Source organism: Equus caballus, chromosome 14 (genome assembly GCF_041296265.1).
Source record: "Equus caballus isolate H_3958 breed thoroughbred chromosome 14, TB-T2T, whole genome shotgun sequence".
Classification (NCBI taxonomy): Eukaryota; Metazoa; Chordata; class Mammalia; order Perissodactyla; family Equidae; genus Equus; species Equus caballus.
The window spans coordinates 84,429,618-84,501,706 of record NC_091697.1 but is presented as its reverse complement, the minus strand read 5'-3'; the positions used below and the strand labels follow the sequence as shown (position 1 = coordinate 84,501,706).

General features: G+C 35.5%; 1 long non-coding RNA gene across 2 annotated transcripts; it reads left to right on the top strand.

The window, feature by feature from the left end:
- The first annotated feature begins 21,263 nt into the window (after positions 1 to 21,263).
- On the top strand, positions 21,264 to 55,688 carry LOC102150217 (uncharacterized). Of its 2 annotated transcripts, XR_011425157.1 has the most exons (5): positions 21,264 to 21,671; positions 40,752 to 40,803; positions 52,570 to 52,709; positions 53,579 to 53,690; positions 53,774 to 55,688. It is a non-coding gene; the product is annotated as an uncharacterized lncRNA (long non-coding RNA). The 2 variants fall into 2 exon arrangements; XR_001378340.3 differs by lacking the exon at positions 53,579 to 53,690 and having other exon boundaries at positions 21,266 to 21,671; positions 53,774 to 55,684.
- The last annotated feature ends 16,401 nt before the right edge of the window (positions 55,689 to 72,089 follow it).

The window sequence follows — 72,089 nt, the reverse complement described above, 5'->3', positions numbered from 1 at the left end:
AGTGGAAAGAGAAGTCAAGAATGCAATCTCTTTTACATTCACAACAAAAAGAAAAAGATATCTGGGAATAAACTTAACCACTGAGGTAAAGACCTATACACTGAAAACTATAAGACAGAATTGAAAGAAATTGAAGAAGACATAAAGAAATGGAAAGATATCCCATGATTACGGACTGGAAGAATAAATATAGTTAAAATGTCCATATTGCTTAAAGCAATCTACAGATTCAATGCAATCCCATTCAGAATCCCAATGCCATTCTTCACAGAAATAGAACAAAGAATCCTAAAATTTATATGGAACCAGAAAAGGCCCCAAACAGCCAAAGCAAACCTGAGAAAAAAGAACAAAGCTAGTGTCATCGCAATCCCTGACTTCAAAATATACTGAAAAGCTATAGTAATCAAAACAGCATGGTACTGGTACAAAAAGAGAAACACAGATCAATGGAGTAGAATTGAAAGACCAGAAATAAACTCGCACATATATGGACAGTTAATTTTTGACAAAGGAGCCAAGAACACACAATGGACAAAAGAAAGTCTTTTCAACAAATGGTGTTGGGAAAACTGGACAGCCACATGCAAAAGAATGAAAGTAGACCATTATCTTGTACCATACACAAAAATTAACTCAAAATAGATTAAAGACTTGAATGTAAGACCTGAAACCATAAAACTACTAGAAGAAAATATAGGCAGTACACTCTTTAGTCTTAGGAGCACCTTTTTGAATACCATGACTACTCAGGCAAAGGAAACAAAATAAAAAAGAAACAAATGGGACTACATCAGACTAAAGAGCTTCTGCAAGGAAAAGGAAACCAGGAACAAAATGAAAAAACAATCCACCAACTGGGAGAAAATATTTGTAAATCATCTATCTGACAAGGGGTTAATTTCCAAAATATAGAAATAACTCAGAACTCAACAAAAAAACCACAAACAACCCATTCAAAAAATGGGCAGAGGATATGAACATTTTCAAAAGACAATATACAGATTGCCAACAGGCACATGAGAAGATGTTCAACATTACTAATTATTAGGGAAATGCAAATCAAAACTACAGCGTGATATCACTTTACACCGGTTAGAATGGCTATAATTACCAAGACAAAAAAACAACAAATGTTGGAGAGGATGTGGAACAAAGGGAACCCTCATACACTGCTCATGGGAAAGCAAACTGGTGCCGCCACTATTTAAAATAGTATGGAGATTTCCCAAAAAATTAAAAATAGAAATACTATATGATCCCACTATCTCACTACTGGATATTTGTCCAAAGAACTTGGAATTAATGATCTCAAGAGATTTATGCACCCCTATGTTCATTGCAGCATTATTCACAATAGCCAAGATGTGGAAGCAACACAAGTGCCCTTTTGCAGATGAATGGATAAAGAAGATGTGGTATATATATATACAATGGAATACTACTCAGCCATAAAAAAGACAGAATCATCCCATTTTCAACAATATGAATGGACATTGAGGGTATGATGTTAAGAGAAATAAGTGAGACAGAGAAAGACAAACACCAGACAATTTCACTCATATGTGGAAGATAAACACATGGATAAAGAGAACAGATTAGTGGCTACTGGAGGGGAAGAGGGTAGGAGGTGGTCGAAAGGGGTAAAGGGGCACATAGGCATGGTGATGGATAAAAACAAGAATATTAGTGATGAGCACAATTCAGTCTATACAGAAAGTGATATATAACAATTGTGCACCTGAAATTACACAATGTTATAAACCAATTTGATGTCGATAAAATAATTTTTTAAAAAACCAAGGCATCAACTACAAATTTAATTCGTTGAAGCAAGGAGCTTTATTGCTTTTTTAGATTCAGAAAAGACCTAGAGAAAGAAAGGACACTATCAAAAGGAAATGCTGAAAGCAACATGCTTAAGCAGACATTCACAAATAGAAAACAGCTATCTAATCATAGGAGCTATATAGGGGCTGGGAAATAGCTCACTTGAATGAGAGAAAAACAAAAATATTTGTAAAAAAATGAAGTTGAAGGTTAAAGTTATAAAATGTTCTAACTGCTGGAAATAAAAAAAATCAATGCTGTGCTCAACACTGAACACTGAAATTCGAACAGTTAGAATTTTTCAGAAACATAAATAATGTCCTTGGAAAGAATAATGTCATGATGTATCAATACACTTTTATATAAAAATGTTTTCTTTCTTTGTGGAAAATAAGCCAAAAAATTAGATGTTCTTAGAGTAAAAGGGGTTTTACTGGAAACCTGAGCAGACATTTTGAGCCCTAGCTTCAGCAGACAAGAGATAATACAACCTTGTGTGGTTAAGCATGGCTAGGTGAGGGCTGTCGATGAAAGGGTAGGTGAAATTAACTAGGATATGCATTGGAATCAAACATTTTATTACTATATTAAAGATAGTACAAGGATAAGTCAGGATTTTGTTTGAAAAATACTTTATACAAAGCAATATTTACAGAGTAACTAAGATGGGCAATAAGCTATGCTAAGCACTGTGGAATTTAAACTATTACACTATTTTTTCTTTTTCTTAATTGAGATATAATTTACATATAACATTGGGTAAATTTAAGATTTAAAAGATGTTAATTTATATTTATATATTGCAATGTGATTATAATGTTAGCATTAGCTAACACCTCTGTCACATGACATAATTATCATTTCTTTTTTGTGGTGAAAACATATTTCTCTGCTGTACCTAAACATTTAAATTTCCATAAGTACTCCATTTTTTTCCCCAAGGTTTGATCATTCTTTCTAGAATTTCCATTTTACTGGTATATTTTCTGATTAATAAATCTGACTGGCTACGGAGTCCCTCTGAAAGTTATTTTCGCTGTTGTTGTTGGCTTACTGTGACTCAGTTCAGGTGGTCAGGCTATTTTACAAAAAAGAAGTTTTGTCATGGGTCAGTGCTGCCCTAAACTTCTTACTAACTCAATAACCTTGTTTATATAACTTCATCTCGCTTTACAGCAGTTTCCTTATCTGTGTATAATAGAGAGAATAATCATATATACTACTTAAATTTGTTATAATTAATTATATATATGTTACAATAGCAAATGGCACCAATAAATCATTTTATTTTTATTAAAATTGGAGATTAGCAGAAATGTTGATAAAACGGAACAAAAAGATATATTATTAAAAGCAGGTTATGGGAGCCAGCCCTTTGGCCTAGTGGTTAAGTCTGGAATACTCTGCTTTGGCGGCCTGGGTTCAGTTCCTGGGAGCGGACCTACACCACTTGACAGCAGCCATGCTGTGGTGGCAACCATATACAAAATTGTGGAAGACTGGCACAGAAGTTAGCTCAGGGCAAATCTTCTTCAGCAAAAACCAAAACGTTTGCTCTGGCAAGATAGCAATTAATTCTTGTTACTTTTTAAAAATAATATTAATTTCCACATTTTCTATGTATAAATGTTACTTTTACAATCACAGAAGGAGAAGAAGAAAGTACTTATTAAAATTCAAATTCACAACTGTTTTATAACAGCCTTCTGATGCAAATATTTCAATGTATTAATATGAAAATCATTTCCTTATAAACATAAAACAATGTTATTTTTTTCTCAAAGTTTCCAAAGTTTTTAGGAATTAATAGTCATCTTATGTTTGTGTGTTTGGAATTTTCTTGGGTATCCTCTTGGGTAAGAGAGATGTACAATTTCTGGAAGGTGACAAATTCTTCATCAATTTTATTGCACTTTTCAATATCAAAACAAATTTATGTAATAAATTCAGCTTAAATCGTAGTTTTAAGGTAGTGTCTTAAAAAGTTTTAAACATTGGTAGTAAGGAGAATAATTATAAGTGAACGTTGGCAAAATGAGTGAACAAACTTAGAGAATGAAAAGATCATACGTAGAGCAAATATTAGGCTACGTTTTCTCTAAAGACTTGCCAAGTGCTCATCACTTCAGAGACTTAGAGCTATATCATATAAAAAACAGAAATGCTTTATATTTTTAGCTTCAAATGTAATGCCGTTAAAGAAATAATCAGTAACCTGTGGGACACATCACCATTTGGGGCAGTTAATATGGAAATGTTTTGGTTTTAAGCAAACATCATAGGAATGTGAGGTGCCTATATTTCAAAGCAGTAGCCAATTATCTGCTTAATGAAAAGTGCATTATAATTTTTGTCATTTTTCCTCCTTACTTTTTTCATTTGGAATAAATGAAAAGACTAGTCAGATTAACATCCCTGTCTTGTCTTTAGCTTTAGGACCTCATTTAGAGGCCTTACCAGTTCCAAATAGCCTTCGCTAAAATCACTCCATATCACGTATTGAGCTGTCATAAACTTTTCTTTGATTATACCAAAATAGAAGATAAGTTCCAATGGCACAAGGAATACTTTCACGTTAAGCCTACTTTATTCCAGTTATGTTAGAAAGGAATCCAACATCTTGTTATCCAAAATAAATATAGCCATTAATTAAAAGAGTATCATCTTGTCAAAGTTTATAAAATGAACATTAAGAAGTTTTTAGGGAGAAAATCTGCAGATGGCATGTCATTCTAACACAAACGGGAGGCCATGCTGGGCAGATAGTTTTAATACCTAAAATAGTAAGTTTATTTGTTTCTAAATATTTTAAACTTGGAAAATATATACCTGAGAACTATAAAACAAGTGATGGTTATGATGGCATGGTTAATCTAGCGTGATTAAAGTGTCACTTTAATAATACCTGCAGCACTGAGCATGAAAATCTGAACCTTTTTGTATATATTATGTAGAAAAGAAAAGCCTAAGGACAATGCAAACATTTATTAGAAGGTACACATATCAAAGACAGTCCTGCCACCTTCTGTTTTTAACGTTCCCTATCTGGTTTCAAAGTCAAATCAGTAAAATTAAATCACTAATTTAAACGCATTATAGGATTAGCAGCTTAACCAAACAGAAATGACTTTATTTCTGGAATATCATTAACTTTAATTTCCTTATGTTCATTAATTCAGATGTGCAGAATTTATTTCATTAGTCCATTTTTATTTTTTCGAAAGGTTCACATATAGATTACACAGAACACTTTTCTAGAGTTTGCATGTGTATGTTATGTTTTTGAGGACTAAAATATTTAAAATATTTGATTTTCTCCTCTTTAGCTTTGCTTTTGCATTATGGGCAAGCTATGACTGGAAATGGAATTCTTATATAAAATGAAATGTCAGAAAATAACATTAGCAGAGAGTACTGTGAGCCTGAGTGCAATGGCACAAGGAGAATAAAAGATGAAAATTTTAGACCTCAGATACACCAAAGAAAATTTTGACGACACTGAGGGAACATTTTTTTAAGTGCCATGTGGCCTATTTTTAATTTACTGCATTAAATGCCTTATGTCTAAAGACAATATTTCAAACCTATTCTCATGGGCACATTATTAAGGAAAAAATACTACAAAATGGAGACATTCCAGGTTGCTCCTACAACGTAAAACGAGATCCAAACCCACTCCTTCAAAGACATTCCTGCTCTTGTAAATTTTTGATGCTGTGTGAGATATTTGAAAAAAGTCACTAAAATTAATGCTGATGCTTGTACTAGAAACTCTGCTACTATTCTCGTATTATTGCCAATACCAAACAACAGAAATTGAGACATAAGACAAAAATTAGCTTGAAATTTCTTGACAGCTCATTCTAGGACAAAAGTAGTAAAATCCTTTAACTCTTGGTAAACCCTGTCAAATGTACAATCTATATTTTTCTTATAAGAGCTTTTCCATCTCATATTTTTTCTTATTTAATGTTGTGACCCTATTTTGAATATTACATTGTTATAGAGGCCAAATATTGCATATTTGACTATTTGACAAACTCCTATTCTGAATAAGTAATAAAATGGACATATGAGAACACTAATTGCATTTTTCATAATGTCTGCACCATAATTGTGACAAGTATACTGTACTAACCTCCATAAGTCTATTTGTTTACATGGTGCTTTCTAGTCTCTACTAATTTAATATGAAATTTTTAAAGGACTCCTGAGAAATGGTGCTGACAGAGAAGAAACCTGCAAATTGCCCGTTGTGTCGACTGAACTTCATAATCATTGCCACAAGACTCCTGATATGCATCCATGGATCGTTTGTTACACCCATTTTCATTGCCCAATACCACAGAAATTTCTGAATATGAAAATTATTCTCATTTCTCTATGTGGGTCCAGGTAAGTACCTTGGTCAAAATTTAAAAGCTGGAAGAAACTTTAGTTTCATGTATGTAATCAAATACTTTCATTGTCTCGATGAGGTCATCAAGGATTATGGACACCTACTGAATATCCAGGGTTGTGTACAAGCAATTAGTTACAGGGAAAGGTATAGAACCAAGTGTTGGCAGACTAGAATTGTGATGTCCTTTCTATTTTGACTAATGGCTCATGTCCTACTAGATTCTCATTTACTCCTTTCCAGTCTGATTGCGAGTGACCAAATTAGCTACTCATTAATTATGTATAATATTTCAGAAGGTTAAATATAATCTTTTCTAATTTAGATAATTATGTAAAAGTTACAGAATTTTAAAACTGTAGTTTACACACATTATAAAACAGAATTTTCTGGGTAAAAATTGCATAAAATCAAGACAAAAATTCACATATAAGAAAAAGAATATTATACAAGTGCACACAATTAATCACTTACTCCACATATATTCATTTTTCTAAATACTCTAATTCACAAGTGGGACAAGTATTCAATTCTCATTATCTATCTCCATGGAGACCATTAACTATACTATCGGAATTCATTTTCCCTGTTGCAGAGCTAAGCTTAGCTAACGACAGGAACTTCAGATTCTGTCAGTATCACTTCCAAACCAGAAATCTTCTGAAATATTTTAAATAAAAATAATTGTTTTTCTTCTAAAGTTTATGCCTGCTTTCCATCTGCAGATATTTTTAATTGATAAGGTCCTAATTATTGAAAAGTGAGTTCAAGAATGAATGGTGACAGGTTATGAATATCACATTAATGTACTAGGTGGTTTTCACTGTCCTTTGGCCTGTCTTCTCTACCCAGTCCTTCCTCAGAACAAAGCTTTTCTAGTTTCCACTTTGTGGCTATTGTGAGTAGTGCAGCTATGAACATCTGTGTACGAGTATTCAACCTGTTTTCAGCCCTTTGGGTAAATACCTAAGAGTGGAATTGCTAGGTCATGCGGTAATTCTATGTTTGTCTTTGAGGAGTTGCCAAACTGTCTGCCACCCTGTCCGCACTACTTTACATTCCTATCAGCAGTGTACGAGAGTTCTAATTTCTCCACATCCCTACCCACACTTGTTATTTATTTATTTATTTTTTAGTTACAGCCCTCGTCGTGGCTGGGAAGTGGTATCTACTGTGGTTTTGATTTGCATTCCCCTAATGGCTAATGATGTTCAGCATGTTTAATGTCTTATTAGCCATTGGTTTATCTTCTTTGGAGAAATGTCTATTTAAATCCTTTACCTGTGTTATCATTGGGTTGTCATTGTATGGCTGAATTTAAAGAGTTCTTTATACATTCTGGATAAAAGTCCCTTGTCAAATATATGATTTGCAAATATTTCCTTCCATTCACAATCTTTTAATTTTCTTTGCAGCTTCTTTTGATGCAGAAAATTCTTATTTTTAAGAGATCCAAGTTACCTATTTTTTTAAAAATTACTGTTTGAGCTTTCTTACTTGTAGGTTTATTAAGATTTTTCTGTTGCTTCCTCAGTCAGTTTTGGTTATTTGTATATTTCTAGGAATTTATTCAAGTCATCTAAGTTGTCTATCTTTTTTCATGCAATTGTTCATAACATTCCCTTATAATTCTTTTTCTTTCTGTAAGGTCAGTGATAATGTCCCTTCTTTTCTTCTTGATTTCAGTAGTTTTAGTCTTCCCTCTTCTTTTTAATTTGTCTTTTATTGATTTCTAACTTGATTCCATTGAGATAGGAGAACATTATTTGTATGAGTTCAACCCTTTTAAACTTATTGTGGTTTATTTTATGGCCTCATATATGGTCTAACTGGAATAATGTTCTATGGTCGTTTATGAAAAATACATATTCTTCTGTTGTTGGATGAGTTGTTCTATAGATATCTGTTAGGTCAATTTGGTTTATAGTGTTGATTAGATCTTCTGCTTCCTTCTTGATCTTCTATCTAGATACCCTATCCATTATTAATAGTAAGGTTATTGTTATTGAATTGTCTGTTCTTCGAATTTTGTCTATTTTTGATTCAAATACTTTGGGAGTCTTTATCAGATGTAGATATGATTATAGTTTTAATAGATTGATGCTTTTGCCATAAAATTAGCTTTGTTCTCCAGTAAAATATTTGTGTTAAACTCTATTTTGTCTGATATTACTCTAGCCACTCAACCCTCTTTTGGTTACTGTGTGTATGGTACATTTTGTTTCCTTCTCCTTGTTTTCAACCTATTGTGTATGAATATATTTTTCCTTCTTGTAGGCGTACATTAAAGTTTTTCACCAAATTTGGTATGTGTTCTGCCTCTATTTTTTCAAATATTTTTTCTTACTTTTTCTACGGTCTAATTATGAGTATAATGGCACAATGATGGTGTTCAATGGGTCTTTGAGAGTCCACTGATTTTTTTTCATTTTTCACCTTTCTTATCCTTAGATGGGATAAGCTCTTTGGAACTACTTTAAGTTTTCTGAATCTTTCACTGTCTGCTCAAAACTGTATTGAGCCCCTCTAGTGAAATTTTTATGTCACTTATTATGCTTCTCAACTCCAGAATTTTTATTGATCTCATTTTTATATTTATCTTTATTGGTATGAGTAAATCTGGAATTACTTGTGTACCATATAGGGGTAGGATACAGTTGTATATTAATTAATGGAGAGGATGTGAGACAATTTTTCTGGTAATAAATAAATACCATGCACATTAAACTAGCTTAGAAGTTTGTGTTTTTATTTCCTAAATAATTAGAGAAATGTATGAACATGACTTAATAAAAATCTATTTATTATTTGATCTAATTAAATAAAAAGACTTTTACAAATGGATTATCTTTTCTTTTCATGGATAGGACTTTATGTAGAGAGCATTAGAAATGAACGAGAAAATTGCTTGAGCTGAAGTTTTAGGTTCAATCAATTTGGATTGACCATGCTAATTTAAGGTTTCAGAAACATACTTATTTGACAGCTATCTATTAACAGCTGATCCAATAACACTGTCCATCCCTGAAGTGTTCTTTACCAACTAGATCATTATTTTAGTTCCCTAAGATGCAGAGATATTTTCACAGGTGAGCTTACTTGTAAGGAAAATATTTCATTTCCTCCAAAAAGGGCTTCCCTTTCTGGTTAATTAGTTAACACAATAGCTGTGAATTTGGATGCCTGTTAATGATAAAGACAGTGATGATGACAGAAAAAGGTGAGATCAAAGAGTTACCAGGTGAAGGAAGAGTTTTGTTGTCAAAACATATCAATAAACACATTCGTATACTGTTTGTCATTGCACTTATAGGTGTTTCGATACTCCAGGGTATAAAGATATGACAGAAAAAGGAAAAGTAGAAGAAATGGAAAAGCAAGAAAACTTACAGTAAGAATTTTGATTCAAAAAATGACAAACATCCAGACTGGTCATTCCATCCTGTGCATACAGCTCTTGCTATCAGTAAGCTCAAGTGCAAAGTTCCACTTGTCTGCTGTATCTCAACTCAGAGTCTGAAATAATTTCTTTATGATATCTTCTTCTCTTCTGTAGGAGAAAAAGAATCACTAATGTAGTTAAAATAAAGACAAACAGATATATTGTACATAAATGTTCAAATATTTTTCCAGATAGTTGAATTGTATATTGACAAAAACTATTACCCAAATAACAATAAACAAATTAGGAAGTACAGGGTTTCAATTACAAGATAAAGTATATAAAACTATTCCACTGCTCATGTGCATTCATTTTCCTGACACCTAAGAAATCAACAACCTCTAGAGTCGTGTCTCCGTAGGCAACCCAGCAGGTGGGCAGTGAAAGCTAAGCTAAAAATCTGCTTTACCCAAGTCACTGTTGCTTCATCATCTTCTGAGTTACAGCAAGAGATCCTTACAGCTGCTGTTTTTGGATTTACATCAAGTCTCCAGAATAATCACTGTCCATTTTTAAGGTGGCAATTACAAGCACATCAGAGTCCTACACAGCCTGAATCAGTCCTGCGTGTCAAATAGTCCATATGGAAGAAGAAGAATATCTAAACTCTCAGGCAGCTTTACAAGACAGAGTACTGTGGATGATGAAATTGCAAAGAAGGCGCAACACACGATGAAGAAAGAGAAGACCTTATTTCTAGTCTTGAGTCTGCCATTAATTAGCTGCGACCTTGCGCAAGGTATTTGTCGTCTCTGTGCTTCGGTTTTCTTAGTAAGCATAGACTAGATGGATTAACTGACATCTAAGTTCCTTCCAGCTTTTTAAAAATTATCTAATTGCCTTAAGTTCGCTGTTTTTTAAGATTGTTTACACAAGTTAGAAAAATGTGCTCTCCGTTGCTGTCAATAGTACCCTTATTACCTTCTTCTTTCCAAATGATTATCCCCAAAGAATCAAGCCTCAAACCTGTGGTCCTGTGGTCACACCTTAACTGATGCGTCTGTTTTCTAATACCGCTCCCACAGTTGCTAGGAGTCACATCTGCAGTAATTTTGAATTAGTTGTTTTCTAAATCCTAGGCACAATTCAGGTATCTAAGACCATTGTGCAGAGTGATGTGGCCCATCTCATATATTCAAACAGCAGTACTAAAGATTCTTCCTCCAAGTTTTTCTGTTTTATGACTTTTGTCTTTCCTTTTGTCTCCCCAAGGATTACTTAATTTTAAGGTCTCAATTTTATCACCGAGACTGTTGGAATAGCTCTCTATCTCCATTTCTGACTTAGTAACTTAAAACCTGTATGACCATGGGCATGATACTTAATCTTTTAAATCTTAGTCCCCTCATCATAGAGCTTTTGTCAGGAGTAAGTGAATATGCATACATAAGTGGTTTATTTGATAATCTAATTTGGTAGGATACAGGAAAGAAACTTTTTTCTTTCTCATCACTGCACATTGAAATCCTTCTATCTGATATTGCATTCCTCTCTGTGGATGAATTCTTGGTTAGAGCCCACACTTTTCTTGTAATATTCAGAAATATTAACAAAAAATTCTATTTTTGTCGATATTATTAGTCAAATCCAATCTAATATCTCATTTTTTTCCATGGTATTTTGTTCAATTACCTGTCTACCCACTAGATTTTAACCTCTTTTTCAACAGGGATTATACATTATTATTAAATAAGAAAAAATATAAAATAGTAATAAAAGTAATAGAGAATTAGTCACAAGAGTGGAGAGGCGTGTGATATAAGGGTTGAAGTATAGAGCCAAAGCCTGAGCTAAAATTCCAGTTCTAATATGTAGTAGCTGTGTGACCTTCCCCAGCGACCTAGCGACTCTAATACTTTAGACCTCACATCTGCATTTTGGAGATGATAATATCGCTGGTCTCCTGAAGTCATAGTTAGAATATAATAAATTATTATAAGTAATGCATGAAGAATAACAAATGGCACTTAGTAAACACTTAATTATTTTTCTCTTATCACGATTACTGATTGATTGAGTTCTGAGTGTGTACTGTGCATAGCATTTTGTATTCTTTTAAATTTGAGTTTCATTAAAAATGTGAGCTCGAATTATCATTATATTCATTTTTATAAGGAATCTGAGGAATCATGTGTTAAGTACTTTGCAAGCAACTCTCAGATTCTAAATAGGAGTCCGAACTTGAACTGAAATCTGCTTCACACCAAGTCTGTGTTTTTTACTCAGTCATCTATCCAGTTATTTTCACAAACTAGACTATTGTACCTTTAAGAGGGGTTAGTTTAAAGAATGAAAGAACATCGACTTGAAACAGTTTACTTTAAAGAATCTGCTGGAGGTCAAGGCAGAGACTTGTGAGGGCTGAATTCAGTCCTTCGCCTCCCGGTTTGTGATATCTGCTTAGTAACTGCTGCAGATGGAGTAGGAACAAAATTTCAAAAGAAAATGGAACCAAAAGTCTCAAGATACAAAGTTTAATTTGCCCCCTTAAACTTTTAAAGGGATAGGGAGATAGTGTGTCATCAGAAACGCGACTCCAGGTGGAAAGAGAGAGAGAGTTGTTCTAGCTGCATTCTTGTTTTGACTACAAGCTTGGCTCCCCTAAAATATTCTCAAAGTGTAAACATGGAAATGTTGACTAGAGGTGGTTGTGGTAATGATATTGGTATTACGATTCATATATGTGTGTATGTATATAGATATATATTTTAAACATTTTCTTGGCACGCTTACCCAAGGTCTAGTATGTGAGTATCACTGTTCTTTCTCTCTCGTCAATGAGATTCATGTCACTGTTAGTATGAAGACACAGCAGATGAACTGTTCAGGATTTGCTAGGTGGGCCAGCTTTCTCTGTTGCTCACTGCACCAAACTTCTTTCACTAATCTGGCCAGATACTCCCAGAGCACGAAGTCTCCACGATTACTCATCTCCTGCTGCAGTGTCCTGATTGGTAAAAGTCGAAGATCTTTAAGGATTCTTTCAGTGATAAAATTCTATGATTAAATTTTAAAAACACTTTGGTAGACTGCCTAAGTTAGACTTACAAGGACAAACAGAAAAATGAGTTCTCATGGAAGCACCCATGCCCGTGTATTGGGCTGATTACCAAGGTATTTCTTGTATTTGAGCCTGAACATTTGAACCGATATTCTTGCCCTCTGAAGGGACTGACTTCTTCACCAAAGATATATTTAAATCTTATAAAAGTCATCAAAGAAGATATCTCATTTCTTGCTCGGTATCTCAGCTTGCTTGCTGAAACCGAGTGGTTGATGACAATGCCATATAGGTTTTGACATCTGGAATAACATATTCCTTCTCTAATATAAATAAGATTTTTCTCACCGTGGCACTGTCATTTCCCCTGAAGTATCTCAGTGATATGCTGCTTTGATAGGTAAGTATCAGCGCCATGTATCTGATATTACAAAGGAGTATCTTAAAATCAGGTTCCTATGTTCTTTATCTGCGTCCTACTCTAAATGATGAAATGTTTTTATTTTTGGTTAATTTACAAATGTCTAAAATCTGACGCTTCAAATATTCAAAGCAACCATGTTAAGGGAGATTTTTGTATAAACACATTAATACAGCAGGAAAGTAGGATTTGAACCAGTTGGTTGCACGGACGACAGAATTTTACTGAAAACAAGTGGTGTTCAGCTGCCATCACCGTGACAGTACAAACAGCTAAAAGACAGATTTATCGCTAAGAGTTCCACTGTATTTGTTAATGATTGAAAGGCAATTCAGGGTGATAGCATTCAGAAATGCAGATTTTTAGAATTTTTACTTTCCTTCAAAAAAGAACTACTAAAAGCAGAAATGTGTGTCATGTTCTCAGTTGCATTTATTTGTAGAAAAATAACTGAGAACTAAGAACTAAGAACTGAATTGTCCTCAGTTTTATTTATTTGTAGGAAAATAAATTGTAACAATTTTAAATTAATCTGTATTTGATTTTATTCATACGTCTTTCAACTTGGCAAAAAATCCTTTTCTGGAAATTCAGAAGTCAAATATTTGCACTTTTTATTTCTCAGCCACGCAGCTGAAGAAAGGCTTAAAAAGTCGTTTTTCTGGTCATTTGCTGTTTTGTTCTCTATCCAACTGGAAGTGAAATGTCTTGGGGGGAGAGAAGATGTCAAAAAGTGCCGGGGTTGAGGAAAATGCATAGAGTGGTGGCTTTCCCTGGCTTTTTCTGAACATGGTGTTCGATGTATAAAAGTTAGCAGCTTTATCTATTATCCTTCCTTAATTTTAGCCCAGATCTCTTGAAAGAAAATGATTTTCAAGTTTGTTTCTTGCTACTTTCAAATGGAATATTTCTAAATTTCTTCAGCATATTTGTCTCAATTCTTTATTCTATTTATCAAAATCTTTGAACCTGGAGTATTTAGAAAACTGTTACTGTGCTCATAATAATACACATGCGTGTACACACACACAGGAAACTGAGCGAAGGAAGTGTTGTTCAACCAGCTTGTTGGGCCATGGTTTAGAGGTTACTGCACCAGAGCCTTGCAAAGGCTAAACTACACTTCTGATAATAGAGATTAATTTCATCTTTATTTAAAATCCAGAAGATGAATCTGGAACAAATGGACTTTTGTCTGCTTCCAATATACCACAACGACAACCACATATATGTATATATATATGTATATATGTATAGTTATACAGTTACGTATAACATTTTTCCGTATATCACTCTGCTGAGTATAAATTTACTTTTTTACAATATTAAGGATGCCAGTATTTTCAGAGAGGCACACTTAGGTTTAATATTTATTGTGGGTTTTTTTTTTTTCAGAGGCAGATTAACCCTGAGCTAACATCTGGTGCCAATCCTCCTCTTTTTTGCTGAGGAAGACTGGCCCTGAGCTAACATCTCTGCCCTTCTTCTTCTATTTTATATGTGGGATGCCTGCTACAGTATGGCTTGATAAGTGGTGCATAGGTCCGCACCCAGGATCTGAACCCAGGAATACTGGGCCACAAAGTAGAGTGGGTGAACTTAACTGCTGTGCCACAGGTTGGCCCCTTATTGTTTTTTTTAAATTTTTTATTTAATTTTTTCATTGCTCTAACTTTTGGTTTATAACATATAAATTTTGTGTGTACATCATTATATTTCAATTTCTGTGTAGATTACATCACGTTCACCAGCCAAAGACTAATTATAATCCATCACCATACACAACTGCATAATCACCCCTTTTACCCTCCTCCCTCCCCCTTTCCCCTCTGGTAACTACCAGTCCAATCTCTGTCTCTATCTGATTGTTTATTGTTATTTTTATCTTCTATTTATGAATGAGATCATATAGTATTTGACTTTCTCCCTCTGACTTATTTTGCTTAGCATAATAGCCTCAAAGTCCATCCATGTTGTCACAAATGGCAAGATGTCATCCTTTTTTATGGCTGAGTAGTATTCCATTGCATATATATACCACGTCTTCTCTATCCATTTGTTTCTTGATGGGCACCTAGGTTGCTTCCATGTCTTGGCTATTGTACTTAATGCTGCAGTGAACATAGGAGTGCATAGATCCTTACACATTCATGTTTTCAAGTTCTTTGGATAAATATGCAGCAGTGGAATAGCTTGATCATACGGTAGTTCTAGTCTTAATTTTTTGTGGAATCTTCATATTGTTTTCCATAATGGCTGCACCAGTTTGAACTCCCATCAGCAGTATATGAGAGTTCTTTTTTCCCCACATTCCCTCTAATACTTGTTATTTTTTGTCCTGTTGATTATAGCCATTCTGACAGGCATGAGTTGATATTTCATTGTAGTTTTGATTTGTATTTCCCTAACAATTAGTGATGTTGAACATCTTTTCATGTGCCTGTTGGCCATCTGTATATCTTCTTTGGAAAAATGTCTGTTCAGATCTTTTGACTATTTTTTAGTTGGGTTGTAAGTTTTTTTGTTGTTGAGATGTATGAGTTCTTTATATATTTTAGATATTAACTACTTATCAGATAGATAGTTTGCAGTCATCTTTTCCCAATTGTTAGGTTTTCTTTTCGTTTTGTTGATGGTTCCCTTTGCTGTGCAGAAGCTTTTTAGTTTAATGTAGTCCAATTTGTTTATTTTTTCTTTTGTTTCCCTTGCCTGCTCAGACATGCTATTTGAAAATATGCTGCTAAAACCAATGTAAAAGAGCATACTGCCTATGTTTTCCTCTAGAATTTTCATGGTTTCAGGTCTTACATTCAAGTCTTTATTCCATTTTGTGCTAGTTTTTGGGTATGGTGAAATATCATGGTCTACTTTCATTCTTTGGCATTTGGCTGTCCAGTTTTCCCAACACCATTTATTGAAGAGACTCTCCTTTTTCTATTGTATGTTTTTGGATCCCTTGTCAAAAATTAGCTGCCCATAGATGTGTGAGTATATTTGTGGGTTTTCAATTCTGTTCCATTGATCTGTGTTTTTGTCAGTACCATGGTCTTTTGATTATTATAGCTTGGTACTATATTTTGAAATCAGAGTGTGATACCTCCAGCTTTGTTCTTTTTTCTTAGGATTCCTTTGGCTATTCAGAGTCTTTGGTTGTTCATATAAATTTTAGGATTCTTTGTTCTATTTCTGTGAAAAATGTTTTTGGAACTTTGATAGGAATTGCATTGAATCTTTAGATTGCTTTAGGAAGTATGGACATTTTAACTATGTTAATTCTTCCAATCCAAGAGCGTGAAATTTCTTTCCATTTCTTTTGTCTTCTTCTATTTCTTTCAACAATATTTTATAGTTTTCATTGCACAGGTCTTTCACCTCTTGGGCTAAATTTATTCCTAGATATTTTATTCCTCTTACTGCAGTTATAAATGGGATTGTATTCTTAATTTCTTTCTGCTATCTCATTGTTAGTGTATAGAAATTCGATTTTTGTTCATTGATTTTTCATCCTGAAACTTTACTGTATTCATTTATTATTTCTAAAAGTTTTTTCATCCATTCTTTAGGGTATTCTATATATCAAATCATGTCATCTGGAAATAACAACAGTTTCACTTCTTCCTTTCCAATTAGGATCCCTTTTATTTCTGTTTCTTCATGATTGCTCTGGCTAGGACTGCCAATACTGTGTTAAATAAGAGTGGTGAAAATGAGCATCTTTGTGTGATTTTTGTTCGTGGAAGGATAGCTTTAAGTTTTTCTCCATTGAGAATGATATTAGCCGTGGATTTGTCACATATGACCTTTGTTATGTTGAGGTACTTTCCTTCTATACCCATTTTATTTTTTTTTAATTTTTTTTAATTTTTATTTTTTTCGGATGTACATCATATTTTGAATTCTGTGTACATTACATCATGTTCACCACCCGAACATTAATTATAGTCCATCCCCTCACATGTGAGCCTAATCACCCCTTTTGCCCTCCCCCTTCCCCCCTTCCCCAAAGATAACCACCAGTCCAATCTCCAATTTTATTGAGAGTTTTTATCATAAATGGATATTGGATCTTGTCAAATGCTTTTTCTGCATGTATTGAGATGATCACGTGGTTTTTGTTTCTCATTTTGTTAATGTCATATATCACATTGATTGATTTGCGGGTGTTGAACCACCCCTGCATCCCTAGTATAAATCCACTTGATCAGGTGTATGATGCTTTTTATGTATTGCTGTATTCGGTTTTCCAATATTTTCTTGAGGAGTTTTTCATCTATGTTCATCAGCTATATGGGCCTGTAATTTTTCTTGTGTTGCCCTTGTCTGGCTTTGGGAACAGGGTGACTTGGCATGATAAAATGTGTGAGGAAGTGCTCTGTTTTCCTCAGTTCTTTGGAATAGTTTGAGAAGGATAGGTGTAAAATCTTTGAATGTTTGGTAGAATTCACCAGAGAAACCATCTGGTCCTAGACTTCTATTTTTTGGGAGGTTTTTGACAACTGTTTTGATCTCCTTACTGGTGATTGTCTATCCAAGTTCTCTATTTCTTCTCGATTCAATTTTGGAAGGTTGAATGATTCTAAGAATTTACCCATTTCCTTTAGATTATCAAATTTGTTGGTGTGCAGCTTTTCATAGTATTCTCTTATGACCCTTTGTATTTCTGAGGTGTCCATTGTAATTTCTTCTCTTTCATTTCTGATTTTATTTATTCGAATCTTCTCTCTTTTTTTCCTGGTGAGTCTAGCTAAAGGTTTTCTAATTTTATGTATCTTTTCAAAGAACCAGCTCTTCATTTCACTGATTTTTTTCTATTGTTTTTTAGTCTCTATTTCATTTATTTCTCCTCTGATCTTATTATTTCTTTCCTTTACTGACTTGGGGCGTTTTTTGTTCTTCTTTTTCCAGTTCTTTTAAGTGCACTGTTAGATTGTCTATTTGGTATTTTTCTTGTTTGTCGAGGTAGGCCTGTATTGCTATAAAATTTCTTCTCAGAACTGCTTTTGCTGTATCCCATAAATTTTGGCATGTCATATTTTCATTTTCATTTGTTTCCAGGTATTTTTTGATTTCTCCTTTGATTTCTTCATTGACCCAATCGTTGTTCAGTAGAATTTTGTTTAATCTCCACATTTTCGTGGCTTTTCCAATTTTCTTCCTGTAGTTGATTTCTAGTTTCATACCATTGTGGGCAGAAAATATGCTTGGTATTATTTCAATCTTCTTAAGTTTATTGAGACTTGTTTTGTGGTCTGATATGTGATCAATCCTGGAGAATGTTCCATGTGCATTTGAAAAGAATGTGTAGTCTGTGGTTTTTATTTATTTATTTATTTATTTATTTATTTATTTATTTATTTAATATTGGCACCTGAGCTGACAACTGTTGCCAATCTTTTTTTTCCCTGCTATTCCTCCCCAAATCCCCCCTAGTAAATAGTTGTATATTTTAGCTGTGCATCCTTCTAGTTGTGGCATGTGGGAGACCACCTCGACATGGCCTGATGAGTGGTGCCATGTCTGTGCCTGGGATCCAAACTGGCAAAACTCCGGGCCACTAAAGTGGAGTGTGTGAACTTAACCACTCAGCCACAGGGCCAGCCCCTAGTCTGTGGTGTTTAGATGGAATGTTCTGTATATGTCTACTAGATTCACTTGGTCTAATGTCTCATTTAAGGCTAATGTTTCCTTATTGATCTGTTTTGATGATCTATCCATTGGTGTAAGTGGAGTGTTAAAGTCCCCTACTGTTATTGTGTTACTGTCTATTTCTCCTTTTATGTCTGTTAATAAATGCTTTATATATTTAGGTGCTCCTATGTTGAGTGCATAGGTATTTACAAGTGTTATATTCTATTCTTGGATTGTTCCCTTTATCATTGTGTAGTGCCCTTTTTTGTCCCTTATACCAGTTTTTGTTTTAAAGTCTATTTTGTCTGATATAAGTATTGCTACCCCTGCTTTCTTTTCATTGCCATTTGCATGGAGTATCCTTTGCCATCCCTTCACTTTCAATCTGTGAGTGTCTTTAGGTCTGAAAGGTCTCTTGCATGAAGCATATATATGGGTTTTGTTTTTTTATCCAATTGGCTACCCTTTGCCTCTTGATGGGAGCATTTAGTCAATTGATGTTTAAAGTAGCTATTGATAAGAATGTACTTATTGCCATTTTGTTACTGTTTTTCTGGGTGTGTTAGTAGTTCTTCTCTGTTCCTTTTTTCCTCTCTTGCGCTCTTCTCTTGTGGTTCTGTGGTTTTCTTTAGTGTTATTTTTAGGTTTTCTCTTAATTTGTTGTATATTTCTTATAGGTGTCTGGTTTGTGATTACTATAAAGTTTATGTGTAATAACCTATGTATATAGCAATCTATGTTAAGTTTATGGTCTCATTAGTTTGACCTCTTGCTAAAAGTTCTACTCTTTTACTCCCCTCTTCTCACATTTTATATGTTGGATATCATATCTAACCTCTTTTTTTTTGCATGTGTATCTGTTACCCTCTCCTCATGGAAATAGATAATTTTAGTACTTTTGTCTTTTGACCTTCAATATTAGCTTCATAGGTGGTTGATCTGCTACCTTTACTGTATATTTGCCTTTACCTGTGATGTTATTGCTTTTTTTAAAATAATTTTCTTAGTTCTATTTGCAGTCTTCTCTTTTCCATTTAAATAAGTCCCATTTAGCATTTCTTGTAAGGCTGGTTTCTTGGTGATAAACTTCTCTAGTTTTTGCTTATCTTGGAAATTCTTTATCTCTCCTTCAATTCCGAATGATGACCTTTCTGGATAGAGTATTCTTGGCTATAGCTTTTTTCCTTTCAGCAGTTTAAGTATAATGTGTCACTCCCTTCTAGCCTGTAAGATTTCTGCTGAGAAGTCATGTTATAGCCTTCTGGGATTTCCTTTGTATGTAACTTGCTGTCTTTCTCTTGCAGCTTTTAGGGTTCCCTCTTTACCCTTAATTCTTGGCATTTTAATTATAATGTGTCTTGGCATGGGCCTCTTTGGGTTTACCTTCTTTGGTGCTCTCTGTGCTTCCTATACCTGGATGTATGTTTCCTTCCTTAGGTTGCTCAGGTTTTCAGCTATTATTTCTTCAGATAGATTCTTGCCCCTTTGTCTCTCTCTTCTCCTTCTGGGAGATCTATAATACAGATGTTAGTGTGCTTGATGTTGTCCCAGAGTTCCCTTAGACTGTCCTCATTCTTTTTGATTCTTTTTGCTTTTATCTGCTCAGGTTGGGTGATTTCCTCTAGTCTTTCATCCAGCTCGCTGATCCGTTCTTCTGTATTGTCTACTGCACTATTGAGTCCCTTTAGTGAATTTTTCATTTCCATTATTGTATTCATTTCTGATTTTTTTTTTTTTTATATTTTCCAATTCTTTGTTGGAGTTCTCACTGAGTTCATCCATTCTTCTCTCAAGATCAATGAGCATCCTTATGACTATTACGTTGCACTCTTTGTCAGATAGATTATTTCTGTTTCATTTAGTTCTTTTCCTGGGGCTTTGCCCTGTTTCCTTACTTGGAAGATATCCCTTTTTCTTCTTATTTTGCCTCTTTCTCTGTGCTTATATCTGTATTAGGTAGGTCAGCTATGTCTCCCAAACTTGGAGAGGTAGCCTTATGCAAGAGATGCCTTATGAGGCCCAGCAGTGTCTTTTCCTCTTGTCACCAGTTTCAGATGTTCTATGAGTGTCCCCTGTGTGGGCTATTTCTCTCCTTCTGTTGTGGCAGGGTTGCACTTGCTGCAAGTGCCTGGGGAGGCTAGGCTGTCCCCTGGCCAGTAGGTTGTATTGTTCAGCTATGCATGGTTGCTATGGTCCCTTCAGTCACTTTATCAGGTGTGGGGGAGCCCAGTACAGTTTTCTATAAGGTCTAATAGTACATATCTGTTGCAGTTTTTCTGTTAAGAGACTAAGCCTCCAGTGTGGCTGGTTTCCAGGGTCAGGGGCTTATAATTGCTGTAGGCCTCTGGCCTGCAAGGTTCTTATTAGCTCTCTTGGGATTGTAGCTGAGTGGGGCCAGCCCCAGGCATTGGAACACCCAACTGTTTCAGGCTTTGGAAGGTGGGGCCAATCCCCTGTGTGTCTGAGAAGCACAAGTCTTCTGCAGCTGACAAGCCTCACTGCCCACAGGGCCACACATCCTGTCAACACAGTCCTGCCCCATGCACATGCCCTGACCCACTGAAGTGGCTCCTGTGACCAACTGCAGAGGCCCCTTACACGCCACCAATGCAGGCCCACCCCTCACGCTTGTCCTGTCCTGCCCAGGTGGACCCACTCACCCAGCTGCAGAGTTTCCAGGCACCCCACCTATGTCAGCCCACAAATTGGCCCAGGACTTGCTGTTAGATGGGGCTAGTCCCTAGAGCAGGCTGCCTTCCCTGGCTGAGCAGCCATGTGCTCTAGTGGGTGACATAGACCCCTGTGCTAACAGGCCAGGGGAAGACCTCCAATAGCATCTGCCAGTGTCTGTGTCAGCACTCCTGTACTAAGTCACAATAATGGCTGCCACCAATGTCTTAGTCCATGGGGAGGTCTCATCTCTCACCAAGATTCATCCAGAGCCTATCAGGTAAGTCTCTTTTCACCAAAGGACTGTGCACCTTTCTTTCTGGTGATTTTAGGTTACGTTCTGAAATGGATGTTTTGTATGTGGACCTTTTAAGAGCTGGCTTTTTCCCCCTTATGTCTGATAGCTTTTCTAGAGGCACTCCCCCTTGTAGTTAATAGCCATCAAAGCCAGATATTATGACACTTGTCTCAGTTGTGCTAAGTCCAAAAGCTACTTATTGTGGTAATGTTCCCCACCTCAGATCCCCCACTCTTCCAGGGAAGGTTTCATACCTTAAGATTGCTTTTGGCTGGCAGTGAGGTGCTGCAGCTAGAACGTTGCTTTTTTCTCTCCAGAAAGGAATTTCTTCCTCTTCCACCTGGGTCAGCACTGTCCCTTGTTGTGGGGGTTCTTTTTATCCAGTTTTCAGTTCTCTCTCAAGGGTAATTCTTCCAAGAGTAGTTGTAAATTTGTTGTGTCCGTGGTAGGAGGTGAGTTCAGAGTCATCCTACACTGCCATCTTGACACCATCCTAAGGTTTAATATTTGTTAATCAGCTCCTTTCTAAGGGATTGAAGATTAATTGGAGCTAACTCTCTAGCTAAAAGAAATAAATCTTGAGTTTCAAGCGACAATAACAGATGCATGGGATAATCTATTTTGACAGATAATTCTCCTGAGATCTTTCAAATTCACATTCTTTTATGTGGAGGGTTAGTTATCTTTCTTGTGTACAATACCCAGAAGACATTATCCAATATATATCTCTTTTGTATTTTCTGCTTTTCCTCCCTCTAGTTTCATCATCTATAGGAAGCTTTTTAAATTGGGGGGCAAAGCAGAAATTTAAAATTTAAATGGTTAGATATAGATATCTTGAAAATAACACCTTAGGAATCAATGGCTTAAGACAGCTGTTCAGGAAACTAGGGGAGAAAATACACTTTGTGTTCAAATATGTGTGGGAAAATTGTGGGGTTTAAATAGTTATTTTTGTTTCCTTCAGGAATGCTCATTTTTCATTTCCATGGTAAAGAGTCTTTTGAATTTATAGTATGTCTAATATATTATCTTTTTTTCCTCACCCCACAGAATGCCTATCAAGATATTGAAAATGTTTATCAGGGTTCTCATGAATTCTATGGCTATTTGTACTGCAGTCTTCCTTGTTGTTCTCTGTTGAGGAAAAACTTACCTAATCACAGAACCCAATTATTTTTACCAGCTTTAAACCCTTAAGTGCTTAGATAAAGTTCCATTATATTTCCCCTATTATCTGCCAGGGCGTTATGCTCAATGTCCTGAGAGATATGATGAAATACATTTAGTCCATCCATGACTGAAGAACATTTCTAGTCTGTGTTTTTTGTTGGCTGCAGTGTTGTAAGTGGGCTAAGTACACGTATTAAGGCAATTTCAGTAAATATAAATTTTGAACATATATAGCATCTGGTATTTAGGCATAAACAGATGGCTCAAGTGCAGATGTTTTCAGATATTGGCTACTGTTCCATTGCAGATCATAAATCATGGTTATATCCAAAGGCTCTTAAGCTAAAGAAGATGGATGTAAAGCTTCCTTTTCAATCAGCGAGGGCTTTAATGGTAAGAAGAAAGAACAACTAAATTTCTATTTATTTAACTAGCTAGTTCTCCCATATAATCTTGATTACATTCAAAAGGGGTATAAACGACAAGTTAGCAAATCAAATATATCCCTAAAAAAGATGGTGAATACACTCATAATAAACACTACTAACATATATTCTGAACTTTCTATGTGCCAATCACTTCTCTAAGTTATAGATATAGATATATAGATACATATTCCAGAGCTCACTGTGCTATAAATAGACAGACTGTGTAATGTGACTTCAAAAAAAAAAAAAACAGCTTACAAATCTTAAGTTGCATGTTTCGTTACATCTATATGTCCCTGTAGAGACCAGAACAAAGGATGGATGAATATTAGAGATATTCTGATGCATAGACAAACAGTAGCAAAACAGTGTCAAAGTTCTATTAAGACCTTCAGTTTTACAAGTGATTACACATGATTTATATAATGTGACATTATTTTTCAATTTTCATAGTACCCTGATGATCTCAGTGTTGTTTCCCATCTTACATTTCTAACCATTATAGCCTCAAATATCATAATGGCAGTTTAAGGATCTGGTAACATTAGATCTTTGGCACTCATAAGGTATATTTCCAAAAACTCTTATGAATACAAAGTCAAAGAGAGCACTCTAGGATTCTTGCAGAAATCATGTGTGCTGGCTAAGTGCTATTACCTCCTTAGCCCTTCCTTCACTTTCATTATGAGCATTGGTACTTCTATGAACTCATTATACCTGCCACACTAGAAAAGTTCAAGAAGGTTTCATTGTAATGCATATGCTGCACAGTAGGCTTGATTTAAGGACCAAGTGATTAAACTCTCAGTCAGTTTATGCCTGCATTACTAATTTCACAGTGTTGAAGTACACAATTGATGAAACCATGAATTTGTCTACTGGGAATAAGAATCTTAAGCATAGGTGGCATAAGTGGCAAACCGGCAGCCACAAGTATAAAACAAGGTCAAAGATGTGTTTTCCTTTGATTTCTTAATAATTTAAAAGCATTAATTTTGAGGTTTTGAATAAAAATCTAGATTTCTGATTTTTCATGAAAAATCAAGAGGTTGAGGCACATGGGTATGTTTTTCCATGGTTGGAGGTAAGTAAACTTTGCCCCTTTACTGTGACATTTAGTCTCCTATCACTCATTTTCCCCACCTGCCTGTGTTTAAGGTGACCTGCCTGTCTCTGTAGGATGTTTAAGGATGGTGACTAAGTATATTCTCACTATTGCATTAGGCTCCACTCCACCTTTAGTTCTGCCCTCTGAGTCTTGGTCCGATATGTGTGGCATTCTCATTATAAATTCACTTTCTCTCCCTTCCCTCCTCAACTATTGTCTCATGTTGTACCAGTCTATACGTGATAATCTCGCTGAAGCCCGCATGCTACTTCAGATGATAAAGAGCACGCAGTGATAGTCATAATACTGTTTCACATATTACAATTGAACTACTAGCTCCTCTTTTCTCATTGTTCATATCACTGACAACTTCCATGAAGGAGGAACTGACAGAACACAGAGTATTATCCTAACAGTTTATTTGCATTATTTTGATTTAGTTAATAGAAATTCTTGTGTTATCATCACCAAGGAATCTCAACATTGACGATGTGGTTTCACTGATGTGGATATTAAAATGCGTAAATGGAAAAGTGGCATCTATCTGAGGAGATTGGCTCTAAGATGAAGTATATCATGCTACCCAATATGACATCTGTACCAGAGGAAGAGTTAATTAATTCATCAACACAATAGGCTAGAAGAAAACCTATTGTGTTAACCGGTTTCATAAATGAAAATCAATGCCTTGTGACTCCCTACCATATCCTTGTGCCCAGGATCTTCATGTTGATGGAACAACAACTTTACATGCAGTGCTGCACATCACACGCAGAGCAATACTTTCATTCTTTATTACTTCGAACAAACCCAGAATCCTTCCTGCACTGCAGATCTTGGAAGCCATCTTTCCAAGAAAAAAAGAAAAACCCAACATTTCAAGAAAAAAATGGGAAGACTGTGCGCTTAACCCAGGTTCCAGACATTCTGTGTTAGAACTTGATGGCATTGTTTCCTTACATCCTCTCTTCCCTCATATAGATCAATGTCTTTAAGTAGTTACTTCACATGCACCTTGATGCTTATTTTATTACCTAGACACAAATCTATAGCAGGCAAAGAAGCAGCAGGACAAAGCACACTGTGAAAAATTAAGTTTTTTAAAGTAGTGTTGAGATAGCCCACATAGGTAGGTATGTAGGTATGGCTGGCCCTCAGCAATTATTTTAAGGAGGTATATATTCATCTATTGATCTGTCTATCTATCTACACATATATACATACTAATTGTGCTATACCTCTGGGGAAAAATGCATGGCTATCTTTCAGCAAATGATTTAAAGAAGTGTATAGCTAACCATATATTTTTTCCCCAAAGGAACAGCACAGTCCAAGGAGGGCACTGCTACTGAATTCAGAAGACCTAGTTTCACTGTTTAGTTATCATAGATCTTGGATTATTTTAATCTTAACAGAAGACAACATTAATAGCACTTCACAGAGCTGTAACCATCAAATAAGGATATAGAAATAAATGCCTCCATAAATCTCTAAATAATAATGCAAATGAATAGTTATTATTTAATTAATACCTTACCATTTGAGACCCTGGAGTTTTAGAGCACTTGTTCCCCACACCTACCCAAAACTCCTGCTACATACAGACTAAGTCAGACCATAGTCCTCTCCTGAGCATTTCACATTGACTTGTCTACCATGGAAGAAATGCATATTTCAACTTTTATTGTGCTAGGTAAACCCCAGGCTGATAAAGTAAATGACTTGGTGCTAAGAAAATGCTGGTACCTTGTTTTATCCTAAGTGAGATATAAGAATGAAAATAAGAATAAGAATGAGAATAAATAAGAGTAAAAAATAATTATGAGGTCAGAGTGCCTGCCCTCTGTCATCAATTTACATATCTATTATCTCCAATCCTCAAAACACTGTCAAGTAAGATTTATATCTTTGGCCAAAGACACATCAAAACTAATTGCTAGAGCAGTGTACAAGGTCAAATTTGTCATCCTCCAGTGCCTAGGGACTTTCTTCTATGTAACTGCCTCTGTAGTTTTGGAGACACAATGACTTAATTCAAGAGAGAATACTGAAGAGGATTTCACATAAAGTGGCTATTAGAAGAAGGCATTTAAGAATGTTCTCATGACACAGCACTAAGTGATCGTCTGCTTGGACAGCACAAAGGGCTGGGATAACACTCACACTGTATATTAATAAGCAAGCCATGGAGAATGTTTGAAGCAATTATTTAAATAATTCTAGAAGGAAACAAGCACCATCACATTTTGTAGTAGAATGATTTATACTAGCTTCTGCAATTGCATTAATAAAGGTTTATTTCTTGCTTATATCAAGTCTGAAGCAATTCAGATAGCCCTTCTTTTTCTTGTAGCTATGGCATCAGGATCAAATGGCCTTTGGCAGGGACAACTAGGAATAGAGCATGCACATCAGTTTTTAGTTGCATCAGTCCAGAAGTGACACAAGTCATCTCCTCTATTGGCTGAAAGTCTATTGGCCAGATCTAGTTAAATGGGCCAAACTAATTACAAGAGAGACTAGAAAATTTTAATATGCATATGGATATTTTGTGTGTATTACATTCTTCAACTACACTTTTGTTTCTGTTTAGGTTTATACTTCATGAAGAAATATGCTTATACCAAATCACATGAATAACTGGATCATTTATTATCTCAAAGCCAAAATCTATTTATTGTCATTATAGATACTGAAGTTTGTGTAATCTCCTCACAAACGAGAAACTTAGGACCTAGATATCACTTACAGGGCTTAATTTTTCGTAAGCCATTAAACCATCAGAATACAATGCAGATCAATATGGTGGCTACATTGAGGCAACAACATAACTTGGAGTTTCCTGGGATTCAGATTTATAGTTACATTATCTGCTTATTATCAATGCAACCATACTATAGAAACCATTCAATTCTACCACATGGTTGTTTCTAATAGGGTACCTTAGTATCAAAAAGTGAGATCTGAATGTCCCAAGGTTTTATTGATTACAAATTATCAGGAGGCAGCCTTGATGGCCTAGTGGTTAAAATTCAGCACTCTCACTGCTTCGGCAGCCCAGGTTCATTTCTCAGTTGTGGAATCACACCACCTGTCTGTCAGTTGCCATGCTATGGTAGCAGCTCACATAGAAGAACTAGAAGGACTTACAACTAGCATATACAACCATGCACTGGGGCTTTGGGGAGGAAAGAAAAAGAGGAAGATTGGCAACAGGTGTTAGCTCAGGGTGAATCTTTCCTTGTCAAAAAAAAAAAAAAATTTATCAGGATTGAATTCAGACTATAACAAACAAATTCAATTATATTTCATATACATGACAAAACCTCACTTAAGAGAATGCGGAAAAAGTACTTTACCATAAGTAATTTTGGGTAACAGTTTGGCTTGGATACTATAAGGAAAAAGATTACAAGAACTGTACATTGCTCTATATTCTTACTGGTAAATTTGTTTCCCATAGGACATGGGTTAACAATTGGAAACCAATGTATATGCATACTAAGGTTGAACAAATAAGTAAATAAACTGTAGGTAATAGGAGCCAGATTTCTCACAGTTGGAGAAATAAATAAGTAAATAATAAATAAATAAATAAATAAATGCAAGAGAATAGGAGGAAGCCTAGAGTGAACTCTGTGGGGCTTGATGAGAGTTAGAGACATCAGTATGAACTCTTGTCTTTAAAAATATACAACATTCATATAGGTAGAGCAGAAATAAAATGCATATGTATATATACACAGGTTATATACAACACATAGATGTATTTCCTGGCTTGGTCCCCTGATTGGATCTAGGAGCTGTGAAACTCCAGTGGCAACAAGCACACCTAGAACCTAGATCTTGGTTCCTAAATATAATTCATAATAGAAGAAACCAGTGCTTCTTGGAGAAATAGTTCATTCTAGGGTAAAATGGCTGATTATAGGGGCAAGGTATAAACAAGAAGAGTCTGAGGCATCTTGTAGTGCCAAAACTACAGACATGCTTAATATTTTTAAAAAGTAGGGGGATGAGGGCATGTTAAAGGAGACAAGAACCAACCTGAAAGAGTTCTCAATGGCCAAAAATGAAACAAGTTGAGCTTGCTGTGTAGTGAGAATACTTAATATCTACTCTCTTTGGAGCTTTGAAGTATGTAATACAGTATTGTTAACTATAGTCACCATGTTGTAGGTTAGATCCTCAGAACTTATTCATCTTAGAACTGGAAGTTTGTACCCTTTGATCAACATCTCTCCATTTCCTCCAGCCCCTGGCCCCTGGCAATCACCATTCTATTCTCTGTTTCTGAGTTGGGCTTTTTTTTAGATTCCACATATAAGTGAGATTATGCAGTATTTGCCTTTCTCTGTCTGACTTATTTCACATAGCATAATGTCCCCAAGGTCCCTCATGTTGTCACAAAAGGCAGGATTTCTTTCTTCCTCGTGGCTGAATAATATTCTATTATACATATATGCCACACCTTCCTTATCTGTTCCTTGATTAGACAAATACTTAAGTTGTTTCCATATCTTGGCTATTGTGAATAATGCTGCAATGAACATGGGAGTACAGATTTCTCTTTGAGAACCTGATTCCATTTCCTTTGGTTAAATACCCAGAAGTGGAATTGCTGGATCATGTGGTAGTTCTATTTTTAATTTTTTGAGAAACTGACAGTTTTCCATACTGGTTGAACCATTTACATTAGCACCAATAGTTCACAACCGTTCCCTTTTCTCCACATTCTCACCAACACTTGTTATATCTTGTCTTTTTGATAACAGTCATTCTAACAGGTGTGAGGTGATATCTTATTGTGGTTTTGATTTTCATTTCCCTGATGATTAGTGATATTGAGCATCCTTCATGTACATATTGGCCATTTGTATGTCTTCTTTGGAAAAATGTCTATTAGGTTCTTTGCCCATTTTTTAATCAAATTGTTTGAGGGTTTTGGCCATTGAGTTACATATTTTGATTATTAACCCTTTATCAGATATATAGTTTTCAAATATTTTCTCCCATTCAGTAGGTTGCCGACTGTTTCTCTTTGTTGTTCAATACAAAAGAAATTAAGCAAAGCCTAAAATGTGATTTTCTAAGAAATGTAATTAATAATGTAAAATTCTCCCCTTATGTGTAGTGAAATAGAATAGTAGAAAATCTATACTTGTCAAGAAGTAACTGAAATTGGTATTGGTGATATTGGTTGAGGGCGCTGTGATATTGTGATTTATAATAAGAAATATATAATTGGTCTTCATTCCATTTCTGGCACAGAGTTCCCAAAACTCTTGGAATTTCCTATGTGATGAGAACCACAAAGGTGTCTTTTGCTATGTTTATGAAGTAGCTTTTGGAATTCAACTAAGGATGGGGGCTGGTTGCCAGTGAAGCCAACCATGTTATTAGAGGATTGTAACTTTCAGTACCATAGTCCAACCTCCTGGGAAAGGAGAGGGGCTAGAGATTAAGTTCAATCACCAGTGGCCAATGGTTTAATCCATCATGCCTATGTAATGAAGCCTCTGTAAAACCCCAAAAAGGGCAGGGTTGGAGAGTTTCTGGGTTGGTGAACCTGTGGAGATTTGGAGAGAGTGGCGCTCAGAGAGGGCAAGGAAGTTCTGTACCCTTTTCCCATTCTTTGCCCTATGCATCTCTTCCACCTGACTGTTCCTGAGTTATATATTCTTTTATAACAAACCAGTGGTCTAGTAAGTAAAATGTTTCTCTAAGTTCTGTGAGCTGCTCTAGCACATTAGTTCAACCCAAAGATGGAGAGGGTCATGGGAAGCCCTGATTTATAGTTGGTTGGTCAGAAGTACAGGTAACAGTCTGGACTTACAACTAGTGTCTGAAGTCCAAGGAGAGGGTCATGGGAACCCCTATCTATAGTGGGTCAGTCAGAAAAGCCCAGGTGACAATCTGGGCTTGTGACTGGCTTCTGAAATGTGGTGGGGTTTTAGGGGGGTAGTCCTGTAGGACTGAACACTTAACCTGCAGTATCTGACACTATCTCTGGATAGATAATGTCAGGATTGAGTTGAATTGTAGGACACCCTGCTAGCGTCTGGAGAACTGCTTGTTGGTGGAGGGAACCACCCCCTTGTTGAAATTGGGTTCAAGAATCCCAAAGAGGTCTACTCTAATGACCTCTGTAAAGATCTTATCTGCAAAGAAGTTCACAGTTTAAGGTATTGGGGGTTAGGACCTCAACATATGAACTTTGGGGTAACACAATTCAATTCATGACACCTACCCATGTGCATTACACCATCAAAGATTTTCTCTTATCCTCATCTTTATACATGCACACATACACACACACTATTTAGGCTATTTCAGGAGACGATAAGTGAGCACAAAATCAAAGTGGGACAGACAATGTATTGTCATGTATTCTCCTCCTTAACATTTGCTTTAAGAAACCATCAGCCTGAAAAGTTGGGTAAAAAAGAAATCTCTGAAAACTTATGAAATGCATTAGACCAGAAAGCAACAGAAGTCTCTGTCTAAGGGAGCATAATTCTGTTTGATTATGTCATTAGATTTTACCAAAGACAGATTTAGAAACAAAAATCTACCACTTTCCATTCTGGCAGTGACTCAGCATACTATCATTTATAATAAAGGCAAATTCCCTACTAATTCCATATATTATACATGGTCACACAAATCCAAAAGCAAAGTTTGTCTTCCTATTTCAGTATAATAAAAATTCATTTCCATCTGTGCCCCAGCAAGGCAGAGTTTTCACTGTTTTTATGCTAAGTTTTGACAGTACTTATACTGGGGATCAATGGATAAAATAACGCAGTGCCATATGATCTTCATATATTTCATAGATAGAAATATCAATTTTAGTGCAATGGAAAGGAAGAACTCTTGAAAACAAATGCAGGAAGGGAAATACACATATGCAAAAGCATATTGGATACTACTGTATTTAAAATATTCTGCACATCTGTTATTAATCTTTCTCTGCTATGCAAAAAATAATTATATTCGCTACCGAAAAATAAGGAAAACATAGTGTGAGAGTCCACAGGGATGTTGTAATATTCCATCAATATTCAGGCCAGCTAGGCCAGTTTCACTGGCTTTGGGAAAGGCAAAACTTTATAATGCCTACAGTGAGTGTGGTGCTGTTTGTCTAAGAAATGATCTATTAGTGGGGTGAGATAAATAAACATGCAAACAACAGAGCATATAATCCATTTATAATCCTAAGGCCAGGGCTGCTATATACTAATACTTCCAAGAAACTTGGCGAAGAATCAACAATATAATAGCTCCCTGCTCCCAAAGTATCTGAGCTATTACAGCACACAGATCTCAGGATTATGGAAATATCTTTAATGTAGTTCTTATTAGAGATAAATGATGTATATTAAAAAAAAAAGCTATATTCTGGTAGAAAATTAAACTTCAATGAGAAACTCTAATTTCTGATTTATTTTTCAATTTTGGAGTGCAAATATGCTGATAGAAATAACTGATAGAAAGTCTATCAAAAAAAGTAACATGCATACAGTACTTTTCCAGCTCCCAGAATTTCAAGTCAGACTTTTATGCCTTTCAAGACACTTATAATACTAAGGACATCTTGAAACCTTCACATTTCTTAAATGTGTAACCTGATCCTTTGTGCACACAGGACATGCTGAATGTGTTTTGCAGCATGCGATTTTGCAGGTGCAAGTTCATTGGGAATTTTTGCTAGCAAAACAAAAATCACAAAATCACGGTGCTACAAATATCCTCAAATTTAAAATTGCTCAATTTGGACTTTCTTTTTCCTTTAAAGCAGCTTGTTGCTTCCGGGAAGATTATACACCTACTGGATGCCATTTGTAAAGAAGCTTCATAATCGTATCTGTCTTCATTCCTTTTCTCCTGTGACAAAGATTCTCTCCTTGACCAAATTCTAATCAGACTCTTCTGAGCTCTTTTACAACTAGGACTCAGTGTTTTCACTTCTGCGTTCACCTCCATATTGCCCAATTTTAGCAAGAGTCCTGCTAAAACAGTTTAACCAAAATCCCCTTTGTTTATCCCCTTTGGTTACCAAAATCCCTTTGCTATCTGATCAGATTTCTCCTCCTCCCCCATTCTCCAGGATCATAATGGCCTGCCCTCAGCAAGAATCCTGTTTGGTCTGTTTAGCCAGAATCCCTCCCTCTCATCCCTCATGTTTCCTCTTAATTAATTTTCTATCCACTGCACATCCCACCCCCTACCCCCCCGATCCTTAGCTGTAAATCCCCACTTTTACTTGTTGTAGTCAGAGTTGAGCCCAATCTCTCTCCCCTACTGCAAAACCCCATTACAGAGGTTCCTACACTTATCCTGATAGTGCCCCTGAAGGTAGTCTGCCTTATCGTCCGTAACAAATCTCAATAATAATATTTTTCTTTAACTCTTCTTCCTTTCCTTCCTTCCTTCCATCTGGCCTTCATTCAATCTTCCCTTCCTTCCTCTCTTGTTCTCTTCTGTTCTGTCTTCTTTCTTTCATTGTAATTTTTAAAAAGTGTTTATTAAAGATTAATTTTCCAGGTACCACGTGTTACTATGGGAGACAGGTTTTTGTTTTTTGGGTGAAAAATTTCCAAATTGATGTAGCAGATTTACCAGATCATGGAACTACTGGTAGAGGAAAAAGTCTTATTAGGGAGATGGATTGGACTAATATTAGGGGGCCAGAATTTGATTAATGTGACCTAAAATATATTATTCCAAAGAAAGAAGTATGTGTAAATTCACAAATTGATTTCTAAGTTATTTATTCAATATGGCAAGACAACAAACATAAATCCATGGTTTATTTGAGTACGATTTAGTCTAATTTCAAGGTTAAATGCTTCTCTAGAAAATTAGAAAAAATAACATTTAGCAAAACCTACAAATGCTCTCCTGTGAAGCTATAGTGTCTTAGAAACTTAAAGAGGGAAAGGACTTCATGAGTCATCTATCTAGTCAAAACTTCAGTCTAAACAGGAAGGAAATCAATCATTTTATGTTTTCAAAAAGTAGCTACTATTTGATGTGCAAGATATAGGGTCCAAGGTGTGGTATAAACATGGAACCAACTGATTACACAAAGGTGATATATCACTTTCTCTGAGTAGGAACAATGAAGGTCTTTTTCAGCATAAAATAGTACATGATGATTACCAAATAATAATAGAGACAAGAAGTATTGAATTTAAAGGAAGATGGAGTCCATATGGGTCAAGCTGTCAGCGAGTTAAAGGTAGGGTTCCAGTTACAATTTTAAGAATCGCTAAGATTTTGTTCATAATCCAAACTAAAATATATTTTAGGCTAATTAAAAGTATTCTTATTAGCATAAGAAACATATGTATTGGTTTCTACCCCTCCACCCTGCCTTCTGACACAGAGCTCCTAAAAACTCATAAATTCCTAAGTGATAAGACAACTAGAAACATCTTTTCTAATGAGGTGATTCTAAGTGGGCTCCTGGATGGGGGCTGGTCACCATAAAGACCAAGCCATAATTAGAAGCTTGGAATTTTCAGCACCAGACACCCCTTCCCCCCGACTTCTCTAGAAAGGGGAGAGGGCTGGAAATGGAGTTAATGTTCAATCATGCCTACACGATGCCGCCTCCATAAAAATCCCAACAGTGTGGGATTTGGGGAGCTTACAGGTTGCTGAGCACATACACAGGTGATGCATCCCAACTCCAATGGGACAGAAGCTCCTGCGCTGGGGACCCTCCCAGACCTCACCCTATGTACGTCTCCATCTGGCTGATCATTTGTATCCTTTATCATATCTTTTACTAAACTGCTAAACATAAACACTTATGTTTCCTGAGTTCTGTGAACTCTTCTAGCAAAGAATCGAATCCAAGGGAAAGGAGACGAGGTCCTGGGAACCTTCCATCTGTGGCCAAGTCAGACAAAGTTGTGGGCAATCTAGGGACCTACTACTTGTGATTGACACCTGAAGTGGGGGGTAGTCTTCTGGGACTGAGCTCTTAAACTGTGCGATCTGACACTATCTCCATGTAGATAGTGTCAGAATTGAGTTAAATTGTAGGACATCAAGTTGGTGCCACAGAATTGCTCACTTGTGGGGAAAAAACCCACACCTGGTGTCAGAAGTGTTGTGAGTGTGGTAGTAGTGTGAGAGTAAATGAGAAACACGGGAGGAGAAGCGAGTTTTCCTGCTCAGTATACAAAGTAAGGGTATCTTCTCCTATTATTCAGTTCCTCCCCAAAGCCAAACAAACTAAGACATTTGGCTCCCATATTTCCATTATCTCCATCATCCTTCTTATCACAATAAATTGCTCTCTCAAAGCAATCTAGAGTGTTTGGCTTTGTCACATTTTTCTGTGACAAACATGTACTCTATTCATATAGAGTTTAATTATTATTATGCTTTAGATTGATTCAAGGTAGGTTACATGATAGAAAAATGAACCTTAGTAGAATTAAAAATATGCTGAAATATTTTTATAGAATATACATTTGTTTTTATGTCATTGACTTGAGAGGAATCCTCTATCCATGATTCTTTTATTGAGTATGATTTTCTGTAAGATACTCTTTTTTTCATGACGCCTTTAAGAATAGAATATATCAGCATGCAAAAATATACTTCCATATAGCAGACCAGTATTTTTTTATGTAAACTGGACATTTGTAGTTTCCTGTTGCCAAAAAAAAGTCTATATTGGACAGTTATTAAGCATTTAATAAATAGCTGATGAACAAAATTGAATATCCTTGTTAAAAAAAATTCAAGGAAATGAAAAGAGTTGTTCCTTTCCAGCGACTGTTTATTTATCTGTTGAATATTCCACATAAATCCCAAACAATCCTGCCACCTGGGTCCTAACATAAAGTAAAAGAGTTTCACAAAATATATTAAGGGATAAATAGTGGGGGCTACAAGTTAAAGCTCATGTTTGCTAAGTAGCACTGTCATATTTCTTTGGCTCCACATTTTGATTTCTTTCAGTTCTGTAACCAGAGATCCAAACTTTGTTCTCCAATCTCTCAATCACTTCCATTTACCTTACCATATTTCACCTTGAAGCCAAATTTAATAACCAAGCCTTAAAACCTGAAAGCTAGGGCAGGCCTTATCTTTAGCAACATGAATAATGTCACAATTCCCAAAAAAGAAAATGCCTTCAACTCATAAAGCAAGATTAAATTATATATTTACTTCAGGTTCTGGGCATAGAAAAAGTCAATGGGCTGTTTCAAATCATCTTTATTAGCCACGCTATAAAGATGTCATCCAGTACCATGTATTGTTGATATCTTTATTGTTTTCTTTTCATACTGTGATCAATAACAGTAGTCTGAAATTTCCTGCCAGTTACTTGGTCATCTTGTAACCTTATTGGATGACATCGAAAACTCAAGAAGATTTGCAATTGAAACATTATATACAGCAAAGCATCCTTTAGATGCTGAGCTAATAGAGTGCTCTTCTTGATTTACTAATGAGATAAAGTCAGTGGAAGAATAATAGCAAATATGCACTCAGAGTGTATTTCCACAGCTTTCCTTTTCCTTTGGCTCTTCATTTTATTACTGAATTGGATGGCAAATCTAAATAACCTTGGAGCCTGCATCAGCAATTCTATAGCTGCTCAAAATACATGTTGTCCTGGTATTATTTTATTTTTGATCATAACCTTTTTTAGTTTCTGAAGTAAATTTGAGGTTATCTCACTGTTGATCATTCAAAATACCTGAATCTTCCTGAAAGGAGAGAGTGTCCTAGAAACATCAGGGTCAGATCACAAAGCACACAGATGAGCAAGAGTTTCCCAGGCCGGTCATAATTTATTACCTTCAAAAGTATTGTGTCTTATTAAGACACTGTTGGTTACATTTTGGAGAAACATACCAAAGCTGATTTAAACAAAAACCATGAGTGTTATTAGGTGAACAGAGAGGTATCTTCTGGAATCCAAGGACAGGGATGATTCATTCCCCTAGGTAGATTGAATCTAGCTGGAAAGTAATCAGAAATGTTAGATGTACTTTTTGGGTTTTTTCTTTCTACACATTCTTGCTGCACACTGGCTTCTCCTGCTTCTTGGTGATCTTAGCAAAACTTTGCCACGACATCACTCCAGAGTTTATGTAGCTTAGTTGTAAACACGCATAGCGACCAAGTGGTTGACTTTGAATCCTGATTTTAAATGTCACAATGTAAATGCTCTTTATTATGAATATATTTGCCTTTTCAAAATCATCCGGTTTAACTTTTCTGAAGGCAACTTATTTAGAGATTTTCATCTTATGATATTCAGGGATTCAGCATTTTGATTCATGTAATTTTAAAATAGTAAAACAAATGTAAAGAAAATGTGACTGAAATATTTGAATTAGCTCTAGTTTGATGAGCAAAGTGCTTGAATAATGTGCATATTTAACATACCAATATTTATTTGTATATTCATTTCTGGTTTTACATATATTTGTAAATATTTATATATTCAGAAAAATGTAAAAATAAAGTATATTGAATGCAGGATTGTGGCCATGTAAATGAATGTTAAACTATGAACAATTGGATTTAAAAAAATGATAAAGGTACATTGAGTTTGTTTTGGTAAGAATATGTGACCATTAATCTCTTCAGAAACATAGTACTAAAATATCCTTTGTAAACATGGCATTTATTTGTTACCCTCATTACTATGTAACTCAAATGACATTTATCCTTGAATACAATTCTACACATTTGAACAAAGATATAGTTATTCCCCCAACATTAACATAATTTGTATAATTTTAAAATGTTTTGTAATTAATGCTTTTGAAGTCCCAAGTTCTATACACAGAAGAGTGTTAGACATTCATCTATTGATCCAGAAACTCTCATGAATTAGTATATTTTCTTAATAATCAATGCAAAAGAAGTCATGGATTATAGCTGTAAAATTATAGAAAGAAAGATTTGGAGATAAACCATATTTGCAACTGGTTGATGTTTTAGCATTTGCTAATTTACAAAACATACTTAGGTGGTTCAATAGTAATCTTAATACAGAGAAAATCAAAGTTCAAGATCCTTCGCAATTAAAATGTTAATCATGTTACTTCAGGCAATCTAATTATTGTGAAGAAAACAGGACATCTGCATACAGAAGTCCTGAGAAGACCCTAAGCATTCACCTCTGGCTGATCTCTAGGCTCAATGCCAGCAGAAAATGAAGCCTAAGATGGAATTTTACTGGGCTTGGCTAAGTATTGAAGGGCTGTCCCAACATAGGGCCAATCTGCCAAGACTGGCAGAGTGTTTTCTTATCTTCCTTTTAATTTTTTCCTATAGATATTTAAAGAAATCTATGTCCAACTTCTTTTTTTTATATTCTTCTCTCTCTCTCTCTTTCTCTCCCTCTTCCTTTCTCTTTCTCCCTCTTCTCTCTTGGCTACTGGAATCCAAAAAATCTGTGAAAACACTAGCTGAACACAAGCTGAAAGAACAGATAATTCAGAGACCACATATGAGAAAGAATACAGACTTAAAAAATACTATATGAAAGTCAATTAACAATGAAACAGCCACAGCCAATAGCAATCAACAAAAACAAATACTGAAGAAGGGAAAATACAATTTCTAGAGTCACCATATTATAATATTCAAAAGTTTAGTTTTAAACAAAAGAATATGAATTATGCAAAACATGAAGAATGTATGGCCCATTCACAGAAGAAAGTAACACAAACTGTTCCTGGAAAAGGACAGATTGGGATTACTAGACAAAGACTTTATATCAACTGTGTTAAGGAAACCATAGATAAAGATGTATAGGCAACAGACGAAAAGTGTATGAACAAATAGAGACTATAAATAAAGGGAAAGAAATTATAAAAGAGAACTAAACAGAAGTTCTGGGGCTGAAAAGTTTGATAACCAAAATGAAATAATCACTAGAGGATTTCAATAGCAGATTTGAGTAGGCAGAGGAAAATGTCAGTGAACTAGAAGATGGTCAATAGAAATTATCCAGTCTTAGGAACAGAGAGGAAAAATGAAAATAACATACAAAACCTAAGACTTATGAGAAACCACCAGTGAATCGACAGTAACATAATCGGAATCCTGGAAGGAGAGAAAAGAATGGGGCAGAAAGAATATTTGAAGACATAATGACTGAAAACATCTCAAATATGATCAAAGGCATATATCTATTCTTTCAGGAAGCTAAATAAACTCCAGAAAGGATGAATACAAAGGAATCTATACCAATAATTATAATCAAATTGTTGAAAGTCAAGGACAAAAGGAGAATCTTGCAAGCAGCATGAGAACAGTGACTCATCAAGAATAAGAAGTCCTCAGTAACATTAACAGCAGGTGCCTCATCAGAAGCCATGGAGGGTAGAAGGGAGTGAAATGGCATTTTTTAAGTGCTGAAAGAAAAGGGAGAAAAAAACCTGTCAAACAAAATTCTGTATGTGGCCAAACTATTCCTCAAAAATGAGGGAGAAATTTAAAAAAAAAAAAAATGAGGGAGAAATTAAGATGTCCTCAGATTTTAAAGAAACAGAAAACCAAAGGAGGTCTTTGCAAGTACACCTGCCCTAATGAGAAATGAATGCTAAAGGGAGTTCTTTAGGCTGAAATGAAAGGATACTAGACAGTAACTTGAAATCATATGAAGAAATAAAGCACTCTGGTAAGGGTAACTATATAGTAAATAGAAAGTCTGATATTACTGTATTTTTTGGTTTGTAACTCTTCTTTTTATTTTCTACATGATTTAAAAGATAAATACACAAGCCAGTAGTTATAAATCTATGATAATGTGAAAGCAGTGTATAAGGATATAATTTGTGACTGCAACAACATAAGGAGATATATGTGAAAGGAAATGGATAAACTTCAAATGCACATTTCCAAGTAAACGAAGACAATCTGAAAAGGCTTCTGTATGATTTCAACTATATGACATCCTGGAAAAGGCAAAACTATTAAGATAGTAAAATGACCATGGCTGCCAGGTATTAGGGAGGAGAGAGAAATAAATAGGTGGAGCACAGGACATTTTCATGCAGTGGAACTATTCTATATGATATTATAATGGTGGATACGTGTCATTACACATTTGTCACAACTCAAAGAATGTATAACACCAAGAGAGAACTTGAATGTATACTATGGATTCTAGGGTGACAGTGATGGATCAGTGTAGGTTGATCAATTGTAACAAGTGTACCACTCTTGTTTTGATAGTGGGATACATATGCAGAAGCAAGGGCTATTATGGGAAGTCTATATATCTTCTGCTCAATTCTGCTGTGAATGTAAAACTGCTCTAAAATACCAAGTTTATTAAAAAATATACTATGTAAAGCCAAAATAATGTTTTACGAAGTTGAACTAAAACTACAGAGACAAATTGTTATATTTTATTTAGAGTTTTTGTCACTTGCTTTCTGGGGTTTTTTTGGTAACAAGAAGTGAAGGGTTTCATGCAGACTAAGGGTAGACGAGGAGGAGAAGCCATGCAGAGAAAATGAAGACTTCTCATGGAAGAAGATGATGGTTTATACTCACCTCAGGGCAACACAGCGAAAGGGTGAAAATGCAGCTTTCCTAGATTTAACTCGGAAAGCCGAACGTAGATACCCTATTGTGAGAGAAATGAAACCATCTTGCCTCTCACTGCTGTGAGCCTTTTTTCTGTAAAATCAACATCAAGTTGAAATTAGAAATATACCAGGTTGGAGGATTTTGAGAACAGGGCCCTTTTTCTATAGCAAGACAAAAGGCATTCTTTACACTGAGTTTACCTTGGGAACAGTATATTCTCAATAATCACCGCAGTGACGCGCACCCTGGCCTTGTATACAAGAAATCGAATCATTTCTAAAAGGCTAACAAGCCAGCAATAAATTCTTTTGTCAAACATCATGTCAGAGTGGTGGGATTTGACGATACAAACTTTGGTGTTTACCAGTGGTTTCTTTTCCAGATACAAGTGCCTACTGGGTCATTATAACAGCAAAATGCTTAAGAAAATGTAGAAATACATAATTAAGGAAAAAGCTGACAGTTATCTTTCTCTTAGATTTACACAGCTGGTTCTTGGAGCAACAGAGGACCTCTTGCATCAATTTGAAGTTGATTTCAATCAACAGTGATTGCCCAGTCTGGACCATTAAGTGCATAAGCTGATTTCAGAGAAATGAAATATGATGGATATAGAAATCAGGGTAGGGAAGTTAAAGCACAGCCGGAAGAAATCAAGGGTCCTGAAGTAAATAAACCCATTTACAACTGTTTGCTAATTAGCTTTAGCTTTTTTTTTTCTTTTAAGTTCAGCAGTTTTGTTGATTGTTCTTTTCTTCTTTACAGAGCCTGAATCTAGAGAATCTAAAATGCCGTGCATCCTAAGAAGCATGTAATGGTAAACACATTCATCCTAGTAGCACTCCCCAAGTTAAGAAAAATTCTGCATATACACGGAAGTAAGAGAAGGGAGAACAGGGAAGCACAGAGGTGAATACGGAGGGTAGGGGGCACTTAGAGATTCGGGAGTTAAGGAAATTTTGTTCACTTTAGTATAATGCTTTCATTTTCCTCATAATCTGAAATCTGAGTGTCTTTTTTAGAGCCAATCAGGTTTCTTTCCTCCTTACACTCTTACTGTTTTCTTCAAACAATAGGGTGCAACAGTTTAGAGATTCCTGAAACCTATCACCTTTTTATTAACAACCCAAAACAGCAAAACTAGAAAATGGAAGGCATTAGGAGTTTGGAACTTGAGTGTAATGTGAGACTATATGTACACAAGTTATTCTGGTCACCCTATATATTTTGCCCTATTCCTAAACAAGCTTAAAACGCCAATAGAAGAGAATGAGGATGCGCAAATTAGGTAAAAGACAACAGAGACAAGGAGAAACAAAGATATTAAAAAAGAGTGACTGTTTAGATGGCAATCTTTGTATTTCCAACTGAACAGGAAACTATCAAGTACTTTAACATACGTAAGAATTAGAAGATCCATTCTTTTTCTTTCTTTCATCAAAGAGTTTGTAAACTATTTAGTGGTTTACAAGAAATCACTTTGAGTACTTTTATATCTGTGCATGACAGATTTTTATATCCTTCCAGATATTTCCTTCACTTCTTTGGAAGAGATAGTGATTCTTTATTTCTATGCTAATATGCTGTTCTTAATATCCTGTTTATGCTCCTCAGATCACTGAAAGTTCTTAGTCTGTGATTTGTTATTTATGTAATGTGGAGCATATGTGTTTAACTAAAGCCATAATTTTAATCTTTATGTTGCATAATTATAACGCAGTTTTGGTTTAATAAACCATAAAATCTTGCATAGCATAAGGTATAGGCATATTTTAGCAAAATATACTTGTGAATCTTCACTGAACATTCAAAATATGAATTCAAAACTTGCAGTGGGATTGCAGCTCTACTGAAATGAACTCAGATATATGCAAAAAAATTCTTTTTTCTTTCCTCCAGAGCTGAGCTGATCTCTTTTGTAAGCCATCACAGAGCTCTGTAGTGGAGAAATGTGTCCTTGCCATTTTAAATAATCTTTTGATTAAACAATTCTTCTTTCACTATAAATTATTCTTTTGGACAACTGGATATGTGGTAACTCAGAGTTCCATCCTTTCTGTCTCTCTAAAATGGCAGATACATATATGAAGTGAATCACATGACTAGTGATTGGTACTGACTCTTGCCTGGGAACTTAAATAGAGGGGTGTGTGCCAGTCAAAACACCTACACCTGGTCTCTGGTCTCTCCACATTATCTTTACTTCCTTAAACGTTCATTGCTGAGTACAAAGTTTAAATATTCTAAGAGGGAGAAGAAAGACAGAAGGGGCTCTGCCTTTTTGAAGCCAGCCTTGAAATTTATAAATCGTCATTTCCCTGACACTGATTAATTAGAAGCTAGTCATTAAGACCAGGTCATACACAAAAGGAGGGAAATTAGAATCCATCTTTTGGTGGGGAGAAATGCCAATGAGTTTGCAGGCATGTTTTAACATTATCATAATCTGTCTTATTCTTCCCACATGTAAAATATACTTACCCCTTTCCCATGATCCCAAGAAAGTCTCATTTATTATGGAATAATGTTCACCTTAAAGTTCAATATTTCATTGTCTAAATTAGGTCCGGAGGTGGATGAGTCTTTTCATGCACAGTTGCTCCAGTACAGCTCCTCCAGGACAATTCCCCTGTTTCCGAAGACCTGTGAACTCTAAAAGCGAGTTACCTGCTCCTCCCACATCCCCCCACCACACACGCAATTCAGGACAGGGAGACTGGCTGAGGGTAACTGCTATAGACCTTCCCACTCAAAAAGAAAGGGAAGTAAGGCACACAAAAATCTCATAAATGTCGCAAATTTGAAATCCAGCCAAGACCATGCTGCCAGTTTCTTGATATGGGTTCAAGCTTATGGCCTGTGAATGATTCTGGACGGCTCTTGGATCCACCTTTAAGGTTTTTGATCCTACTGTCTGAATTCTCATTTCTTTTCCATTAGAAATAGCAGAATGGCTTTCTCTCCATATCTTGCCCATACTAGTCGAATGGTCCAATAGGCTCTTTTTATTTTGTTCTGCCTCTGTCCCTCTTAGTCCAAGCTGGCAATGTTTCTGTCAATGTATTTTCTTAAATTTTTTGCAGGTTTTCTATGAGTATTAATAGTATTCATTCCACTACAGAAACATTAAACTGAGACATATTAAAATGCTGAAGAGTTTCTTTGAGCAAACCTCGATTTGAATCAACCAATGGAAGCCCCTACGGAAAGGTTAGGAGGGCCCCACTGACAGGAGCTAGGGGCAAGATTTTTATATAGAAGATGTGGAAGCAAAGCAAACAAATTATTTTATTGATTACAGCTTAAGCAGTCACCTTATTTGAGAAAGCCTAGTTGGCTGGGATTGGTTGTTCTTAATTTTCACTTTCTTGGATTTGAGACATTGACTCTGGCTTGTGTTTCTGTTCGGCTATGTAGGCTAGCAATGCATTAGAGCCTCCTGAGTCTAAGGCCCTCCTTGTTTAATTATAACTTTAACACTATCTTTGGCTCCCCGTAAGGTTGGAGGAGAAAGTCCTCAGAATTTTTAGAGGCTCTATTATTTAAAGAAGAGGATCAGTGTTTAGAGGGACTGTTGTCTGTTTGAAGTACCATAACAAGTATTTCTGTGGTCATAACAGAGGGTGGTATAGTCGAACTCTTACTGTCTTCTTTAGACTATATTTTCCTGACAATGCCTTAAATTTGATCTCAGCTCAGAAAATATTTTTAACTTTTTAGAATCTTTTGCTAACTGTAGACTGTGTGGATGACAAATGGCTTTATTGTCAAACCCTGAAAGTTCTGGGCCCCTTATGCTAAAAAAAAAAATTGTTTTCTTTATCCTTTCTCTCTTCTTTCATGTTTTACTATGAGCAACCAGGAAAAGCCAGATGACACTTTAACACTCTGTCTGGAATGTTCTTAAGTAGATCATCAGGTTCATTTTTCCTATTTTTCATGTTAACAAAGGTGACGGGATCGTTAAAGTTTCCATCTTCCAATAACATTTTTCTCACCTTCCTTTCATCTCCCACCAACATCCTCCTAAAATGCCACCAAGCTTCCACCAACAGACTCTGAGGCTTTTTAGGCTCTCACTTACACTCTCCTCGATGTCCTTCCAGTTTCTCCCACCACCTGGGCCTAAGCCATTCTCACCTGCTCTAAGAGTTTTACTATACCAGGAGTAGCACCACTGCTGGTACCCAAATCTGTTCCAGGTATGTATTGGTGTGAAATAAACTAGTTCAATATTCAGTGTATAGAGAAAAAACATTTTTTAATCACAAATCAGCAATTTAGACAGAGCTTTGAGAGTACAGCTTATTTTTGCTTCACTCAGCATTAGGAGAGGATCACTAGATGCCAGAAGTTGGATGCTGGAATGATCTGAAGGCTGATTTATTTACATATCTCCTGGTGGATGTTGGCTGTAAATTGTTAACTAAGATAGTGCTATCGGGAAATATGACACATGTCCTCTCCGTGTGGCTCGGGCAGCTCATACTATGATGATTGGGTTGCCAAGATGAACATCCCAAGAGAAAGAATCAGGCCTTTCCTAACCTAGCATCAAAAGTCAAGCAGTTTCTCTTGTGCTAACTCTATTTATTAGCAGAGGTTCATAAAAAGTGACCTATATTTAAGTGGAAGAGAATTAAACTGCACTATTTGATGAACAAATATCAATGAATTTGCAGGCATGTTTTAAAACCACACTCCTAATTTTGACCATAATATGATTCTCTCTTTTATACTTCCAATCTTGGTTCATGCTATGCTAAGTAGCATAAAGGATTTAGAAAAAACTTCTGTCCATTAAAGTTTACCTTTGAGAGACTTCAGATATCTCTCTTTTTGCAATTAAATTTAAAACTTGACCTATTCTCTCTTTTTGTGTTTCTGCTGTAGCAATTAAAATAACCACAGCACATTTCCTTCAGATAAGCAGATGGTGCTCAGAGAGATGAGCATGTAACAGAAATGAAGGGGATACGTACACATTAATATATTTCAATATATATTTCTCTTGTTACAATCCAAGCACAACCCTCAAAAATATGACAGAAAGGAAAAAAAGTAGGGATGAATAAATGAATGTCAGAACCTGTGGATTGATGTTTTCCTGGGATCTACAGTTTCCAGATAGGTGAAGAGTTGGGATACTAGTGTGAATCAGAGGAACTGATTTTAAGACCCTATTTCAAGATATTGTAAAAATGACAGTATGAAGCAGGTAAAGGGTTAGATATGCAGATCTTTGAAATGCAAGAGAAAGTTCAAAAATAGTCGAATGCATATAGTCAAGGTGTCAATGTAATTTTATGGAGGAAGGACAGTTTTTCAACAAATGTTGCCAGAACAATTGGATAGCCATATTGCAAAAATGAACTTTCATCTCCTTCAAGTCACACTCACACACAATGACAGCAGGTAGAATATAGATCTCAATGTAAAAGCTAAAAGCATAAGCCCTCTTAAAAAATAAGTGACTATATTTGTGATATTGGGTTAGGTGAAGATTTCTTATATGAGATAGTAAAAGCATTAACCATAAAGAAAAAAATTAGATCTTATTAACATTAAAAACTGCTGGTCATTAAAAGACTGTGTTAATAAAACTAAAAGCTAAGCCATATTTATAATACATTTATCTGACAATCAACTTGTATTCAGAATGTGTAAAGAAAACTTACAAATTTGTAACAAAACAAAATACAAACACATTTGTTTAAAACGTGAGCAAATGATTTGGATCTCTCTTTTTCTGTAGCTATATATATACAATTTGTGCATCCACTAATGTGTTGATGGACATTTGTGTTGCTTCCATCTTCTGAAATAGCGTTGTTGTGAATATGTGTGTACATCTATTTGTTTGAGTACCTGTTGCCAATTATTTTGCATATATGCCTAGGAGTGGACTTACTGGACCATATGATAATTCTACGTTTAACATTTTGAGGAAACCACAAAATAGCAGATGAAGCATTTTAAAGTCTCACAAGCAATGTGTTAGGGTTCTAGTTTCTCTACGTTCTTACCAACACTTGCTATTTTCTAAAAAATTATAGCAATCTTAGTGAATGTGAAGTGATATTCCATTGTGGTTTTTTTCAGCACCCTAATAACTAATTATTTTGAGCATCTTTGCATGCACTTATTGGCTATTTGTATATTTTCTTTGGAGGAATGTATATTCAAGTCCTTTGACCATTTTTTAATTGGGATTTTTGACTTTTTGTTGTTGAGTTGTAAGGATTCTTTATATATTATGGATATAGGACCTTATTAGAAATATGATTTGTAAATATTTTCTCCCATTCTGTAGGTTCTTTCTTTATAATGTCGCTGATGCACAAAAGTTTTTAATTTTGATAAAATCCAAATTATCAATTTTTACTTTTGTTGCTCATGTTTTTGGTGTCATATCTAAAATTCATAGCCAAATCTAGGTGATGAAGATTTATTCCTGTTTTCTAATAAGAATTGTATGATTTTTGATCCTATATCTAGGTTACTGATCCACTTTTGGGTTTGTTTGGTTTTTGCTGTGTATGGTGTGATGTAGAAGTCCCACTTCATTCTTTGGCTTGGAGAAACCATTTGTCCCAGCACCATTTGCTGAAGAGACTGTATTTCCCCACTGAATGGATTTGACACTGAGTTTCTTCTTTTTTCAGTATTGTTTGTGTTCTCTGGGGCTCCTTGTAATTCATATGAATTTGAGGATTGGCTTTTCTGCAAAACAGGCTACTGGAATTTTAATAGAGATTCCATTGAATTGGTAGGTCACTTTGGTTAGCATTGCCATTTAACAATATTATGTCTGCCAATCCAGGAACGTGAAATGTCTTTTCACGTATTCAGGTATTCTTTCATTTCTTTCAGCAATGTTTTGTAGTTTTCATTATACAATACTTTCACTTCTTTGAGTAAATTTATTCTCAGGTATTATATTCATTTGGATGCTATTATAAATGAAATTGTGTTCTTAACTTCCTTTTCAGAGGGTTAGTTTCTGATGTATGGAAGCAAAAATAATATTTGTGTGTGATGTTGAACCCTGCAACTTTGCTGAATTTGTTTATTAACTATAGTAGTTTTGTTTTCTTTTTTGGTTGATTCTTTGGGATTTTCTACATTTAGGATCCAGTCATCTGGGAAGAGATGGTTTTACTTCTTACTTTAAATTTGGATGCCTTTTATTTCTTTTTCTTGGTAATTGTTTTGGTTTTATATCTTCCAGCACAAGGTTGACTAGCAGTGGTGAGAGGAGGCACCTTGTTCTGTTCCTGACCTTAGGGGAAAACATTTCAGTCTTTCACCGTTGAGTGACGTCACCTGTGAGGTCTTTTCTTTTTAAATAGACTTTATTTTTCAGAGCAAATTAATAGGTTTATTATATTTATTAGATTCACAGACAAATTGAGTGGAAGATACAGTCTCCCCCTCCCTCTTAGGTGGGGCAGGGGGGCTAGAGTGAGCTGGAGTTGAGTATTTCCTTTCCCCCACGTGGAAGGCTAGAGTGGGTGGAATTTGGGTATTTCCTTTCTCCCATGTTGGTTAGGCTCTGAAAAAAATCCCAATAGTATGTGCTCTGGTAAAATACTTTCTTCTGAGGGCAGGTCTTGTTAAGAACATAATGGTCTGGTGTTTCGTTCTTTTTTGCCCTCCCCCTGCTAGAAGCACAAGTGGATTTTTCTCCACTACTCACTGTGAGGACCTGGTAGAACTCCTGGAGGTATAAGAAAAGAAAAGTGTGGATGATTCACTGTGACTGATTGAGTCCCCTGGAATTTTAAGTTCTCAGACATAACCACACTGAGCCTCCAGCAACTTGTCAATCACAGTTCTGGTTCCCCTGGAGGTTTCTGCTGAGGAGTTTTGCTCCAGGAAGTTGTAATTCTCTGTATTCACCTGTCTCTCTAATTTTGGGGATAGCAGTCTTCCCTGGATGAATCTTTGAAGGATCTAAAAGGAGTTCTCACTTTTTGATGGATCTAAGAAGAGTTGTTGATTTTTCAGGTTGTTCAGCTTTTTACTTGTTAAGGCACATGACAACTTCCAAGCTCTTTAAATGCTGGGCCAGAAACCCTTATTTTTTACTAGGTAGAATTTTTACTGCTACTTCCAAAAAAGACAAAGCAAAATAAAACAAAATAAAAACAAAGCAAAACTCTTGTTCTTTCTGCCCTTTTTGCACCAGTGAACACTTATTTTATTTTCCAATGCCCAAGGAGATGTTTATTTTAATTTGTGAAGACTGGTTTATTTCTCCTGACTAAGACCACTAAATTGTCTATAACTCACAAGACCCAAGCCTGTGTTTATAACAATTAAAAAAAATAAAAGTGTATATCACCACAAGATAATTAATTGTGTGATATAACAGAAAGTATCAAAGTTTAACTTTCGTAAAATTAATAGTAATCTCAGTTTATATTCTGGCAGATGGTAATATACTAGTTGGTCCTAAATTCATGCAACTCTTTTAAAAATCCCATCACTCTTTTCCCTTCAAGTAATCTCCTGGGACAGTCCTGCATAGTTGGTAAAGTGCTCAGTCTGGCCTCCCGGTGTCATCTCAACCCTCTGCACCTCCTGCTTGACCTCGTACACCCTTGTTCCTCAGTAGAGGCTACATTTTTTTCTCTCCTTAACATCCATCCTGACTCATCTCTTCTAACCTAGGCTATCCCTGGGACAGGCCCTGGCAAAATTCTACTCTTAAGTATTTTATAGCCTGCTCATCATTCAAAGCACACGTTTTCCAAGAAGATGTCTTGGGCCAATCCAAAGATACAGTTGCCTCTCTGCCAATATACACTTATATTCTTAAATTTTTATATATGTTGCAATTTATTACCAAATATTAAGATAAGCCTCATTTGTGTAGAACTGTAGATATTCTACGGTGCTTTCCAATGCATTTCCTTATGTATTTCTCACAATAAATCTAGAGTTTGTTTTGGAATTTCTACTTCAACAGATGAAGAAATTGAGTATCTGAAAGGTGAAATAATCCACTTTGGGTGACACAGCTCCTAAAATTTAAATATTTTATCTAATGATTTGACTTCTACAGATCTTTCTTTCCTGTGTCATCTTAATTTTACAAATGTTAAGACTTACTTCATGTTCAGTTAGATAGATGAATGTTTCCATGGAACGTAAGAGGGAACCCATGAAATGGCTCTAGCATTTTAACTATTTTTCTGTCATCTATCACTGGAGCTCATTCCAACATTGCCAAATGTACAATTGAATAAGTGAATTGTTTGTTCCAGAAATCCCCTGTTAAATCACTCGACAGAGAACCTTCATCAATGTAATTGTTATATTTAGTTGACAGAAATTAGTTACTAATTTAGCAATGATTTGAGAGACTCAGCTATAGGACATGCATGTTATGGTAGAGGTGAAGGAAGTCACATCAGGATGTGGGGATGGTACTATCAGTGGCACCAAAGTGAAGTGTGGTGAAAGTGGCACCCGGACAACATCAACTTCCGGTTAGTAGAGGGAAAATAAATAAAAGGCACAGGAAAGAATGTTGAAGATAATATATACAGGTCTTAAAATTCTGCCTAGGACTAGCCTAGGGTTGGTGCTCATGCACACACACAAAAATATTTTAAGTATATCTTTAATATATTTTGTACATGATTACTATATTAATATATAATTAATGGATACATTTTATATAAGTTTATATATAATTACATACCATATATATTACATATTTTTATAAGAATTAAAGGGACAGTATTTACTATGTGATAGAATTGTTAGCAAATATTTTGAAATTAATAAGGTCATTAAAAATTGGAATTGGAAGAAACTCTAACAATGTATTTATCCTCATCATTTTCCAGAGAAGGAATGAGTATGCCAAATTAAGCTAAGTGAATTTTGTCAAGGTCAGAGGGAGGACAAGAACCAAAGATTATTTTATTGCCTTTTGCATTCTATATGCTAGCCACGTTAAACTCTTCACTGATGAATGCTTCATGCGTTTCACACTTCTCTGTCTTTGCACTTGTCTCACACTCAGATGGATGGTCCTCATGTGGTATCTATTTATCTTTTAATATGTAGCTCAGTGTCACCTGCAAAAGTCTTTCTGAGTTCTGTTCTCTCTGCCTGAACGGAGGATCCCCTTCAATTTCCGGTTTTGACAATATATGTGTATTTATCTATCTGTCATCTACCTATATTTATCTATATTTGCCTTTATACTTTTCTGTTCTTCCTTGTGTAGTTGAATTCTATGAGAAATTTAACTGTATCCTAATCATTTTTACATTGTTAGTGTCTCCTTCAGTGGCTAATTCACAGTGAGTGCTCAATAAATATTTGTTGAAGGAGCAATTGAATGAATAGCTGCTAGTACTCTTATTTCATACACTCTAATTTTTCTCCTATTATTTCTTTTAAATGACAAAGAGACTTCCCCTTTTATAAATTATGGAATTTAGGATAGACTACATCATTTTCTCCCTACCTGCCGTATGTTAAATAGCACAATAGATACAACTATTTCTCATATTGGATTCAATAATCTTTCTCTTGACCATCTGTTATTGAATTAATTTTATGGCTACATTTCATTGTTTCGTTTTCAAAGTTATTGTCATGCTTTCACTTTTATGCCCAGTAAGGTCTCAAAAAGGGGCAGATCTATTTAGAAGGACGTATCATACTTTTCAATTGTCCTACTCCATTCCTTTATTCCAATAGCCAAATAGCCTGCCACTCTGTCTTTGACAGCTACAATTCCACAGAATATCCCTGGCTTCATGCATTATTTCTTTAGAAGCTTCTGTAAATTCAGAGCACGTCAGGAGGATTAGGCGTTTCAGGTTATTTCAGCTATTCTGCATTGAACACAAAACACGTTCATCAAATTAAATGGACATTGTCAGAGGCATAATGGAGCAATAGGAGGCTATGCAGAAAAAAAATAAGGCTAAAATCTGATATGGAAAGAATATCTTATAAAAGTTTGTCTTGCTCATTTACCAACTAGGAAAGAAAATGCAGATATTTTATGCCAGCATATGACAGCTATTTTAACTTCCCAATATCTCAACTGCTTTATTCAAACCAATTTCATTTGCCTACTCCACATTTATTTTTGGTATTTGAATAATATTCAGCAGTTTTTTGTTGTTGGAATATGCTATAAATCTACTTGAATATTGAGAAAAACTTGTGATGTGGAAGTGTTTGCCCATTCTTGTTCAATGTATTCTATTTTATGAGATCATTGTCTATTTCAGATTAGATTTATGTTGTTTCATCCATTCAGAGACATGATTTCAGTTTCTATCCATTTATCACTCCATCTATTATTTCTTAAGAAAACGGGCTCGTAAATATCTAGAATTGTATACATTTATTTGGATTAAATGATACAAAATATCTAGTGCATATGAATGTCTCTTTTGTCTTTCACACAAGCACATCTTCCCTTAGGATCAGATGATGTCATAAGGATGCCTCTTTATCCCTAATTCAAAGGATCAAGTTAAATTAGTTGCAAAAAAAATCCCTAGGCATTAGTCAGAACACACTGAGTACATAGGAATCGCAGGATCAGAGTTGCGAAGATTGTGTCTTGAATCAGAATGTTAACAGGTGCCACAGGGAAAATTTTGTGTATACAAATCTGAAATTTTGGGGGCCACTGATGTAAATGGTCAAGTAGACAAGTAGGCAGTATAATGACAGTAGAGGCCATAACAAGCAATAGATGAGGAAAATTCTCGAAGTAAAGAGACGAGTCAACATGGATACATAACATACATAAATCAGAAAAATAGAAAAGGAACTTATTATAAATGCAGAATGCTGATGTATCTAGTGTTTTTTTAACACCTTTTCTTATAGTGTAAGCCAACTTGGCATGAGCAAGTAGCCTTATTCCAATGCAGCATATTTAAATACGTAGTTTTCTTTACCGGTCTGTTAAGGACCTTGGCCAGAGGACAGAAGGAAGAAGAGACATAAGAAGGAAATGTGAAAGTAATAAAAACTAAAAGGTAATCTGAGGTGTGTAAGGGAGGCATCCAATATCAGGAGAGAGAAATCTGAGCGCTTCTGAATGAAAAAGATAGATTTCTATTTCTATTTCTATTTTTTATTCTATTGCTGTCTGTCTATATTGTCTATATGAAGTGGTGGAAAGCAAACAGTTGAAGGAGTGAGTAAGGTAGGTGAGAGGAGGATATAAATGCTCTTTATGGAGTTGATAATATGCATTATTTGATCAGTGAGGCATCACAGCTGGGAATAATAATTCAGTTGTGAAAATTCCTTCTGGTGTCAAGTCACTTAAAAAAAAGAGCTTTTCTGTTATATTAAACTCTAATGCAAAGTCGGTTCAGGTTCATCCTGCGTCTATTGGATCTTCCTTAGATCTGAACTTTTTAATCAATTGGGCAATAGGGAAAGTAGGTGTAACAGCAGTGAGACGGTTCCCTAGCAGCAGATGGCTGGCCATAACTCTGGTCCCAACAGTACAGGAGCATCAAATATTGTCTTCCCTTAACATCCTTTCATGATACATATTGTTCTTTCTTTTCCTTTCTCTTAGGTTAGAATGTGCTTCTCTTACACTGTAGAACTGTTACCTGAGTTTGTTTAAAATAACGGATTGGAGCTACCATGTTAGTATTGCAAGAAAATGTCTCTGTACTATGTTGGCCTCTAAAAAAAGGAACAACCATTTCACAGGTCAGTTACCTTTCCAATGTGCCCAATAATGAATGAAGGGCAGAAGACCCAAAACAAATTAGACATCACTATTGAATATAGCACTCTAAACCTCTTTCTAGGTGTTAATGGGTTAATAACATCATCTTTGGGTAATGCAGCATTTAATAAATTACTTTATGGAAACTAAAATCACTTAACTTGCTTAAAGATGAACATATTACTATAATAACTACTTGTACGCATACAATGTAACATATTCCTGCCCTCTCAAACTTTTATTATAAATGTACCTTAAGAAACAAAAAACTGAGAAAGTATTTAATTTCATTAATTGTGTATTCCTATATTTTCATCCATAATATTACCTATAATTTCTTTTCATCATCTTGGTATGCTTAAGGAAGTTAGGAATAATGCAAAGTAACAACATTCATCAGAACTGCCTGAATTCATTAGAATTTAAGCACTGAACATGTTGATTCATTTTAAGTTTGGAAAATTATTCAAAAATAAAAGCCAATATCAAATATCATTTATATTTAGGTTATCTTACTCGAAACCACAAAATATTACATCCGACATTTCCCATGCTGACTACCTTTTTAAACATAATCATACCAGATAGCTGAATAATGTAAGTTTAAGATTCAACATTACTCTATATCTAAAATGAGAAAACATACAGAACAACTTCATTTTTAATCTTGGGGAAAAAAGGCACCTAGACGGTTATGAACTAACATCTCCCATTAAATTAACGGCTTTACCTAATTCTTGTCTGCTGAATGCAGCTCATTAAACTTTATGCTCTTTTACAGTCATTATAGTAGCACCTTGTGAATTTTGTGTTATTTTTCTTTATGATCTTCCTATAAATCATTTGATAGGTGAAGAGGCTTAACTTACTTTCCTGAAGATAAAAATCTCTTCAAATCACTGGTCCAACATAATCTTGAAAATACTCTCTGCTAGAACCTAGAGGATTTGCATAGACATAAGGTAATAGCTCAGTCAGCTTGGGCTGCCATAACACAATATGATCAACCGGGCAACTTAAACAACAGAAATTTTTTTCCTCACAGTTCTGAAAGCTGGAAGTCTGAGATCAAGGTGCCAGCATGGCTGGGTTCTGACAAGAACCATCTTCCTGGCTTGTGCATGGCTGCCTTCTCACTGTGTGCTCACATGGACTCTCCCCCGTGGGTGTCTGGAGAGACAGAGAGAGAGCAAACTCTCCGATGTCTCTTCTTGCGTGGACACTAATTGCATCAGATCAGAGCTCCACCCATACAACCTCGCTGAACCTTAATCACCTCCGTAAAAGCCCTCTCTCTAATATAGTCAGATGAGGGAGAGGTCAGAGCTTCAACATAGGAATTTTCTAGGCAGACAATTCAGTCCATAGCAAGTAATCGTCCTACTATGCGTCACGGAAAGACTGAGATCACTGAGAAATCATCCTGGGTGTCCCTTTGGAGCAGTTCCATAATTAGTGACCCCATTCTATTACTTCAACAAATAGTTTCTATTCCAGGTACTGTTTAGGGGCCAAGTATAAATCATGAACAAAGGAGAACTAACTGTTGCTCTCTTATATTTGGTATGATACATACTTATAAAGAAAAATTTCCTGATACGAAAAGATTGTAGAATGAGGAAAGTCTTCTCTGAGAATATTTAAGTTGAGACTTAGGATGGATGGAAAGATGCTCACAATGCCTGCTGGACATCTCAGCAAATCAGAGGACCAACAAGTTTCTGAGCCAGAGCTTGTGGCTGTGCAGTCTGCAGGAGGGCAACCAGGAGCAGGAGAAGGTGGAGCCGTGCTGGCAGGCAGTCTTCCAACTGCATGTCGACCTGGAGCTGCCGGCAAGTGTTTGTTTACTGGTGTCTGCTATGCTCCTGGAGCCCCCTTGCATGGCAGTCAGGAATTTTTGGAGGACGCACACACTCAATCTACAGCAGCTATCTGTTTGAAACTTCATCTAACCTATATAGGAAAGAAATACTGAATTTGATACAGTTTAGATTTCCTTATTTTGGAGAATGACTTCATAATCTTAGAGTAAATGATAAACATCAAACTTTCAGCTGTTGAAGCCATATAATCGTGTGAAAAAAAACTGAAGAAGTGCCAGAGCCTTATAGCGTTTGCCCATGGCCCTGAAATAAAGCAGTTATAAAAATATATATATAGGGGCTGGCCCCGTGGCCGAGTGGTTAAGTTCGCGTGCTCCGCTGCAGGCGGCCCAGTGTTTCGTTGGTTCGAATCCTGGGCGCGGACATGGCACTGCTCATCAGACCACGCTGAGGCAGCGTCCCACATGCCACAACTAAAAGGACCCACAACGAAGAATATACAACTATGTACTGGGGGGCTTTGGGGAGAAAAAGGAAAAAAAAATAAAATATTAAAAAAATATATATATATATACAAAATATTGATGATGTTTGAAGTCTTATTTGTTTTTTTAAACCAGATATCAGAACAAATTTAAATTCCAAAGAAGTTATCATGAAGAACTTCATTGTTCCCTGGAATCAGTCATTATAAACAATGAATGGTACTGACAGTATGCATTCATTATCTACCTTGAAATTCTGGCAAGAACTGACGATTATGAATAGAAAGAACTGAGTTCCGTAAAACCTCTATTATGTTTAGCACCATTTGTTTATTTGTTAAAACGAAATGATAAAAATAACTGGTTTGCTATTCACCTTTTAAAGAATAGTGAACAATTCTAAAATGGGTGCAGTAAATGGCCAAGATCTCCTTTAATCTCCACCCTCCACACACTTTGACAGTGAAGAATTGATGCCTGCCCGTTTTTAGCCTGGGCTCTATTTTATGCGGTAAGTTTCAAACATCACAAATCTTCCATTCAGAGAATAAGAAGCTTGAGAGAGTGACTAAGGTTGCAATTTGGAGGTAACTACATTAAGGCAGGTTAGCAAAGGATCCTTTTAAAATTCTGTGGTTCTTATTTCCACAAGGAATGAGAAGTCCCTAGATTGAATTCTAACAATAACCTTTTATTAAATATATCTTCATTTTTTGTCCGTTTCCAAGATTTGCTCCCTGGAGGAGAAATTAAAACTGTATAATCTAAAATAGTCTGAAATAGCAGGACAGTCCTCTTTTAGTAACTTTCCATTAATTTGAAGAAGGGATCATATTGGACTTACAATCTCTAGAAGTGTGGATTCTGAAGCTCAACACTGAAAACAGGAGTTTAAATATGTTACAAGCACCAAAGAAATAAGAAATAAAGCTTTTGCCTAAACTCAATAAATGAATTAATAGAATGGGTTTCAAAAGATGAGTAACTCAGTGGGGCCTGCCCAGTGGCGCAATGGTTAATTTCTCACATTCCAGTTCGCCGGCCCAGGGTTCGCTGGTTCCGATCCTGGGTGTGGACCTATGTACTGCTTGTCAAGCCATGCTGTGGTAGACGTCCCACATATAAAGTAGAGGAAGATGGGCACAGATGTTAGCTCAGGGCCAGTCTTCCTCAGCAAAAACAGGAGGACTGGCAGCAGATGTTAGCTCAGGGATAATCTTCCTCAAAAAAACGATGAGTAACTCAAGGTAGAATCAGTCCTGTTATAATGCTTGTTTTGAAAATGAAACTTATTCCAATGCAATAGATACATTGGGAACAATTTAAGCATAGAATAAATTTTATGTTTGCTGATGTGTGATTTTCTTTATGAAAAACATGAGATGAACACAGAAAACTGCAACAAGTTGAGCTCAACAGCATAGTAATATACAAAAATACATGTGTCTACCTGCTACTTGAGTTCACCGCGTGTGTTATGTGTCCCACCCATTCACATCAGATGTTACAACTTCCGGTCTGGTTTCATATAACCCTACTTCCACCACTTCATGATAATTCAGGAGCTTCATTCTTTCTCATGCCCATTTCCACAATGAAACTTCAGGTCTTTTTCAAGGCAAAGTGATGTATTTATTGCAGTATTTATGCAGTTCTTAACGATTTAACATATATGAAACTATGTTACCATTCCTATTAAGTTCCTACTTTCCCCCCTGTAAACCCAGGGTATTTTGTTGCATGGTTTTTCATAGCCAGTACTTTTTAGGAATACATATGTAGGGTTACAGGAAAACTGACTGTAGTATATTTAATGAATTAACCAACATCAACTATGTTTGCCAGAAAAAGAATAAAAAGGATAAATAGAGTTTATACTTATCTTAGGGTCTCTTAAGAACCAAAGATTAATTAGCATCATTAAAAATAGCTGTAATGCTTATTGTCTTTGAGCTATACACTTTTCTATAAGTAGGGTATGCTTTAGTAAAAAAGTTGATTTATAAAAGCTTATTTTAAAATATGTGTAATAGAGCCAATTCTGATATTTATAAATTCCTTTTTTACTTATTTTCCTGAGTTAAACTTAAAATAAATTAAATTTAACCTTTATTAATAAGAATAGAATGTTTTAAAATAGTTTATTTACCTAAAACTCTCTATCCCTTAACATCTAACTGAATGTTCATATGCAAATGCATGTTTGAGTCTATTGGGTTCACAAATGTTATTACTTCTTTTGGGTTGGTATGATATCTGTGTTTAATACTTCTGTTTCGGATATCATTAGACATGGACATTAGAATTAGTGGCTTAAGATAACAATAATTTGTTATTTCTCATGACTCTGGGGATTAGTTGGACGATTCCTCTGTTGCTTTGCCTGTATCTTTCAGAGGGTCATCTGGGTTGGAAGGTTTCTGATGGCCTCGCTCGCTCTGGCAATTGTCACTGGTTATCAGATGGTGAGGGTTGGTTTTCCTCTGTGTGGCCTGTCGTTTTCCTGTAGGCCAGCCAGTTTCCTTACACAACACTTTGAGTGAAGCATTCTAAGAGAGCAGGCACAGCAGCTACAAGTGCCCTTAAGGCGTAGGCCCAGAAAGTGTGACTTCACTTCTGCCACATTCAGTTAGTCAAAGCAAGTCAGAGACCATTCCAGAGTCAAGGGGAGATCAGATAAACTCCACTTCTTGATGAGAGTGTGGCAAAGCCACACTGTAAAGGATCATGAGAGGAACTTTTTCAACCGTCTTTGAAAACAATCTACCACAAAATGTGTGTTGAAATGTGTGACTGGAGAAAATTGTATGACCCTTTAAAAAATAGAACCAGAAGAAACGATGGCTACAGTCAAAAGGAGTTCTGAGTTGATTGGTTAACATAAACAAAACAAAACAAAAATATAAGTAGCTCATCCAAACTAGAATTTCTGTTATCTGAGGTATTCACTTTCTTCCCTTTTTTGTAAGACCAAAAAGTTGAATTGATTTTTTCTTTTTTTCACTTACCTCTGACAGTGTGGTGAGCATAGAATCAGGACAAAAAGATTTAGTGGGGTAATCTCAATGTAGAGTGACACCAAACCACAACAAACAAATGTCCTCATTTAGAGTCTTATTTGCTGCAAAGGACAGTCCTCAGCCTCTCCTCTGCACAGTGCTGGAAGCACTGACAGCCCCTTTTATGCTTCTTTCCTCAGCCAAACCCTTTCAATTTCTCAATAAGTTAATTTTTATTTAGATATGTGAATCATATCATATTAAATTTAAAGTTATTTAAAGTCTTATACTCTAATATGACTTTGTAATTTATGCTCTTGTCCACATTGTACTTATTTCTTGGTTTAACTCTCATAAAATCAGTATTATACATTTGTTTCCAGAGTTTTTAGGCCCGTCTGAGGAAAGGCATTTCTTGTAGCCCTCATACAAACTCAGCCCCTTTTCTCACTTGACTCAGAAACCCTTGTTTAAAATGAGCAGCTATTCACACGTGGAAAGACCACGAAGCATCAAGAGACTAATCCCTAATGAAGAGTATCTATAGAATATCTGAAAAGTTGGAATAACTAGTAAAAGAGAAATCAATAGATGTTTATGTGGTTTTTTTATATTATTGGCCATGAGAGGGTAAAAAAAGACACTTCTCCATTCTATATACATCTTTAAGAACAGTAGCCCACCAAGGATTATTTATTTTTTTCTTTATTGGGTCATGGAAATATATTCCTCCAAGTGGAAATGGTATGATAGATGTTTCTGAATTCGATTACTAGGTTAAGTGGGTTTTAAAAAATATAATAATATTGAGACTCGTAAATAAGATAATTTCCCTTTATTTTTATGAAGTGACCATATTACTGGTCTGAGGGAAAATGTATTTCACAGAATGAAAGCAGTTTTATTATACAGAGTGTAGAATTTGATTTATTGGACATAGGTATAATTTAGTTAAGTATCAGGTTCTCATTATAGACTCTAATTAAAATGTGAAAATTGAAATACTATATATCATTAGTAGACAAAAATGAACTAAAATGATTAAAATTCATTCTCCTGACTTAATACACAGCCTTCCAAAAAACAGTGAACTCTGGCTGTGTACTTATTCTATAGTAATTTGGCTAGTAGAGATTGACATGCAGGGTAGTCTTTCTTTTGCTGCACAAAATCAAGTGTTGGGAGGTCCATATCTTGCTCATACATTATATAATCAGTATTCAAAATATGTATGTGAGCAATTTTTTAAGAAAATTCCAAATTATACTGTTTTATAGGTCTATTGGGCATTTTTAGAAAACAGGTTTGTATAGGCAGATTTTCATTTTCATTTTGTTTTAGATACACTCAAAAACAAGCATGTTAACACTGTTACTAATCCTGCTAGTAGTATCATCCTTAAGAAATATACTACATCAAAAAAAATTCTTGTGACATTCGGAAATAATGAACACTATTTTGTCTTTTGTTAGAATTTATCTTATCTTGACTAATTTTCTCTTAATTGTATTTGTTTAACTTGAATCACTGGAACATCTTCAGCATGTGATGAATTGTAAAAATAAGTGTCTCTACAGAGAAGTAAGTTTATAATTTGGTTTAAAAATAAGCTTATTGTCACTAAACTTACTTTATTTATATCTTTTGCCATTCCTCTACCTTGTTTTTCACATCTATTTTCTTTTGCTGTTTTTCACATCTATTTTCTTCTGCTATTTTTCCTCATAATGTTTTGTTTGGAAATTCAAGTCTCTACTTGAAATTGGCAGAATGAATACACATATTTACACCTACTTCCTCCCAATATCAGCATAAATAACAATAAAGGGACACATTAAAGGCTGAAATACAGAAGGAAAAAAGGAGAAGTTGATAACAGTAAATACTGGAAGACAGCAGAAGAATTACTGGTAATTAACTAGGGAGGGCAAAACAGGTGGTCAATTTCCTAGAGGACAACATAAAAGTCTGAGGCCAGCCTTGTCACACCAAAAGAATGAAATTAAAGGAAGTACATGTTAAATGCTTAAGCCCCTCCTTACACCACAGCTGACGGAATCCTGGAGTCTGACACCTTATCTAGGCTGGGAATGGTGGACTCTTCCATGGGGCGTCTAACCACTAAGAGAAAGGACACTGACATGAGAAGTTTCTCCACGAACTGGTCTGCTCGAATAAGCATATGGTTCTCTACACAACCTCTTATGCACCTCTCCATTGTGCACAGAGAATCTGAGACAACATTTGAGTACCACAATCTTAAATATGAGTACAAATTCAGGATCACCAAGAATGTGAGGAAAACCTCTACCACTAACGACAAAGATCAAAACACACAGTGAAGAAGTAGAGCTTGGAGTGGTCATAAACAACACAGGAAGAAGAAAAATATCAAGAAACTATTAGACATTTTCTCAGGAAGATAAGATATTGCATCCGTTAAACAAGAACTAGACAGTATGAATAAAAGGACAATCTGAGAACATGAAATATATTTTGTAAATTAATATGGGAAAGTAATTCAAAAGAAAGGTTGATAAAGGCTCTCAGAAATACAGAGAGGAGGAAAAGGAAAACATTAGAGAAAAAGAGCAGTAAAAGAATATAATTCAAGAGGTCAAATATCCTACTAATGGGAATTCTAGAAAGACCAGACAAAATGGAGAGGAAGAATTAATCAAAGAAAAATTCAAGCAAGTTTTCCAGAATTGAAGGATAAGCATTTCTAGATTGAGAGGATCCATTTAATTCATCAGAATGTGTGAAAATAGATCCATATCAAGTCATGACACTGACATTCCTGAACACAAAGGATATCCTAAAATTTTCCAGAGTGGGGAAAAAAGTCACATATACATTAGTTTGAATTTCTCAACCACATATCTGGAAAATAGAAGACTTGTGTTCTGTGTTTATTGACTTCTACTAAGAAATTTTTGCCTTCCTCAAGGTTAACATAGTTTTTCGTATGTTTGTGTCCAGAAGTTTTATTATTTTAGGTAGTGAATTTAGATTAATGATCTATTTCAAGTTGATGTTTGCATATAGTACCAGGAAAGGATAGAGGTTTTGTTTCAGATGCTGTGTTTCAACTTCTGTCAGATAATTTGTCTATTTTCTTTAAGGAATTGGTCCCTTTAGTTTATATTTTTTATTTTATTTGCACAAAGTTGTTCATAATATTGCTTTATTATTGTGACCAGAAAGGTTATTCCACATCCTCACCAGAAATTGGTGTTGTCAGTTATTTTCATTTTTAGCCATTCTATTAGATGTGTAGTGGTGCCTCACTATTGTTTTAATTCATAATTCTCTAGTAATGAATACATTTAGCATCTTTTCATAAGATTATTTACTGTCTGTATATTTTATCTGGTGAGGAGTCTATGAAAACCTTTCATCCACTTTTTAAGTGGATTGTTTGTTTTCTTATTGTTGAGCTTTAAATGCTATTTTTTTACATTTTGGCTACAAGTCCCTTATTAGATGTATGTTTTTCAAATATTTTCTCCCATTCTATGGCTTGTCTTTTCATTCTATTAACAGTCTCTATCATGGAGAAGAAGTTTTCATTTTAATAAAGTCCAACTTATTAACCATTTCCCTCATGGATCATACTTTTGAGGTTGTATTTAGAAATGCATTGCCAAACCTAAGATCACCTAGGTTTTCTCCAACACTTCTAAGGCAAAGAACAGGTTACAAAAGCTATTCACCTGGAAACATGGGTCATTTCTTTCAGAAAATGCAGGTTCACTCAGAGGTTGAATTTCTCAACCGTGTATCTGAAACATAAAAGACTTGTGTTCTGTGTTTATTGGCTTCCACTAAGAAATTTTTGCCTTCCTCAAGGTTAGCATATTTTTTCATATGTTTGCTTCCAGAAATTTTATTATTTTAGATAGTAGATTTAGACTAATGATCTATTTCACGTTGATGTTTAGGAAACTTGAATCTTGAAGAAAAATTCTCTGACACTAGAACTGAGCCTGAACCAAAAAAGCTAGCTACTAGCTGCTTTTGAAAATCCTCATGGACCAGTAACTACTACATACCTCCTATCATCTGTAATTTTGAGTGGAAATACATATTTTGTTGTCCTTGTCACTGGCTCAGAACTGCATTTTGGGTTTCTAGAAGGCATTTATTTATGTCTTAAGCTTACTGGTCATTAGAGCAAGAGAAGCTATACCTGAGGAGCTTCATTCATATACTTTGACTTGATTGAGATGATGAGATCACAGATCGCCAGCCTTAGCTGTTGCCGTAATAGGATGGTCTTTGGCAATACTGGAAAGAAGGTAAATGAAACACGAATCGTTAGGGACTGTATCTCAGCCTACAATAAACTGTTGCTTTGCTGACCTCTAAGGAGACGTCCTTCTAGGTCTTTACACAATCGTGTAAACTATCCCCTTGAATATGGACCTGCCTGTGACCTGTTTAGCCAATAGTAAGTAGCACAAGCAACACTGTGGCAGTTTGTAAACTAGTCTTAAGAAAAAAGGTCTGACAGCTTCTCCTTTTGCTTGCTGGGGGAAATCACCCTGGGAACACTATGCTGCGAAAAGCTCATTTACATTGATAGGCCTTATACAAAAGAATTGAACTCCAGACCAGGCCCAGGTGAGGTCTCACCCATCAGCCAGAACCAACCTGCCAACCATATGGGTGAACTTATTTTGGGAGTAAATCTTGCAGCTCCATTTGAGCTACCTCTGTTTGTGCAAAGTGGAGCAGAGAAATGATATCTCCATGGAACTGTGACAAATTTGCTTAATTGTGAATAACAAATAAAATAGTTGTTTTAAGGCATTGAGCATTGGGATAGTTTAATAGACAGTAAGATATAACCAAAACACTATTTTTAATTCTTTTTCTGTTCTATGTCCATTTATGTATTTGGCGGCTAATAGAAAATATTTCAAACTATGTATTTCTCACCAAAACATCGCAAAAATCAAATATCCTATCCCCCATCACTCATTTATAACTAACAGGTTATCTTATTCTAATACACATACACACACTAATGTAGATAAAGATAGATACATACAATTTTTTGAGAATTAAATATCTAATATTTAAAAAATAAAATTGTTGATTCAGTAGCAAATATGTAGTGATATGGTTAGAATGCTAGGATGTGATTCTTTTAGGAAGTAGGAGATGACATTCAGAAGAAGACACAAGTGACAGATAGAATCAGTTTTGCTACTTAACAGTCAACACTTGTATTTATGCATCGAGGTTTGTTGGGAATAATTTGTCACCAGTATTTTCCAAAACAAAGCATCACATTACAGATTCATAGAGTTGACAGAGGCCTTTGAGAGTCCTCATACACATCTACGCTTTTTTTAAGAACTATATATAACCTTCCCCCACCACCAACCCAAGCAATTAAAATCCTTCAATAATCCCATCATGTAGAAGTTTACTTAATGTGAATATTAATTTACAATGATCTTATAGATTATTAATGGGGATTTTGGTATATATTTATTATATGTTATAAAATAATGCAAATACCTGTGAATTTGGCAATATTCTTTTCCATGGCATGTGTTATTTTTTTCTCTTTATTGGCTCAATTCCTATCTTAAATTACTAATTATTGTATTCTTTAGACTTATATTATGAAATGATAGTCATTCACTCAAATTGAATACATATGGTGAATATTAGTTGAAAACATCTTTGCAGAATGCAATGAGAAAAAAATCATCTCCTATGTATCCAATAATTCAATCCATGGGTGATGTAGTTTTTTTTTAAATTAATTAATTAATTGATTATTTTTGAGGAGGATTAGCCCTGAGCTAACACCTGCCGCCAATCCTCTTTTTGCTGTGGAAGAGTGGCCCTGACCTAGCATCTGTACCTGTCTTCCTCTATTTTATATATGGGACACCTGCCACAGCATGGACTAATAAGCAGTGCACATGTTCCTGCCCAGGATCTGAACTGGGGGAAGCAGGCCGCCGAAGTGGAGCCCACGAACCCAACTGCTACACCACCAGGCTAGACCGGGATGTCTCTCAAACTGCAGCTCTGGATGTCTCAGAAGCAAATATTTATGTTTTTTTTCTTATAGTAATGTAAACTTCTACTAACTCACTCAACAAGTCTCTGTTTCCACATGTGCAATTTTGTGTTTTTCTTTACTCACTGAAAAATGCACATCTCATAAATGTACAAATCGGCAAACTTTTAAAAAGTGAAAAAAAGCTATGTATCCACACTGAGATTAAGAACAAGAATGCTGGTTACTCAAATCACCTGTGTGCCCCTTCTAAACATTACCACCCCCTCAACATCCTCCAGGAGAAATCACTATCCTAATTTCCAACACCATTATGGGCAGTGAAATGCACCAAAGTAGAATCATCAGTTAAAGTTTCTTTTTTGTCTTGTTTCTTTTACTCAACATTATGTTTGCGAGATTCATCCATATTGTTTTATGTAGTTGTAATTTATTCCTTATCATTGCTGCATAGCATTCTATTTGCAAATACACTAAAATGTGTTTTCCTTTCTATTGTGAATAGATATTGGACAATTTATATTTTTAGAGCTTTTGATAGTGTTTCTGTTAGCAATATGACATATTATATTTTGTGATAATAAGCATGCTTTCTTCTTGGACTCACACCAAGGAATGAAATTACTGGTTCTACAATATGATATCTCTTTACATTAGGTTTTAGTATCGGTACTGTGAGTATTCCAACCTTGTTATCTTTCCTCAAGACTACCTTGACAATTTTTTGCCTTTCATGTTTCCACATACACTTTAAATTAGCTTGTCAACTTCCATGAAAAAATATGCCAAAATCTAGATTAGAGTTGAACTGGATCTGAAGATCAATTTGGAGAGAGTCAATATCATCATATTATTAAATTTGTCAATTTATATATTGATATATTCTTTCATTTATTTAATTCTTCTCTAATTTTTCTCAGTAATATTTAGTAATTTTTAAGTATAAATATCTTATACATTTTTGCTAAACTTATTCAGAGGAATATAACGTTTTTGACATTATTGCATATGGTATTTTTATTTCAATTTTATTTTTCTTGTATATTTTGGAAATAAATTAATGATTGATTCACCACCCTTGCTAAATTAATCCTTAATTTTATTATTGTATAGACACTTTTGTATTTACTAGGTTCAAAATCTCCTCATAAGATGAGAGTTTTTCCTCCTTTCTAATCATAATGTTCATAATATTCTATTATTTCTCTTGTTTTTGCTCCTAGTTAGAAGAGCTCTCACTAGGATCTCCAATATAATATAAAAGAAGAAGGTTTTTGTCTCATTTTCAATCTCGGCATTAACTATAAAGTAGCTTCAGGGCTTCTGTTCTTACTCTTTGTCAAATGAAGGAAACATCTTCTATAACTGGTTTGTAAAATTTTTGCTGTAAATATATTTGAAATTTTGAATGCTACTTTTTAATCTATCAATTTGATTATATATATATATATTTCTTTTTTTGCATTAATCTGCTAAGTTATATTGTTTAAATTCTTTATGTTTATCAACCTTTGTACTTTCAGAATAAGCCCAAATTAGTCTTGGCATAACATAATATTTTATTTATTACTGGGATTGATTTGATAATATTTTCCATAGGATACTTGTATCTATGTTCTTGAGTTTTTTCTTTGTTACCTCTTTGTCCTGTTTAAATGTCAAGATTAAGTTGGATTCATAAAATTATTTGGGAAATATTCACTTTATTTAAATCCCTTCAAGAGGTTTTAGTGATCTTGATATTATATTTTCTTTAAACATTTGAAACAATCATGGGTAAAAGTATCAGGGCCTAAAATTTTTTTCTGAGAGAATATTTTTATAAGTGGATTTAATTTTTAAGAGACTAAAACAATTCTATATCAAATTTGTTATATTATAGTTTACCTGGATTTTGTACATTTTGTCCAAATTGTCAAAACTCTTGAATTAGGTAGTCCTTGATGTCCTTTGTAAAAAATATATTTGTTATAGTATCTGTAGTGATGCATTTTATTTTGGTCCTGATATTGATAATTTATGTTTCCTTCTTTTGGCTTATAAGTTTTGCCATATGTCTGTCCATTTTATTTTGGTGGCTGCTTATTTTTCTTTTTCCTTTCCCTCAGGATTCTAAATCACACCTTGTATTCATTTCCTAGGTCTGCTACCATAACGAAATATTACAGACTGGATGGCTTACACAACAGAAACTTATTTTCTCTCCCTTCCTGATATTATCAGTTGGAGATCACGGCCAATTTGGTTTCCCTTGAGGCCCTTCTCCTCGGCGTGCAGATGGCCGCCTTTTTGCTGCGTCCCTATAGGGCCTTTTCTCTGTGCACACATGACTGTTGTCTCTTTCTGTATATTCTAATCTTTTTTTATAGGGACACAGTCATATTGGATTAAAGTCCACCCTAAGGGCTTCATTTTAACTTAATTACCTGTTTAAATGCTCTGTCTCCAAATGCAATCACACTCTAAGATACTGGAAGCCAGGGTCTCAACATAAGAATTTGGGGGGCAGGGAGACACAATTGAGTCCATAACACACATGTCCCTCATATCTCTTAACATTAATCAAACATTTGGCACACCATGTGTTTGATAAATATAGCTCTTTGAGCCACGAGGATTCTCCTTGTTATGGAGGAGATAAACCCTACAAAAAACCTGCCACTACTTTTTTAACTGCAGTAAAATATAAACAACATAAACTTTACTTTTTACCATTTTTAGGTGTATAGTTAAGTGGTATTAAGTACATTCACATTGTCATTACGTAGTGTTGTTACACTATATAGCTTCACAACTTTTTAAGCAACCCGAAGTGAAACCCTGCACCCATTAATACCTCCCCATCCTCCTCTCTCCATCCCCTGATAAGCACTGTTCTACTTTCTGTCTGTGTATTTTGCTATTCTAGGTACCTCATATAAATGGAATCAAACAATATTTGTCTTTTTGTGTCTGGCTTACTTCACTTAGCATAACGTCTTCAAAGTTTGAGCCATGTTGGAGCATGTATCAGCATCTCATCCCTTTTTAAATCTGAATGATATTCCATTCTCTATATAGACTACATTTGGCTTATCCATTCATCCTTCAACGGACATTTTGATTGCTTCCTCCTTTTGGCTGCTGTGAATAATACTGCTATGAACATGGGTGTACAAATATCTAAGTCTCTGATTTCAATTCTTTTGTGTATATACCCAGAAGTGGAATTGCTCTGTCAAATGATAATTATATGTGTAAATTTGTGAGTAACCCCCATACTGTTTTCCACAGCAGCCACACCAATTTATATTCCCACCAGCAATGCACAAGAGTTCCAATTTCTCCACAACCATGCCAACACCTAATTTCTGTTTTTTGATAATAGCCATCCCAATGGATGTGAAGTGATATCTCATTGTGCTTCTGATTTCCATTTCCCTAATGATTAGTGATGTTGAGTGTTTTTCATGTGCTTATTGGCCACTTGTATATCTTCTTTGGAAAAACGTCTATTCGAGTCTTTGCCCGTTTTTGTATTGGGCTCTTTTATTGTTGTTGCATTTTAGGAGTTCTTTGTGTATTTTGGATACTAATCCCTTCCAAGATATGTGCTTGGCAAATATTTTCCCCTATTCTGTGGGTTGCCTTTTTACTCTTTTGATAAGATAATGTTCTTTGATGCATAAAAGTTTTTACTTTTTTTTTGAAGTATGCTTTTTGGTGGGAAAGATTTGCCCTGAGCTAACATCTGTTGTTAATCTTCCTCTTTTTTTTCTCTCCCCAAAACCCCAGTACATAGTTGTATACCCCAGTTGTAGGTCATGCTAGTTCTTGTATGTCAGATGCTGCCACAGCATGGCTTGATGAGCGGTGTGGGGGTCTGCGCCCAGGATCCAACCAGTGCTCCCCAGGCTACTGAAGCAGAGTGTGCAAACTTAACCACTCAGCCATGGGGCCAGCCCCAAAAGTTTTACTTTTGGTGAGGTCCAATTTGTCTATTTATTTATTTTTTGCCTGTGCCTTTGGTGTTGTACCCAAAAAACACAATTTGCCAAAGCTATTCTCTAATTTACTGGCATAAATAACACAACAGTCCTGGAGCCAGAGTTGCAATTCCCAAGTCCCTCCATATGTTGTTTCCAACTCATAGCTATCACCAACTTGTAGGTAAGGCAGACCAGTATCGGGAGTAGAATGGGGCAAATTATAAGTCAAAGCTATAGGCCAAGGAGTGGGTACCCTGCGTATATTATATATTATGGATTTCAAAAAGACCTTAAGCACTAAATGTACAGAATTTGAAGCCCAGTAGACTAAAACCTGGTACTATCCATTCATGTTACCTTGGGGAAGTTTTGTAACACACCAGTCCTAAACCCCAAGTACCCAACCCTAAAACAACAATAATACTTTTTCAGAGTTATGTAAATCACTTGGAGTAGTTCTTGGCACCTACTACTAGAGACTCTACAGATGCTATCAAAAACAACTGTTAAAAAATGTTATGCGTTTCTCAAGCATCTTCCTATTTTGTATGACATATTGGTTGGCATATAGAAGATAAATAAATGTGGTGCTTTAAGTCTCTGAATACCATTAGCTCACAGGGAAATGACTCCGCCGCCTCTGTATCCAGAGAAAGGGGACTTGTTCTGTTTGAAGTGCTTATCATATGCGTGCGATAAATGTATGAACTAAAAGTAGTGGAATCCGCTAAAACAAAGGGTGACAAAATATAGTTGTAATAATCACAAATTCATAGCAGTTGTATGATTTCTTAAATACCAAAACAATTTTGCTGCTTAAATTGGAGGGGGCACTTGGGGACTACACAAATAATATATAGAAACAAAAGAATTTTACTTGATACAAAATTGTCTTGAATTTGGATACTTTACATTTGCTTTTTAATTGAATAGGAACTGACACTTTTTAAGAAAAACAAATATAGACAGATTCATTAACATTTTATCTGAAAGCAGTATGAAAATATAATCCAATTCCTCTTTTGACTGTTATTTTTATGAGGAACAATTGAATTATTTGTTCCTTTTGTAAAGCTTAAATTGCTTTTTCATCAGAGGAGCATTTTAAATAAAATGAATTATTTTTCTTATTATAAAACCAATGTATGTTCATTGTTGGACAAGAGAAAAGAGAAAAGAATAATAAAAAATCAAACATAATCCCATTATCTGGTAGCAGCAACAATTAGTATGTTAGAGTGCTCCATTTGATATTTTTTTCTTTTTATAGATTTTAACATTTTGGTATCAACTAATAGACTCATATTGTTTGTATCCTCAGTTTTCATGTAACATTATAATGTACACAATTTCCTAGGCCATAATTTTTTAAATGTGATTTTTTCAAAGCTGCGTAAAATTCCATTATATGAAAGTGCCATGTTTTACTCAATATGTTAATATTGGAACTTCACCTTTGTTGCTGTTATAAATAAAACTGTGCATTCGTCAGAAGTTTTATTTTTGGGCAATAGAAGTTGTGGACAATGATAACAAAATGGAGCAACATACGTCAAGGCTTCTAAAATGGAGCTGGGAGGCAAATAAGAAATTCAGGCTTATGCGTGCTCACTATGACCACCACTGAATGTTAACTGACATTTTGAGCTTTTCCTAACACCAGAGGTCACATCTTGAATCACTTCCTCATTCTATGAACAGACAATCTGCCTACGTACAACCCAAGGACCAGCTATGTGCTGGCAAGTCAGCTCACCCCATGCCAGAACCAGTCATTAGCTATTCAGTGTAAACCTTTGTAGGCCTGTGGCCTTTGCCTTTATAAACCCTGCCTCCTTTGTCTTCCTCAGAGAACATTTGCATTTCTAGTCAGCTCTGTGTCTCCCCAGTTGCAATTCTTGTGATTCAAAATAAACTGTTTTCCTCTTTTGCAGTTTATGCCTCTTATTCATTGACAAAATCTAATAAAATCAACATAAGCAAAAAAAAGACAAAAATATTTTATTTGAAAAATATATGTTTCATAGCCAGCCCTAGTAGTCTCATGGTTGAGATTTGATGTTCTCACCACCATGGCCTAGGTTCGATTCCTGCTCAGGGAACCACACCCCCATCTGTCAGTTGTCATACTCTGGCAGCTGGGTGTTGCTGTGATGTTGAAAGCTATGCCACTGATATTTCAAATACTAGCAGGGTCACCCATGGTGGACAGGTTTCAGTGAAGATTTCAGACTAAGACAGACTAGGAAGGACCTGGCCACCCACTTCCGAAAACATTGGTTGTGAAAACTCTGAATAGCAGTGGAGCATTGTCTGATATAGCTCTAGAAGGTGCTGAGAGGATGCTCTGAAAGACCAGGCCGGGTTCTGCTCTGCTGTACTCAGGATTGCTAGGAGATGGAATCAACTCCATGGCACTAACAGCAACAGTATATCTCATATAGCCGAAGGATGACTTCTGCCAAAAAACCACAGGTAATATATGGACATGGCAGGGTCTCATGAATTACTGGAACCCAAGGTTTCAATTCCTCCAAGATCTCTCTTTCCCTCCCTGTGATATTGTGATTAATAATGACAAGAGATATTCACACACTGAGGTATACGAGGTAACTATTCGGGTTCAAAACTGATTTGGCTTGAACTACAGAAGCCTCACCTATCAATCATACATCGTACATCTGCTTTAGCCATTAAAGAATGCACTCTCTTAAGAACGTATGCTTCCCCTGCTATGCCCTATTGGTAATGCCCATATTAGTCTCTTTCTTGAACATCAGAGTCATGTCGACCTGCTAATCTGCCACTGAATACTTCTTTGAAACTTTGATGAAAATGTATCTGGGTATATTTAATGTATGTTCTTTGTTCTAAAAATATGTAAGACTGTACTGAAAAGCATGCTTCTCCAGAACATTTTCTTCCTTTCTGGAAAAGGCTTTCCAGGGTTACAATCTTCACTCAAGTTCAAGTAAAACTCGCTTTATCTCTCTTATCTACAGAATGGTTATTTGTTATTTGGCGATGACAATTGAAGAAATATACATATTTGGTCTTTGTCCCTACTTCTGGCACAGAGCTGGTAACACCCTTGGAATGTCCTAAGTGATAAGAATGATAGAAGTGCCTTGTAATGTTAATGAGGTTACTTTTGGACCTGAGGGCAGGTTGCCAGGATAACCAACCATGTGATTAGAAGGTTAGAGCTTTCAGGTCCACCCCCCTACCTCCATGGAGGGGAGAGGGGCTGGAGGTTGAACAATTGCCAACTGCCAGTGATTTAATCAATCATGCCTATGTGTGAAGCCTCCATAAAAACCCAAAAGGACTGTCTTTGGAGAGCTTCCAGGTTAGTGATCCAGTGGAGATTTGGGGAGAGTGGTTCACTAAGAGAGAGCGTAGAAACTCCGCACCCTCTCGCATATACCTTGCCCAATTCATTGCTTCCATCTGGCTATTCTTGAATCTCATCATTTTATAAAAGATCAATAATCTAGAGAGTAAAAGGGTCTCCTGAGTTCTGTCGGCCACTCTAGCAAATTAATCAAACCTAAGGAGAAAGTAGTGGAAACCTCTGATTTATAGCCAATCAGTGAGAAGTATAGATAACAACCTGGACTTCGCAATTGATGTCTGGAGTCCAAAGAAGGCATTGTTGGGACCTTCAATCTATAGCAGGTCAGTCAGAAGCACTGGACTTGCGACCGACATCCTGAGTTGGAGGAGGTCGTTGGAACCTCCATTCGTAGCTGATTGGTAAGAAGTACAGGTAACAGCCTGGGCTTGCGAATTGTGTCTGAAGTGGAAGGGGTGGGGGTGGTCTTGCAGAGATGAACCTTTAATTTGTGGAATCTGATGCTACCTCCAGGTAGACAGTGTTGTTATTGCACAAAAATGGGGTTCTCCTACCCAATGCACATAAACAAGCCAATCAATCATGGCATCAGCATTTGGGAAAAGAATTCAGCTTTATTCTCAGAGATTAATCTTCAAGGAGACAGGGGGAATGTGCCCTCAGATCTGTCTCCCCAATTCAGGAT